Raw genomic sequence first — 72089 nt, forward strand, 5'->3', positions numbered from 1 at the left:
TTGCTTAAAATATATTCCAGTAAGAAAGCGGTTTTTTGAAGTGAAATGTTCAGTAGAAAAAGTGTGTGCTTTAGTATCTAAGCCGACCGCTGTGACGGAGCAGTTCTAGGCGCTTCAGTCTGGAGCCGCGCGACTGCTCCGGTCGCAGGTTCGAATCCTGCCTCGGGCATGGATGTGTGTGATGTCCTTAGTTAGGTTTAAGTAGTTCTAGGGTACTGATGGCCCTCAGATGTTAAGTCCCATAGTGCTCAGAGCCATTTCAACCATTTTTTAGTATCTAAGTATTTTAGTATTTAAGTTGGTTGATTGTAGAAAGTGCTTTTCTAAAGGTCCCCCCCCCCCCCCCCCCCCCACTGGCAAATTTTTTTAGCTTCCTTGAAGTTATCTACTGGGCTTTTTCTCTTCTAAAAACGTAATGTGTAAGGGTGTAGTCCAACATTGTTGGACTAAATTTTAGTAAGAGCAACGTAGAGACTGGATTTCTCTTACGTAGGTAAAAGCATACTATATTACAACAGTAGTGGTAGGATTAAAAGTCCTGTAAATTCGGAGGACAGGGGGATGAGCCCTGACGTCACGTTCAATCATATCCTAGATGTGTTCGATCGGGTTGAGATCTGGCAAGTTAGGAGGCCAGCGTGTCAGTTGGATGTCACCACTGTGTTCCTCAAGCCATTCCTACACAATCCTGACCATGTGACACGGCGCGTTATCTTGTTGAAAAATGCCGCAGCCGTTGCGATAAATGATCGTCATGAAGGTGCGTACGTGGCCTAAAATCTGTGTACGATACACCTTGGCCGTCATGGTGCCTTTCACGAGCTCCACTGGGTCCGTGGATGCCTGTGTGAATGTTCCACGGAGCATAATGGAGCCGTCGGCAGCTTGTCTCCGTCCCGAAGTGCATTTCTGAAGGAGCTATTCCCCTGGAGGACGACGGTTTCGCACCCTCCCGTTAGCATGATGAAGAAAGTATCGGATTTCATCGGTCCATACAACGCTCTGTCACTGCACCAACGTCCACTGCCGGTGCTACAGCGCCAATTTCAGTCATAGTTGCCGGTGTCGTGGTGTTAATATTGGCACTTGTAAGGGTCGTCGGCTGCGGAAATCCATCATTAGGAGTCTCTGATGCACTGTGTGTTCAGACACACTTGTAGTCTGCTCAGCAGTGGAGTCTGATGTTAGTTCCGTCATAGTACGCAGACTGCCGTATTTTACCAGCCTGGCTAGCCTACAACGTCCGAAGTCTGTAATGAGAGGTGGCCGGCCAACCCGACGACTTCTGGTGTTGAAGACGCTCACCATGGCTCTCCTCAAACACCCAACACGTCTTGCACGTTCCGAAATGCTCGTGCTGAGCTTCCGGGTCATAGCTCAAACTCAGGTATACCGCGCAACTTCTCAGTTCTTCACACGGACAGCACACTCACTGATAGTACATGCACGGTGCGTACGTCTGACTAGCAGTCATCCCTCGACAGGTAACCCTACTAACTCCTGCAAGTGTTTACATCGATAGTAGGTCGGTGGTCATAATGCTCTGGCCGATCAGTGTACATTACACTGTCGCTTGTAGCTGCTGTGACTGACAGCAAGAACCTTTGAAATAAGTTATGATTTACGTTCAAAGTTATACAGTTCTGTTGATAAAGGTTTCTTTTAAATGATAATTAAATCAATACCCTAAGCTGTCCACAGACGTTGATATACACCAACGTGGACAGTTGAAAATGTGTGCGTCAACTGGGACTCTAACCTGGGATCTCCTGCTTACATGGCAGACGCTCTATCCATCTGAGCCACCGAGGGCACAGAGGATAGTGCGACTGCAGGGATTTATCTCTGCACGCTCCCCGTGAGACCCACATTCCCAAATTAAAGTCCACACACTACATTCGTAGTGCCCCTGCCCATTACCCTCATTAGTCGTGGCAGACAATCTTACCGAGCCCCGTAAGAGTTCGGGCAATGCGTGTGCATCCGCACAGGAGAAGAAGGTCAATGGCCGGTTAGCCTTAACTATATGAAGATGGTATCTGTTCTTTCGGACATGTCCGAAAGAACAGATGCCGTCGGAGACCATGCAGCTCTTTAGAATGAAATGATTATTAAATTAATACCCTAAGCTGTCGACAGGCGTCGACTGTTGAAAAGCCGGCCGGAGTGGCCGAGCGGTTCTAGGCGTTACAGTCTGGAACGGCGCGACCGCTACGGTCGCAAGTTCGAATGCTGCCTCGGTCATGGACGTTTGTGATGTCCTTAGGTTAGTTAGGTTTAACTATTTTTAAGTTCTAGGGGACTGATGGCCTTAGAAGTTAAGTCCCATAGTGCTCAAAGCCATTTGAACCATTTTGAACAGTTGAAAATGTGTGTCTCGTCCGGGACTCGAACCCGGGATTAAGTTGGAAATGGGGCCCTCACGGGGAACGTGCAAGAGATAAGTCCCTGCTGTCACACTATTCTCTGTGCTCTCGGTGGCTCAAATGGATAGAGCGTCTGCCATGTAAGCAGTAGATCCCGGGTTTGAGTCCCGGTTGACGCACACATTTTCAACTGTCCACGTTGATGTATATTAACGCCTGTCGACAGCTTAGAGTACTGATTTAATTATGATTTCATTCTAAAGAGCTGCATGGTCACCAATGGTATGTGTTTTTTCGGACAGAACAGATACCATCTTCATAAAGGTTTCTTTGTTGTACAGTTACAGTTGTTAAATTCGGAACAAATGATTGAAACATTTTTATGGATTTACTACAATTATTATAGTCCAGAAAAAATTAGAAATATTTAATGGGTTGACTATCCAGCTTGACTATCTAGCTTGTCCCCACATTTTGCGGCGTGCGAAAATTTTTAATCCCTACGTTATAAGCACTGCACGCGATTTCTGGAAGTGATTGGGTATCTTAAGCTTTTCTATAATTGTGAACCAGTGTCCAGTATTTTTGTGTGTGTTTCGATGGGTGATTTTGTGAACTGATTGTGTATGGGACAGTTTATAAGTTTTGTGTACGATCTGTGAATATCTCTGCTGGTACAAATTAAGTGGTATCGTGCCGTGTATACCAGGCTGTGTAGAAAACTAGATTGTATGTAGAAATGGTTAACCGTTACACAGATATCTTTTTTAAAGCCACGTTATTTCAACACCATGTTGGTATAACTAACTGTAATTGCCTCAGATCTGTTGGAGCAGTTCAGACGTGAGCATTACTTATAGATAATGCAAATAAAACAATAAATTAATCTTTTGATAATAACTTTATTTTACATTTGAAAAATAGACGTATAAAAATGAATAGCCTTGCTGTTTATGAAAACATGAATTATAATTAACACCTCCACATGAGTATGTCGCCTATGAGCGAAAGCTAATGTACAAACAACACCAACATGCATGCAGTATGAGTGGATGGGGCGAGCGACTGTTGGAGTAGGTAGGGCTGGTGGCGCCGTAGGAGGGATGATAGGGAATGGTTGAGGAAACGAAGGGCGCAGACTCCAAGCGGACACGGCGGCTCTGACACCTTCGACAGTACTTGTCACTCGGTTACAACACTGTGCACCATTTTAAGTTATATCGGAGGTTAGGTTGCGTTCGTTGTCCAGTATGAGACTAGAAAGTGTTACTGTGCGAATTACGTAATTGAGATTAAAATACAAGAGGAAATTAGATAGTGTTAAGGATTGGCGGAGTGTTAATTGATATGCAAATAGCAGAACAGACACTGGTTATGGTTATTTCTGCAACAAATCACCTCTTGGTCGACTTCCATCTTTAATTACAGTACGCTCAGCTACAGACATCGTATGTGAATGAATAGGGATGCAAAGAGAAGAAAGAAGTAAAGTTAAGAGAAAGGTAAAGGCAGTAAAATAAAAGTGTGTAGAAAAGTTGGTCGAACTTGCTGTAGAGACTAATGAAAGTGTGAAAGCAGAAACTATCAACTGGTCAAATTGCTTGCCATAGTGGTATATACGTATAATATATGAAAACTTTCCTCTCCACGGGTCTGCGTGTAGTTCAACTCGCGTCTATGACTAGAATGCACGTAGTGTAGATGATGTGTTCCTCCAAGCGACTCGTGTCTCAGTGTATCGTACAGATAGCATACGAATCGGAGGACTGAACATATCTGTTCCAGGAAAATTACGAGCACTGAAATGTTTGAAATTTGTCATTGACGTAGTTGTTCCCTAGAGGGAGTAGAAAATGTGACATCAGATTCTTGATTTTCTCACCAGACAGACACGTCCGTAGATTTCACTTTCTGTTGTGCACTCCACATATACATGAGTTCTAACTTTTGTTCATCCTCAGATGCGAGTAGTGGGGCTCAGAATAGGTTACGGGTGGAAAGATAGAGGTTAGATAAGAATCATCCAGCAACTGGATTATTGTCAACAAACTGCAGAAAATTGAGGTCCTTGTTGGTTAGGGAGAGGCCGTGTGACTGCGGAGCCTGCGCACTCCAGCGTAAGGTGAGCGACTAGGCAGAGGCGGCGCCGCCCGGTGGATGAGGCTTAATGGTAGCCGATGGGCGCGTGCGCCACGGCGACCGGCGCGTGCGCAACGGCGACGGCCGGAGCCACGGCCACGGGGTGCGCGCCGGGCGTGCGGTGCACGACGGCGTTGAAGCCGTTGTGGTCGTCCGCCTGGTACTCGACGGTGCGGGTGGAGCCGTCGGGCTCGACCAGCGAGTAGCTGCCCTTCACCACGTCGCCGTCGCGAGCCTCAGACTGCTGCTTGATGTCGCCGGTGTGCGCGTCGTGCACGCCGTAGTTGAACTCGTACTTCGGGTACGCCTGAAAGCAGAAGAACCCAGGGATGTATTCATGTTGGAAAGATTATTCAGTAAGCTCCTGTCTAACATAAAACAAGAAATCTGAATCCCTACCAGTTCAAACGGAAGTTCGAAAGCTAAAAAATAAAAAAAAAATAAAATAAAATAAAAAGTAAAAAAAAAAGAAAAAAAAGACTTTTGGGCAGTGTCCCTTCGATCTCATCAAGACACTCTTTTCAGTTGTGAGCCCACTGTGAGCGAGTAAGGGCGTCTAGAACAACAATGTCTCCCGCCAAATAGGAGGGCCCGCTGAGAGGCTTCGCCTTAATGAATGCAGCCCACCTAACACAACTGCCACGCAGTTCCTTCTTCATGGCAATTCTCAGCAGCACTATGCAGGGGCAGTGAAGACGCTCCTGCAGCCTTTTCGATGAGAAGTGTTCGATCACCCACAACACAGTCCTGATTGGCTCGTCCTGAGTATCATCTTTGTTCACATGAAGCGCTGGATACGAAGACAACACTTGGAACGCGCTATAGACCAGTGTAGAGAATTATAGGAAAGCAAAGGCGGCTGCTTTCTATGACGATGGTGCTGGAAATTTGGTATAACGCTCCGGAAAATGTCTAAGTCGGAGCGGCGACTAAGTAGAGAAGTACCTGGAAGGTGTACCGAAATGTGCAAAGAAAACAGTTTTGATTTTCACTGTGGTTTGCGTTTCGCGACCGATCGTTCCTCACTTTCCGAACAATCCTAGTATATAAATATCTATTAGGTTGATGCGTAAGTTTGTAGCGCTTTTGTTATGCATGTTGGTATTTCAGTTCCTGTGGGTTTATTTATCGATTGTCAATTTTTTTTTGGTAGTTCACCGTTACTGTTTGAGTCTAATATTATCATCTTGTCATTTCTAGGTAGTGAGTGGAGCTGGGCCACTAGAAAATGGAGAGCCAAGTGAAGAAATCGAAACATTTCCGATATATTCTTCTGTTTGAGTTCAGTGGAGGGGTGACAGCGGTGGACGCAACCAGAAACATATCCACCGTGCGTGGGGATAATGCCACTGAACAGAGCATGGAATGAAAGCGGTTTTCTCGTTGTAAGGAGGATCGTTTTGACTTTAGCGAGCCTTCACGTTCACAAGGCGTTCGGGGTTTGATGCAGATCGATTAAACGTGTTGGCTCACAAATTATCCACATTAGTGTGGTCGAGCACTGGCAAATGTGATGAACTGTTCTACCACGCGGCTGCTACGGTCGCAGGTTCGAATCCTGCCTCGGGCATGGCTGTGTGTGATGTCCTTAAGTTTAAGTAGTTCAAAGTCTAGGGGACTGATGACCTCAGATGTTAAGTCCCATAGTGCTCAGAGCCATTGGAACCAGTTTTTGATCATTCTACCATCATGCGGCATTTACATGCAATGGAGAAGGTTCAAAGATATTGCTCTAATCCAAAATTATAAAAATCAGCAGGTGACTGCACGTGCATCTCTGGTTGACTCTTAAACAGCTCCGACCAGCCTGTTCTGTATTCTTACTGGTGACGAGAAATTGTGTCTTCATGCTAACATAAAGGAAAGGAACGAATGACTGAGCTGAAATAGAACAGGAACTCTCCATGCAAAGACCTGCGTTCATCCACAAAAGCTATTGTTATGCATCTGGTGTAACAGCGACGATGTGGTGTGCTGCGAATTGCTTTCCTGAACTGTAACCATCACTGCTGACATTTCTTGTCTGTCAGACGCAACCCAAGAATAACGACCAGGAAAGCTGCGTAAAACGATGCTACTCCACGATTAACGCCAGCCCGCATTCTAATAGACTGACCAAAAGCACTATACAGGAGTTGGGTTTTCCGCACCCGCCTTATTCGCCTGATCTTGCGCTCTCAGATTTTCACACTCTCTATGGAACAACCTTCAAGGAACTTCCTTTCCGAATGGAAATGCGCTCCGAACAAAGTTCGACGAGTTTTTCGCCTCAAAATCACTTGATTTCTACAGATTCCAAAATCCCAGCTTTGACAGACTGCTGTCAATAGTTAATGACTAAAGCCCCTGTTGTGTGTATCTGCTGTTTTTAAATTTATGGGAAAGCGCTACGAACTATGCACCAACCCAATAGATTCAGGGGCTGAAAAGTTCTGTCACACGGCAAACAGTAATGTTTGCTGTAAGACTATGTTGTTTTTGTTGTGATCTTCAGTCCGAAGTTTGGTTTGACACTACTATGCTGCTCAATCCTGTGCAAGCCTCTTCATCTCCGAATAACTGCTACATCCTTCCCAATCCGCTTACTGTATTCACCTCTTGGCCTCCTCCTATGATTTTTAACCCCCACTTGCCCCTAATACTCAGTTTGTAATCTCTTCATGTCTCAGAATGCGTCCTATCGACCGAAACGTTCTTTTACTCGAGTTGTGCCACAAATTTTGTTTTCTCCCTAATTCTGATCAGTACCTGCTCATTAGTTACGCGATCTACTCATGTAACCTTCAACATTCTTCTGTAGCACCACATTTCAAAGTCCTTATTCTCTTCCTGTCTAAACTGTCAATGTCCATGTTTCACTTCCATACGTAGCTACAATGAAGACAAATACCTTCATAGAAGACTTACTAAGACTTAAATCTGTATTGGATGTTAACAAATTTCCTCAGAAACGCTTTTCTTCCCATTACCAATCTACATTTTATGTCCTCTCCTACATCATTTATTTTGCTGCCGAAAAAGCGGAAGTCCATTACTTTTAGCTTCTCGTTCCTAATCTAATTCCCTGAGCATCATCTAATTCAATTCGACTTCATTCCATTCTCCCGTTTTTGCTTTTGTTGATGTTCGTCTTATATCCTCCTTTCAAGATGCTGTCCATTCCATTCTATTGCTCTTCCAAGTCCTTTGCTATTTCTGACAGAATTGCAATGTCATCTGTAAACCTCAAAATTTTGTATTTCTTCTCACTGAACTCCAACTCTAAATTTTCCCTCGGTTTCCTTTACTGCTTGCTTAATGTACAAATGAATAACATGACAGACCCTAACTCACTCTCTTCTCAAGTTTATGAGGTGTACTAATGTACTATAAATGGGACTAAGTATGTACAGATATCAGAAATATTTTCTTTTAAAAAATATGTTTGTAATCGAGTAAATATTAAGCAAGTATTAATTGAAAGGCAGCAGGGAAAACTGAGGAGACAGCAACTTTCATTTTTTAAAGTATTTACTTGATTAAAATTACATGGCATAAATGTGAGTAGCACCAAGCAGTATTGGTGGAGAAATCAACACACAATCTTTTGTTTGCGATTGTCTTTTAGAAGAATTTATAGACACAGGAATTCTATTATAAACAGCATATAGTTCTGTGGAGATGAATCGAAATATTTGTATCTCTGAAAACTGAGAGAGTTACAAGTTTATAGACGAAAACGACCTTTGGGTTGAATGCAAGGAACAGCTGGAAGAATTACTATAGCTCCGTAGCATGGAATCCATATAAAATGTAAAACAAATTATTATTTCAAAACCGCGAAGACATGTTGATAAAAGAATTCTCTATTCATTACAGTTCTGACCACGCCCACACATAAAGATAGAACCTAACTGACATAATACGAATGTTATAGATCTTTTTTAGCAGATTTTACTATTGACTGTCAATGAATTTTCCTGTTGGCGACAGTGGCGCAGGATGGCTTGTATTTTATTTGACATGACAGTAAGGAAGTTGTGCCGTTGGCCGTTGTAAGTAATTATATAACTTCTGAAGACAGGAACTTACAAACTGTTAGTACATGGATCATTATTACATCAGCAGCTCTTGGTCTTTTCGAAGTACCACTTTTTTCGAATACTTGCTGGCTGTAGGGCACCACTTGCATCTAAACTAGGAGCGTCTCATCACCACCCGACAAGCTTGGCATTGGCATTTAGCAGCTTGTTTGCAGTAGGTTACTTTGATTCCCAGTGCAACCTTGTGGGACCTTGCGCTCAGATCGGCTGAAACTTCACTGACTAGAATTTAATCCCGTGTCGACATGAAGGTCCTCAGAGAGTATACAGCCCAAATGATTTAAGGAAACAAATACTTCCTAAATCGGGATCTTTAGACTTGTTTACGCAGTCTACCCCTCGTAACTACGACGGCATTCGCTTAGATAAAAACTTCATAACTTCGATCGATAAAATCATTAGGTTCACTTTAATTCCCTAACAGTGTTTACGCGACAACTGAGCAAACTATGGACGTAAAATTTGCGGATTAAGGGGAGAAACACCAGAGCTGAACAAGAAAACAAGGTATTCGACAAAACACAAAAGTCGCGGATTAATATGCTAGGAGAAGCTAAAATTAATTTGTCATATGGAAGGAAGTATCACCTTTGCCAGTTCTTTGTCCTCCAACGAGCGGTCAACACTTTCAGTACTTCAAATATTCTTTCAGTCGTAAATTAAGACAATCGCAAAATTCATTTGCTGTCTCTCTCTCTCTCTCTCTCTCTCTCTCTCTCTCTCTGTCTGTCTGTCTCTTTGTATTTTACACTCCAGCAGTCGGCATCATTGTTAATGTAGAACTGACTATTAACAACTTACGTTATTGTTACTGTACGACTTTAAATAGAGTCAAAATTCTCTAGTAATCCTGGCGAGGAGAGTTACACTGTACGTGAGATGGTGACATCGAGCTCAGTTGCCCCTTCACGCTACGCGGAGAGAGTAAGCTATATGCAGAAACCATGCTTCGCTCTCTGCCTTTCATTTCCATGTCTGTTGTTAATACAGCACAGACACTATCCTGCATAAGATACCACTTTTATAGAGACTGCTTCCACGGAGGGAAGAAACAGTACCTCAGTCTCAATCAAATCAAACTATATGATACCAAAGACCTTTTTAAACCTCAAACATGTTGGATATGTACCAGGTCAGAGAGGTAGGTCAGATGTGAAATGACAATAGCTGGTCCGACGTAACCACCTCCCACCATGACTAAACTGTTCCATGCTTACCTATCAGTACGTTTCCGGACAGGGCTTCCAATTTCAAAATATTATCTACTAACTGCTACCTACAAGTCCTAGAAGTTTGTAACGGGAATTTCCGAACATCCCGATTATGAAAACTGAAGCGAAGAATGAAAAATTGTACCAAGGCTGCGATTGGAATCTGGGTCTCCTGCTCATTGGGCAGATGCGCTTCAAGTTAATGGGGAGTACCAAGTTGGCTGATACGTGAATGGGAATTTGGATTAGGGAGGGAGTCGTGCTGTGGTAGTCCCTGAAGATGTACAAAGCCGCTGTGGCTTAGTGGTTAGTTCATGTACCTCGTGAGCAGGAGGCCGAGGTTCGAATCCAGGCCATGGTACAAATTTTCATTCGTCGCTTCATTCTGCATACACATGCCCAGTCTTATTATTTCACTGTGTCCACTGGAGAGGATTCTGAGTGAGTGGTCAGCCGTAACAGTGTGCACGGAATAGCCCTGCATTGTGTAATACTCTTCCTAGTTCTAGCAACCGGTCGTAAGCGTAAAGTGCGACGTGTTCAGCTTGAGCTGTTCAGAGAAGCGAATAGCGTGACACGTTATGCGGCTCTTAGCGGCTGCAAGGACTGTGTCGTAGCACAGATGTCTCGGGAAGGAGCGGCGGCGCAGGCGTGCAACAGACGCTCGCTGCGTGCCTGAGCCCGCGGCGACTGCTCGGTCGCAGGGTACTTTCACAGCCGCGGATGGCTGGACGTGTCGGCAAATATGGAGGAGGACGGGAGGACGGGACGCACGGCGGGCGACCTGCTGCTACACGTCGGCTCGGGAGGCGCTCCTGTTGCAGCCAGCACACTGCGCAGGAGCCGGTCGAAATGGGAAGGGGGCCATTCTCTCTCTCTCTCTCTCTCTCTCTCTCTCTCTCTCTCTCTCTCTCTCCCTTTCTTCATTTTGTTTCTCCTGCCGCGAGATAGCATCTTCATTTGCCTGAATTTCCGCGTCACCACAATTCTAACGGCTAGTTTACACGACGACTTTAAGTTGAGAAACTCATTTCGTGAAACCAGTTTAACGAAACTGATTTCGTGTACAACAGTAGACACAGCGACACTAGCGTTTCGTCGTCTTTTGAACGCCAAAGTTGTCTTTCGAATCAAGTTTTGCCAGTTGCCCGAGGAGCGGTGGAGTTTTAATGCTTGTCTGCATGAAATGTGTACTAAGAAAAGAATAAGATACGTGAGAAAACTCTATCGGGTTTCCAGCCACATCAATATATATATATATATATATATATATATATATATATATATATATATATATATATATATATATATATATTCAAATGAGTGTGAAATGTTATGGGACTTAACTGCTAAGGTCATCAGTCCTTAAGCTTACACACTACTTAACCTAAATTATCCTAAGGACAAACACACACACTCACACCAATGCCCAGGGGGGACTCGAACCTCCGCCGGGACCAGCCGCACAGTCCATGACTGCAGCGCCATAGACCGCTCGGCTAATCCCGCGAGGCGTTTTGTGTTGTAAACAACTTGACACGGCTCGAAGCCCGAAAGAATTTTATCAGAAAGAATTTTATCAGTAAATACCGTGCTTTCGGATAAGTTACGTGTTTGGATTCCCGACAGGATCAAAAAGATGTCACCTCGGTTGTCCAGAGACATTACTGCAAGAAATTATTTTAAATGGTCAAACAAATTATTTCAGCCATCTGAAAATGACACCACAACAGTTCGCGTGCCTTCTTTATTGATGTGACAAGGAAGAAAGGTACTATAATGTGAAAGTATTGTTGGCACTATTGAAACTACACATTACGTCGTTTTTTTTTTTTTTTTTTTTCATGTGGGTATTCATATCCATCTCTGCAATAGATGCGCTTCTAAGGGAATGAATCATCAAGTTACTTGTCGTCAGATCGTCCTTGTTCAAGTTGCGTAGGATGGCCTCAAGTGCAGTGTCGTTGCTTGTTTCTGTAGCCAACACCGTTGGAATCCAACGAACATCTATGTACAGAATAGATACCCATGAAACGAACAATGTACTGCATTCCTCCCTTCATAGTTACTCGTAACTTTGGTACGTGTTACGGACGCAACTCCTAACCCCAAACCACGGGCAACTACTAGTTTCATGTCACCAAAGCTAGAACAACTCGAAACTGTGTAGTTTCGTCAGCGATTCAGGCAGCAGCGTAATGGCCAGTAGTGCAGTTTCGATACTTAGTTTCGCAACCTTTAAATCATTGAACGCAGTCCCTATCGGTCCACTCTTACAAATTCTAATCCTTTATTATTAATCGCTACTGATTTCTTCTCCCTCCTCCGTTACTCTGAACAATCACATAATGCGAACGTGTGCTAGATAATAGTTCCTGCAACTGACAGTATACGTAATATCTCTGAACATATAGAGATAGAGTGATTTCTTTCAGATGACACGTCCTAACTTCATAAAAGATGGAAAAATAAAAATACTGTGAATTTCAGAATTTACTTCAGGTTGAATCGTGATAGGTGAACTGTATTTAGGTACGTGAACGAAACAGCCAAGAAGATGTGAGATTTCAAATAAACTTTCTTTCGTCTTTATTTGAAAACGTGATCATAATTCACATTTCACCCAACTTAATAAGCCCTCATAGCCCAACATTCGTTTTCAGTTAGGTTGCTTCTTAGCGCTTTTTTGAGAAGCGGTATTAGTGCATTTCAGTGCGTCAGGATACAGAAGATACAGTGAATCACTTAACGCTCATATACATACAATTAAGGTGAATATAACCATTTGAGGATAACTGTGTTGGTGTCATCGAAAGTCAAGTTTAAATCACGAGGGACTACCTGGTCTCCAACAGTAGTCCACCAGCGACTTGACGGTATACTTGTGGTACCAAATGTTTTACCCCCTTTCCTATTCCAGTCACGAATGGCTCACAGAAGAATGATTGTCAGCAAAACTTCGTATCGGCTCTAAGTCGTCCCTTTTTCTCGTTGTCACCTTTTCGCGACAAGTATGTAGGAGGCAATTATATGTTGCCACACTCTTTTTGGAAAGTATTCTCTCGGAACTTGAATAGAAAACATCGTCGTGGTGCACAACGCCTCTCTTGTGGCATCTGACGCTGGAGATTGTTGAGCATTCCATAACGCTCCAGCGTCGAGAAAACGATTTCGTGACGAAACGTGCAGCTTTTCGTTGGATCTTTCCTATCTCAGATATAAGTCCTACCTGGTAAAGATCTCAGAATGATGAACAACACTTGCTAATCATTCAAATGGTTTTTTTGTAAGCCACTTGTTTTGCAGATGAATGATATTTCCTTAAGATTTTCTCAATAAGAGATTATTTGTTTTATGTAGTCATTCCACCTTGGGCCGCTCCTAGTGGTTACTCTAGGGAGGTCAACATTTGATCATGGTTTTAAGGGAGATTACCACTACCTGACCACGATTTAAGGGAGGTTCCAGGGAGATCTGGTCGCAATTAATTTCAACTGCACAACTACGTCGTATTATCTTAGACAGGTTGACAACGGGGATGTAAATATAAACATCTGGCATATACTGCTTAGGTTTGCTCTATTATGTCATACGGTATCATATTTTGGGGCAACAGCACAAACAGAGAAAGTTTTCAGAGTGCAAAAGCATGTAATATGACATTTGTGGTGTAAATCCAAAAATGAATATTACACTCAAGCGTTCTAAATGTGTTTGTTGTTTTAAGTTTTTGCCACACGTAGAAGAATCCTCTCACTTTTGGGTCTATGGAATGAAAAGTAAATATAATGTAATCTAAGCAAAAGTGATCTGTTCGTCGCATATAATATGCATATCGTAATAAAATTCAAGAAATTTGCGTTCGCACACACACACACACACACACACACACACACACACACACACACACAATATATATACTCTATATTATAATAAAAATTGATTTCAGTCATCAACTCTGACTTAATCAATTCTAAGCTGCTGATGTTTCTATGATCCGTCCACTTATTGCTCATAAGGCACAAAAATCTTTCTAAGTGTTGCGGAATGTTACTGTGAAATGTAGATCAATTGAGAATAACGAAACGAGTGTGTCTGAACATCAACATCTCTGATCGTCTTTACCGAGTCCTTGTTACTTCCATGTGTCATTTCTGCCACAGTTGCTGACTAGTATGAGGCGAGAGCATCCGTGGACTGCCAGTGCTGACCGAGAAACAGCTGAATATCCCCCTCTCACGACCTCTCTAGATGCGTTTTGACTATGTCATTCGGTCTGCCTTCTCGCATTTCCTTATACCAAACCTTCTTCTTTCCACAGAAGTACGAACACAAAACAGCGATCTGTCGGTCATGAAACTTGAACTATAGAAAGTACTCCGTGGGATTACTGTTTGCGAAAGAGATCACTGACGGAATATTCGGTAGAAACAGGCGGTCAATAAGCGAGCCGTGAGGATTATAGAAATACTACTGTAACACGCGAGATCCTGGGAAAAGCGGGAGAGTTGTCCACACTAGGTTACTCCAACATATTTTCCGGTACCGTAGTAATTGTCAGCAGTAATTTGTCGCCTATAGTGTAATCGAACCAACAGTGGAACTCTTCGTTTAGTAATCCGCAGTACGTTACATTTATTTACGTCCTGGAAAAAACTGCAGGTGTTTCCCGTTTTTAAGAAAGGCCGTAAGACAGATCCACAAAATTATAGACCTATATCGTTGACGTCAATCTGTTGTAGAATTACGGAACATGTTTTATGCTCAAGAATTATGACGTTTTTGGAAAATGAGCTTCTCCTCATAAATATCAACAATCAACATGGATTGCGCCAACAGAGATCCTGCGAAACTCAGCTCGCACTGTTCCTCCATGAGATCCACAGCGCAGTGGACAACGGCGCGCAGGTTGATGCCACGTTCCTTGATTTCAGGAAGGCGTTTGACACCGTCCCGCATTACCGTTTAATGAAAAAAATACGAGCTTACGGGGTGTCGGAGCAGACCTGTGATTGGATTCAAGACTTTCTTGCAGATAGAACTCCACACCCCGCTCGTAACAGAACAAAATCGACAGATGTTAAGGTAATATTCGGAGTACCATAGGGAAGTTTGATAGGATCCCTGCTGTTTACACTGCATATGAATGATCTAGTACAAAGCGTCGGATGCACTCCAAGGTTATTCGCAGATGAAACAGTTACATATATCGAAGTAGAAATGCCAGAAGTTTGTAAGAATTTGCAGAACGACCTTCAGAGAATTGATGAACGGTGCAGATTTTGGCAGTTGGTCCTGAACTTAAATAAATGTAACACTACTGTAATAAATGTACACTACTGTACAGCTACACTACTGATGACATACAGCAGGAGACAGCGTCTACCGTAAAATATCTAGGCGTAATTGTCCAGAGCGACCTTAAGTAACCGTAACTATCCAGAGCGACCTTAAGTAGAATGGCCACATAAAACAGATAGTGGTAGAAGTAGACACGAGACTCGGATTCATCGGAAGCATCTTAAGGAAATGTGACTCATCCACGAAAGAAGTGGCTTATAAGGCGCTTGTTTGCCTGATTCTTGAGTATTGTTCATTTATCTGGGATCCCTATCAGGTAGGACTGATAGAGGAAGTAAAGAAGATCCGACGAAGAGTGGCAAGTTTCATCACTGCGTCGTTTAGCTGGCGTCAGAGCGTTACGGAGATGCTAACTCCACTGGCAGGCGTTACAAGAGAGGCGTTGTGGATCACGGAGAGATTTAATATTGAAATTCCGGGACAGCACTTTTCGGGAAGAGTCGGACAACATATTACTTCCCCCCACATACATCTCTCGTATTGACCACGACGAGAAAATTCGAGAAATTAGAGCCAATACAGAGGCTTACCGATAGTCATTCTGGCCACGCACTATTCGCGAATAGTTCAAATGGCTCTGAGCACTATGGGACTTAACATCTGAGTCATCAGTCCCCTAGAACTTGGAACTACTTAAACCTAACTAACCCTAGGACATCACACACATCCATGCCCGAGGCAGGATTCGAACCTGCGACCGTAGCGGTCGCGCGGTTCCAGACTGAAGTGCCTAGAACCGCTCGGCCACACCGGCAGGCTATTCGCAAATGGAGCAGTGTTGGAGGGATCAGATAGTGATACCGAAAGTACCCTCCGCCACAAACCATTAGTTGGATTGCGGAGTATGATGTAGATGTAGATTTATATCAAATGCCAATCCCTGCACCAGGTGCCGATCTTCCGCAGCTCTTCCTGCACTTAGTGCCATTCTCTCGACGTTGCAACCTCCCTACAGACGACAGCAGCGTTTACGAATGGAGTCGTGGAGCCTCTCACGTAATCCACTAGATGGATCTTTAGTATAAGTTATAAAAGCGTACTTCACCAAAAAGAGTGGAATTTATCACCCTGGCTTTAACGATTCTAAATGAAGTGACAGGGTTGTTGGTAGGTGAGGAGAAAAGTACAGTGTGGATGCCGGGAGAGATCCTTGTTGATTACCGAGTGGGGGTCAAAACACTGTGTGTGTGTGTGTGTGTGTGTGTGTGTGTGTGTGTGTGTGAATCAGCGGCGGGCACCGCGACAGGTCCGAGAAGAGCCCGCGCCCACCCTGGCGAAAGTGACGGCCGAGCAGCGGCTGCCACTGAGCTACAAACCTTGAGCCGCTGCTCGACTTTCTCACCGCTATCGAGCGCCGACCGCTCGCCTCACTTTAATTATGCCCTGGCCGGCGTACGCTCGCTTGCAAATCCCAACTGGAGCACAGCTCTTCCCGCTCTGAAGATCAGCATTTAAAGGCAGCCGTCTCGGGTAGTTTCAGTTGCTCCCATACAAGCCTACGCTATTGATGTTCTTTATTTTGGATCCTCTTCTGTTCCAAGTTCACCTGAACACATTTCGCCACTACTGTGGAATCATGTGTAAATGGTTTCTATTTGTTCTTCTACATCGCTGTACGAACTTATTTCACATTATTTTTGTAGTGGCGAGGGCACATAGATGCCGTTCCCACTGACCGTTTTTCCAATGCCATCTTTGTCTTTCCATGCTGTCTAAAACTTTCAGATGGTGCAACTCTATCTGTTTACGAAAATTTAATGCACCAATGATCTGACTCGAAAATTAAGGTGCTGCCACACTAGATAACGATCCGCTATTATGAAACAATGTACTTTGTGGGTGTACAGTACGTCGATAGTCACCACATGTGCCTTATTATGAAGACTTGAGCGCTCGGTAATCTACAGCTATTAATAAACAACATTAAATACAGCTGTGTGAAGTGGATGTAATAAGAGAATACCACAATAATGAGAACAGTAGTTCACTATTCTCCGCAACAAGCTAAAAATTTCAAATATTTCTATGATTCGTGGCACTCACAGGATGATGAATGAATAAATAAAAAATATACAAAGCGCCATGGTTGCGGCAAAGTCTCTAGATGTGATTTCATTGAATGAAAATATTTCCACTGTCGCTCATGGATGGAATTACAAATATCTTTTTAATCCCAAGCCAGAATTCAGCCATAATACGTCATGTCGTGATAAATGATATACTAGAAATACGCAGTTGGTGACACAACAGAAGAATAAGTGGCCAAAGGGATTGTCATCAGTCATGCGGAGCAAAAAACTCGAACATCGTTACAAGACGTATTCTTCTGTTTGGAAAACTACTTGATCACTGTGATAACACTCACTGTCGGGTGGATGAAGTGGTCGTCACCGAAAACTCAGGCCACATTTCACGGTTCACAGCTGGAATTACGGCTGAAAATCGTGTCTACCAGTCGCGCATCACTGTAGTAGCATTGCGACATTTATATCCTTAATTACATGAGGTGATCCTAACACGTTGATTACACAGTCGTTGGGTGCCATCTGGCCTCTAGCAGCGTAACTGATCTCTCTTTTGACGCTTTCTGCTGTCAAGCACCGACAGAGTTCCATAATAGTAATAGACGTACATCTAACGCAGCTTTTCTGCGAGAGCAGCCCAGCAAACATGCCTGTTATCGCTCTTCAACTTTAATCATTTACACTTCACATCCGCTTACCTACTCCCCGTTAGTTTCGTAATACATGCATTCTTTCTTCAAGGCCTTGCGGATTAAACAAACAATATTCTTTGCATTTGGAGACATTCGTAACTCGCAAACAAAAACTTGTTTCTGACGTCTAGCTGGAATCGTCAAGGATAGAGAATTCAGAAGTCCTCCAATATGTGAGGAGACACTGTGAGAATTTTTCAGTGCCAAAAAGTGTGAACTTTTTCGACAAAAAACAGCGTTTTGCTATGTGTAACTGAGTTAGAAATTCTGTGAATCAATCTGGTTATCGTTATTTACAGTTCTAGCCCCTGCGGCCAGTAGCTAGCGTAAAGTTCAATATCAGTAAAATTTGGTTGTATTTATTTGAAAAAAATGTTGATATGAATTTTAATTCAAATTTTCTTACTTTTTTAACAGTAAACACAGTTAGCATGTGTCAACAGGAAAGATGGAATGAACAAAAGCGTTCAACGACAGATGGAGCGCATGCTCGCAGTGGAGCAAGGATGTCGAGGGAAATCGGCTGCGGCCTTTGGCAGGAACCATCCCGGCGTTTGCCTTAAACGATTTGGGAAATCATGGACAACACCTTCCCAAACTACTTCGCCGCCTCTCTCCGTCTGCCAGCACAACAACCAAACGAGGGAATATTTTGCCTACTGGGGGCCCGATTTCGACAAGAGCAGGTCTTAAATTCCTGTCGATCTCATTTATTTTCGTTTTGCGTGACTTTCGTTAACGTCAATCCCGGTTGGTTTCTATAAAAGAACGCCACCGAGTTCGTTCCCACATGTTCCTTCATCAGAGCTTGTGTCCTGTCATTAACTACTACTTCGTCAAGGGGTGATTAAACGCTAATCGTCTTGCCGTCACTCAAAACTATTCTTTTCCTTGTTAATTAGTCTCATCCCAGAAAAAACTCTAGGCTAGCTCTGAGACGCTGACACTTTTCCACCAGTATCGATTTACAGTGGCCTGAGATGACCGCTTTCTCCGCATATTCACTTCTGAGACAGGTATTTCTCTCCCCAACATATTTGAACAGCACTATTGTGCTCTTAACAACTCTTTTATTGAATCACAATAGTTAACCCAGTGGAAGTCTATTTGTATCATTTAGAAAAGTCTGCACAAATCTCGAAACAGATTCACTTCGCCAACTGATCCGTTGTTTGCAAGCACAGACTGTACCGGAGACACTTGTGCAGAGGTTGGGACGGCGGTTCACACCTCTTCGCTGCTCTGCGCACCTCTCACCGTGCCTCAGGGTGAATGTGGGCCGGCGCCGAGCTGAAAGACCAGTTGTACACTTCTCGTCTACCAACCACACCCGTAGGATGTTTTGAACTCCCGATGCCCGCTCGTGGGAGGACAAGAATTTCTTCTAATCTAAGCGAGGCTTTCCCCAACACTTGCACACCAACAGACATGTAGTAACAACATCTATCACGTCCATTCTGCAGTGATTTCTTTGTAAAATATGCAACACATTAGATAACTGATTTGCGAGATGATACTCACAAAAATTACACATACGTCTCCCAGGGCTTCGTAGAGTTTTGTATGTATATTTCACAGACTTCATATTCTTTATCATGTTCCTATATTCGTTCATAGACAGGAGTTTATACATGACCAGGTCCGCTGCCAACAACAGCGCGAAGCAGGAATATCAGATCCAGTCGTCACTGTGGTAGACCTATACGGCCATCTGATTCCGAATATACGATACGATATATGCGACACATGCATGCATGTGCAAAGGAACTTTGCATCGTAATTAGAATAACACAGGCACTGCAATATCGTACTTATCTGCCGATACTGGGAAAGAGACTTTCAAGTACAACGCATGACCTGTACGTGCATATACATAATGGATGTACTAGTACAGGTCGTATTGTTGGCGACATATGGAACTTTGGGGCTGGCCGTGAGTGGTGCACGGATAGCCAATAGTAAGGCGACGTCACGCTATGAGCGGGAAATCCGGATTCGAGTTTAGGCCCAGCACAAATTTTCATTGTCTTCATTCCATTCTGCAGCTGATGGTTGTCCTTATTCGTAATTGCGAATGCGTTAAATGATTCCGAAGACGTCAGGTATCGCGGTCAGTCACTCCAGACGATAACCGTTGTCACTCAGTTACAGTTGCGACTCAATTTGAGCATTAGTTTCGGTGGATAATTAAGGAACCAGTTATTACAGACAAAACTACTATTTTCACACAGTAGTGGCATTTTGGTATCTAAACTTTTCTGTAAGGGTCACTGCATCGTTGGTTTGAAGAAAATCAGATCGATTCGTCAGAGTTGGCCGCTCAAAGGTGGGACTTGCTTCTGACTGAACATTGTTCAAATGAAGAAGAGATTCACATCACGTTCTGGTAAGTTCTCTGTAAAACTGAACCAAAGAGTATTGTCCATGCTTCAGGAGAAATGTAGACAAATCGCGCTTTACATCCATCGTCAGGGGATGATCGTAACACTAGCAGAAGAAAGTCCTAGTTGTTACACATTGCATATAGCGTAAAAATCTTTTCTTTTCTCATTCCCCCACCCCCACCTTCATCCCCATTCCCTCCTCCACCTGCTCTCCATCACAATAAAATTAACATAACGAGCTCAGTATAAGGGTCGAATCAGAGTATCCCTGCTGAATCTGATCCCAGGGGAGAAGTCGAAGCGTGGGCTAGAAGAAAAAGAAGACAAAAGCGATATGATCTAATCGGCCAGAACATTTTACTTTCGTTAGGTCAAAGTGAAACTGTGGCAACAAGTATGAAGATGCGCAATATAGGTGACGGTGAACTACATATCATGGTCTCAGTCCTCAAACGCCAAACAGCAAGACACTTTATTCTGCAGAAAATGGTATAAATCTGAAGATAAGACCGGCAACATTTGGGCGTATCGTCTTGACGGTTAATTTGTGTAGTCCAGTTGTGATCCTACGCGCTTGCTCTTGGGTTCCCGCAAGGCCGCGTTCGCAACAGTTCTTGCATCCTCAAGTTGCCTCTGGCACTAACTGGAGCCTCCAGAGACCTCACGTTGGAGTCAGTGGCCGGCAGGGTTTCACTGGCGGCGTGTTCCGGGCGCGTGTCCAGCTCGCTCGGGCTGGAACACTTTTGCCGCGCAGCGGAGAAACCTGTCCCTGTGCCGGCGCTTCCTCCGCCAAGAAAGCGATCGCCGCGCGTCCTTCCTCTGCCGCTGGCTACGTTCTCGCTTTCCTCGGTCCCACTCCTGCCCTCTACTATTCCAGGAAAGCGGCTGCTGGTCAGGAGTATCCTTAGGTTCACCTCTGGAGCATCCAACAGGCGATACGCAGTCATATTTACATCTGGGTATACATGATAAGTAGACAGGATCTAAACGAATGAGGAGCTGGACTTAATGTCTAGCAACGATGAGATCGTGACAGTCGATGCATAACCTCAAACAGGAGAACGATGGAGATGGAAACTAGCCGCGGTATTTTCAGTACCACCCTCCTGGAATTCCCCTCAGATCATGAGAGGAATTTAGAGAAAATCTACACGTAGATGTCTTCATAAATGGGAGTATAGTAACTGAACGATTGAACCGCCACATGTGATCAAACATGATGCGGCGATAAAAGACGACTGAAGAAACAGACAATTAGGCAACTGGTACTTCGAATGCATAATAACTAACGTTTTAGAGTTCGCGGGCAACGGCCTTGCCGCAGTGGATACACCGGTTCCCGTGAGATCACCGAAGTTAACCGTTGTCGGGCGTGGTCGGCACTTGGATGGGTGACCATCCAGGCCGCCATGCACTGTCACCGTTTTTCGGGGTGCACTCAGCCTCGTGATGCCAATTGAGGAGCTACTCAACCGAATAGTAGCGGCTTCGGTCAAGAATACCATCATAACGACCGGGAGAGCGGTGTGCTGACCCCACGCCCCTCCTATCCGCATCCTCCACTCAGGATGACACGGCGGTCGCATGGTCCCGGTAGGCCATTCGTGGCCTGAAGACGGAGTGCTTTTAGAGTTCGCAGTACGTCGCCAACGCACAGTAATCAAATATGGCACAGTCTGAAATTCGTATAGTCTACGCATCCCTGGTTGTTTCTGTATGCACCATGCACTTCAGCACGTAAGTCTACCATCTCATGACCGATGAAATTTGTCCTGACAGAAGCTAGAAATGATGTTACAGTGTCTGAAACAGAAATCAGGACCTTGCGAGATATTTCGAGTACCTTCTGTAGTTGACAGAACAGCCTTTATTTCAAAATTACTCTAACTTTTGAGTTTTCTTTATGAACCTCTTTGTTATCTGAAATGGTACAGCAAGAGTAGACTACTCTAACCACTAGGATGAGGAACTATAGGTCGTATGCTGCATATAGATAACTAAGGTGAAGACTATCTATATAGTTGTCAGACTTCACAAGTCTTTAAACTAACATCGCAAAAACAACACAGTATCGAAATGTGTTCAATGCTTGAACACAATACCTCTACGCTTGATGTATTCAAATGGCCTCCACAGGATTTGCCGCAAGTCACTATAAGCACGGGGGTAGTGGTGACTGTTCCTGTTGCCCACTTTATAGTTTTCTGCGTTTTATAGTTCCCTGCAGCCTCCGCTCAATGTGAGTCAAGGGCGCTGCTCTAATAAATAGGCAGCTAAACAGGCGACAAATTCAAAGGCTTGCACCACCCTATTAACAATATTATATTCTGAGTCATCGTACCGGTTAAATAACTTCTACATTTGATGGCTGGTAGGGGTGGGGGGTGGGCGTTAATGTAGTTGAGGGTAACTTGTTGGTTTTCAGATATCTCTACGAATTTGGCACGCGTTGCGGCGTCCCTGACTCAGTAAAACAGCTGACACAAGATGCGTTCTGCGGGCATTGTACTGGTGTTTTCTAATTACCGTCGAAAGGCTGACAACGCTGCTGCTGGAGGGAGGAGAAAATCTTGGCTGTGAAGTTGTTTTCTAGCCGTAGTGTAGCTAAATTACATGGAGAGAACGAAAGATGTCGTTTACCACAAGGAAATAGGTGGGGAAAGAAATAGAGGAAACAGCTGGAGAAATGTATACCCACCAAAGCATATCGATCCGACAACAAATCATGAATGGGCTATAAAAGCCTGAAACTTCATGAACATAATATTGACCACTGTCTGTACATATTAAAGTAATAAAACCATAGACATATATGATACTTATGTTTCCTTTCGAAACGACAAACGGAATACAGAGGTTCTTACGATATGAGTAATTATGGACGCTACTATAGAGGCAAATGATTAAAAATTATCTAAAAACTAACGAGCTTGTCGCTTTAAAGCGATATGAAATGTAACGAGCATGTAAGGTCAGTTTCTTGGGAGACCACTAGAAAAGCGTATAAAAGAGACGGCGCACAAGACTCTGTCTTGAGTACTGTTCGAGTGCTTAGAATCCGCATCAGTAAGACGTCGAAGCAATTCTGGGCCGGGCTGCTGGATTTGTTACCGATAGGTTCGATTACTACCCGAGTATTGCGGAAATGTCACATGAACTCGAATTTGTATCTTTAGAAGGAAGTCGAAATCAAGGTTCATGCGGAAGCATATAGACACTCGTTTTCTCATCGCTGTATTTGTGAGTGGAACAAGAAGAGATATGACTAGCAGTGGCACAAGGTTCCCTTCGCCATTCACCATATGGTGGCTCGAGAAATATGTATGTAACCGCAAACATACTATAGTATTTGAACTGGGTCCTCAGTGTACTAGTGACAGACACACCACTGGCCTCAGGCTTTCATTTTAGAGCGTGAGAAGATAACAACAGAGCCAGGAGATAAGCGTAAGAGAAACACGTCAGCGTTTTGTGATCTTCAATATTCATGTTGACCAGCGGCAAGGGAATTTCACTTCACCTGTGTGGCAGCATCGTAAACAGCTAATAAATATGGATTGGTAATCGAAAGTAATGCGAATGCACATTATTTATAAAGTTCCTTCTCTTGTCATTCTTAGTCATATTAAGCTGCAACAAACACAACGGTGACTATTATGGACAGTCCTGCTGTAGCCACCGCTGCAGACACTCCAGACGTTCAGCGCGACTGTTGCCGAGGCAGTTACGAGTCAGTTATCGACCACACAGCGCGCCGGCACAAACGACTTGGCTGTTACGGAGCTCCGCCGCCAGCAGTAAAGACGCTGAGTGGTCGTCCCGCTGCCACACGCTAATACCCCACCGTGCAATCTCCTATCACCATTCCTCTGCTTCTCTCTTTGTGTCTTCATTCCAGTGGTGCCCCGTCAATCACTCTCTCTCCGTCACTCGCACACCTACCTCACTTTCGAACGTTTACAGCAGCCATAACGCCTCCAGTCGGTGGGCGAACGAGATGGCGCGATTGCAACACAATCAGCACGCTTTCAGCAGAACGGCGTTTCAAACTCCCGTTCGTTCATCCAGATGAAGGTTTCCCGTGATTTCCAGAAATCGCTTCGCCAAATAGTGATTTGATTTAAAAATAACAAGGCCGATTACTGTCAATATCAATGAAATTCACCAACAGCCGTGTATATTAATATGTTATTTTATTTTATTTTGAAGACTACCAGTTTCAGCATTCCACTATGCCACTTTCAGGCCCCATATGCATCTTTCCAATCAAGTCTTCTAATGAAGCACTAGTGTAACAATTGAATTCACGATGTCCGTGATTTATGGTTCTATATGGCATTTTTTTTTTTTTTTTTTAATTTGGAGAGATACATATTAGACCTGAAGGTGGCACAGTGAAATGATGACACTGGTAGAATTAAAAATAAAATAAAATAACATCTTAATATACACGCCTGTTGGTCAGCTTCATTGATATTGACAGTTACTTAACCAGCCGAGGTCCCGTGTCCATGACGGACCAACATCAGCCGATATCTGTCCGCAGTCCGAGAGTACAGTCTTTCTTTAATTACACAGTTGTCGACGAAACGATGAAGCATAATATTCCTTTCTTCTGTAACACCTGTCTACTGCAGAGGGAAAGAGACGTCTAGACAGTCAAAGTTAGCCCACTAAAGCGGTACGCTTCTAACAACCGGCATTGATTTGCAAATGTATTTTCCCGAATGTGTTTCTTTGAGTTTCTGTTTGGCGTTCACAGATGTATCTACAACCAGTACATAGGACATAAGTACTCTAGTATAGTTTGAAATTACGAAAGAAACATAATTGCTTGTGATGTACAAATTTTTCCAAGTCATCAACCTGAACAGTGGTGGAAGATGACGACAGTGTTTAGAAGGCATTACTTCGGTTACAACAAAGAATCAGATTAACTTGAAAACTGTTTTACTGAAATTGAAACATTAGATTTGAAATATATCTCCTGCTACCTACGATAAGTAATAAAACACAGAAGAGATATGTTCTTGTAATTAAATTCATTTCACTTTAGTTGCAATGGAAAGACATATTTGGCAAGGAAGCTATATGAAATTCATGTGCGAGAAAGAGAGAAATAACACTAAACAGAACGGATGGAACAGACAGTGTTGTGTGACCTTATGAAGACCTGTCAGTAGCTCATAGCAAAAGCAATGAGACCTGGGAAATGGACTTACGTACTGAAATTAGAGGACAATTTTTTGAAATGAAGAAGGGAAAAATAGGAAATTTTAACATCTCTTTACCAACTGGGCAAGGATGGAGGAGGAAATCTTGGCTGTGCATTTGTTTTCTGGCCGAACTACAGTTACATTACGTGGGTCATGTGTACGGGGTACAGATTGTCTAATCACAAGAAAATAAGTTCAGAAAGGAACAGAGGTAACACCTGGAGAAATATGTACCGGCCAAAGCGTATTGATCTGGCAAAGAATCAGCAATGGGCGATAAAAGCCTGAAAATTCGAGAAAGTAGTGCTAAGCAATGTCTGCAAATATTAAAGTAATAAAATAACGTACATATGTAATACTTCTATACTTGTGTTTCCTTTCAAAATGAGAAATGAAATACAAAGGAAACTGAATTATTGCACATTATTAGGTACGGAAACGAATGAAAAACTAGAAACAAAAGAACTTAATATAAGCTAGCAACGAAGAAATGTAACAATATCGATGAGAATGGGAAACTCATTTGGAGATAATGGACAATTACTCATGAAATAAAAATGCGATATAGTTCAAAATAAAGCACAGTTAAATAGACAAGGGGAATGGAGGTGGATCACGATGGCGTTGGATCCGAGTGGACAGCAGAAACAGTCATCTGGCTGATTTCCGACGTGTAGTAAGAGGAGGAGAAAAGAAAACGCGTTATGATGAGTCTGCTGGTAGAAGCCTTGCTTTCCAGAGCATCCTTCCAATAATATGACGCGAGAAGAGGCCAAGACTCATCAGATCATGACTCATACAGCCACAGAATTATTCTATAAGCTTTCAAGTGTAACATATCTAGTCATCAAGTGGAATTCTAGCTACTCGAGCTATAGGGAGCTCCTGCAATCACTGAGAACTGTGCTTCACTGTGAACGATACTCTACTTAAATATCACGGAAAGTAACAATGACGTGCTGAGGGCCTCAGGTATTGCGCATGAAGGCGTTCTTAGAGGTCTGATAAGTTCATTAACTTAGGATACTACAGCAGGAAGATCTGATGCTGTGCATACTAAAATCACGAAGACATTAAAGTCTTACGCAGTCAAACACTGAGAGGCTTTCTGCCACTTCATCACTTCCCCTTCTGCAGGATTCGACGATGTCAGAGCACTGGAGCTAAGGAGCGAAGCTTCACTACTCCTTGCGCCAATAGCTGACATGTTCGCAACATCCCTAGAAATGAAGAAATGAAACAGTACGGACACAGATGTGGAGAAGAGCCTTATGACCTACTAATACTTAGACAAGATAAGCACGACAGTCTTAGGAGACACCGCCTGCACTTTTGATAATGGCTTCATTTCTACAGGGAAGAGGACCCACAAGTTTCTTCAGGTATGCTGAATCCTTGTCAATTCACTCACAGATGACTCCGCGGAGCTTCCCAAAGGCGAGGATGCTGACTGCAGCCGATCTTCCAAATACTCCGGAACATCTTCTTTCGGATTAAGATTGGATGACTCAGCAGCCCAGTTGAGGGCGGATGGCGTGCCTGAGTGTTCGTCATACCGGGGACGTTCACATGCAGCTCTATAAACAAAACCGTTCTCATCTTGCAAGACTGAAGCATCCGGATATTCATCAGGAAGTTATAGAAAAAAGACAACAGCAGGTCACTGCGATTATTGAAACATACAACCTGATACATGTTCACGGTAACCTAAATGACTAAACCCACGTCATGGCAAGACAAAAACACCCGAAAAACCACAGAACCACCTCTGACATGAACTGCATCCTCCACACACTGCGGGCTAAATGCCTCGTGAGCCACCCCTTGTATCATTTGAAAAGTGGCGAAGTCACGACTCGCCAGACCAGACCACATGCTTCCAGCCAGACACTGTCCAGTTTCCGTCTTTTGGCCTAATGAAGACGTTCAGCTTCATCTGCTACTGAGAGCAGTAGCATTTTGCGAAATAGCCGGCTGTAGACGTACCGCGCATGCAGTCCCCTTCGCAATGTTAGCTGGGAAACTAAATGGAATGGATCTGCATTCACCGACAGCGACAGCTCCTATCGGCTATTGTCAACACGCGACGCCTGTCGCTCTGGGTTACGAACATTTTATGACTACGAGTGGATCTTTGTAACGATCGAATCATAATGGGTTGCCAAAACAAATGTAGCTAATTATGAATATTAGTTGTAAGCCTTGTAACTTAGGCAGAGGTTTTCGTACAGTACAAGCCTCTTTCGTCAGTCCGTTCCATCTGTAAGCAATCAGCCCTCAAACACCAAACAAGGCTGAGTTCAAAAGTCCAGTAATCGGAACACTTCCAGCCTTGGATGGCCGACCACCTACAGCAGATCCCTTGTGAGTGAGCATTATTTTTAGTTAGGCCTTTACACAGAGAACAACTTGCAAAGCTTACCTGTACCTACTTCTGGACGACGGTTATCTGTCTCTATCCTACATTTTTATGCATGCACATGCATCTGCAAGTCACTCTCAGTGTGACGAGTACTTGAACTAAAGGGTTCGATTAGAGCAACAGAATCTGCCGCTTCCCTGGTTCGTAGTCTGTATTACCATACGTTACTGTGTATACTCGAATCTTAATGAAGTTATAGGCCTGAGTGGTATATTATTCTGGTAATTTATTGAAAATGTAGTAGGCTTCATTTACGTTTTACATTTACAGTAATTACAGGCTAGTGTCTGAGCTCTTCTGTATATTCATTGCAAACGCTTGAAGAAGCAATAAAAAGCAGACCTCTAAGCGAATCCAGAGTCTCATTTCCTTATCATCCCAATATTAACGATGTAGCTTAACATCCAAGTCTTTTTGTGCTGTCTCCACCCATAGTGACCAAAAATCCTGAGCTTGACCCCACTGACGTCTCACTCCTGTACGAAGCCGAAAAATCTCAATATGATCCCATCGCTTATTCGCTCCCGTGCGCAGCCACTGGTGTGGCAAGAAACGGATGATCTTGAATACCGCATCATCCGTGATCTGAGCGTTAAGTTTCTAAATAAGTATGTTCCGACCCTCGCCGGTTTACGACACCTGGTAGAGTCGTAGACATTCCATTTTGATACACCAAGAAATCGAGCAACACCATTCACCATGTGATCTCAGGCACATCTAGTTACGAAGGACCTAAGCAGTCCACTGTCTCGTCTCCAGTTCGACCAATCTTGCTGCGCTGATTCTATACAACTGACTGGCAGTTACATACCCTCACCGTAATGAGTCAAATGAGAGGTGGAGGTCACGTGACCGTTTGATACCTGTCCTGTGCCATCTAAAGCGCTCCAAAGGGACAGTGTGCTCTTTTGAGGTGGTGACTTATTTTTTCGTGTGAGTTGTATTCGGGAAGCCCTGAACTACATCACAGATGATGCATCGGATATGAATGATGTGACTGGTTCGGTGTCTTACCACAGGCTCCGCCACGACTGCCTTAGCGACGGGGGCGGCGTAGGCGACTGCGGGCGCGGCGACTACGGCTTTGGCGACGGGCGCCGCGTACGCGATGGCGGGGGCGGCGTAGGCGGCGGGGGCGGCGTAGCCACCGGGCGCGTGCAGCACGTTGCCGTATTCGTCCTCCAGCGGCAGCGCCCCGGCCAGCATCGCCGTCGCCAACAGCACCACCACCTGCCGCAGGAAGCACCGCCTCACGTCGTAATCGCCTCCGAAAAGCAAAGGTGGTAAAAGGTCTCGAAATAAAGAGAAAATTTTGCACAGTGTCCTGGCTGTAGGTAAGGGTTTTCACGGTATTGGGTTAGGCCAGTCTTCAAACTCATAGAACGCGCGGTGATTTGTTGAAATATTTTTTAATTGTACAGTCTCACACATCTCATTTCAGTGGAACAGTACTCACATCGTGCGTGAACAAAATATTTTACTCGAGGTGTGATGTGCGATCAACATAAGAAGTTGAAGGAAGTTCATGGGAATCTTCCACTACTTATGAAGAGAGTCTGTTACTTGAGTAATGGGATTAAATGTGCCGTTTTGGACTTTTGTTGGCTTGTTCTGGATGCCCTATTAAGACATATGCGAAAGGAAGATTTTGGAATTTCGTTTTTGTACACGAAAACTTGCTACAATACACGAGAGTGCATATAGTTAAACTCACAAAGAAACGCACCAAACATTCACAGTACGAAGAAAAATTTGACATCCGTCTAAGCACGAAATGCATAAAAACAGCACAAATTCCACAATCCCATCTTTGAAATAAATTTAGTTTCAAACAGAAAAAGAGATACACTGAATACGACACATGGCTGCCTTTGGCAGAAGATGAAGTCTTAAAAACCAACATATCCTTCAGAAGAAGTGATAAAATAAATTCCATCGTGTTTAAATCTGCACTAAGGCCTGTGTGACTAATGAAATGGTAGGCATCTCGGGAGTAAATAATATTTGAATCTGTGAATGTGAAACACTTCTATACGTGATGGGTTCTTCTTTTATTAATTCCAAAAACGCCTGGGGTATGATACTTCAAAACGGTGTTTTCAGTCGTTGAAACATACAATCTATAGGACCTGTGGTACTGCTATCCCACCTTAAACGTAAGGTGAATCCTCGTCTACACTCCAAAGACAAAACTGCCCTGGAAACAGTGGGTGAAGAAAGTGAAAGATATCGGAAGAGAGAGAGAAAGAGAGAAAGACAATGTCTGAGAGAGAGAGAGCTACAATTAAATAATTTCTTGAAGACAGAATGCGTAACAGTCCACATCACTACAAGTACATCTTTTTGCTCTATCACCGTATGCCTTCAATGACTGTGACGTACGCTCCACTATGGGCTATACGTACAAAAAATTATAGTATGCGAAGAAGGTCAACAAGTGTGTCATAAAAAAATTGAAATTACAGTTTCAGGTAGGGTGTAAGTTCTTTCTAGTGTACCACGCAAATGACAAACAAATAATGAAAAATCTAGGGTATAATGAATTCTTATAAAATGCGGTTTAATTCTGTTTCTCATGAACGTAAAACAACTTTAAGCTGCCCTTCTTTCATTTCGTAAGTTTTTATTTTATGTAGTAGAAATTTTATTCAGTTGCTTAAGTGTAAAGAACTTTTACATAATCGACACGAAAATTTCATAAACAATGAAAAAGTTAAAAGCAGGTTAGCTACCGGTTTCATTTAGAAGAATAATTAATTCCAAAGCCAACTTTTAACGTCTGTAAGTAATACGTAGTACATGGAACCGCAACAACGTAAGTATGCAACATCTAATATGTGTAAAAATGTTTCGATAGATAGCGCTCCAGTGAATGACAATTCTGTTCGGTAGCTGACGCCTTTGTCCCGCAATTTACGCAGTGTTGACGTACTTACAATCGGATCTGGCAATGTTAGTTTTAATAGGTGGCCGGATGCCCTTCCTGCCGCCGACTCTTACCTCCCTGGGACGGCGTCAGTGTACCCCAGCTGATTGCGCCTTGTGTAGATCATGAAATAGTGCGAACGGGTTTCAAATGTCTTCGAATCGTGTAACTGAGGCGGAACGTGGGGACCAGCCCGGTATTCACCTAGAAAGATGTGGAAAACCGCCTAAAAACCTCATCCAGGCTGACCGGCACTCCGGCCCTTGTCGGTAATCCGCCTGGCGGATTCGATCCGGGGGTGGCGCGCCTACCCAAGTCCAGGAAGCAGCGCATTAGCGCTCTCGGCGAACCTGGCGGATGTCCACTGAATGATAATATGGAAATCTTTTAATGTGTCACGTCTGGGAACTGTATGTCGAAATATATTCTTTAGTGAAAGAAAAATAAAGCTTACAATAATCAAAATAACACATTTTTCACTATCATTCTGTATTGTATGTAGGTTGCAGAGACTTTCCTAATACAAATAAATTATTTGTTGCATTTTTTTACCATTGTGCTGTCTAGACCTTCTTTGACGATAATACTAACAGTGATAACGCATGTCTCAGACACTGAGGCTGAGGCATGTTGGAGATCTGGATCGACCTGGAAGCGTACATGTATAGCCCGATGGTAAAGGCGACCGCTCGCGAAAAACGGGAAATCCGGGTTCGAGTCCCACTCCAGCACTTCAGCACTCCTGTACCTTACACGTAGCGGGCTAGCGCAAGAGCACTGTCGCCAGCAGAATCCCCAGTGATAGAAAAGCTCGGTTTGGCGCCAACCGCTACGGGTGGCGCGGAAGACAAGTGGTAGTGGGGACGATACGTGGCCGCCTGCCGTGACAAGTTCGATAAATCTCTAAAATGTTGCAGTGTTCGTGGACGGAGTAGTGAATTCATCAATATTAGAAGTGAGTGGCCCGAGTAGAGAATACATCAATATTAGAAGCGAGTAGTTAGCAAAGGCCGGTAGAAGCAATGGTTACCTCAGGAAAGTAATAATAAGCCGAAATAAGAGTGAACGTCAGTGAGTGTGCGCAGAAACGTTAGGAACTTATACTGAGCCTTGTACTAGAGACAGTAAATCTTCCAGTTTGATGAAGCCAGTGTCTCCTTTTGAATCCTTTTCATGTGTATTAGATCTAACTGAATGTGAAGATTTTTGGTCGCAACTGTGATGGCTTTGGTGGTGTACGTACCGGTAGGTGTATGTTCCTCGGGAGTAAAAGGAGATTAGAGTTTAACGTCCTGTCGACAACGAAGTCATTTGAGATGGAGCATCATCTCGGACTAAGGGAGTATGGAGAAGGAAATCGACCGTGCTCTTTTGAAGGAACCACCCCGAAATTTGCCTGAAACGATTTAGGGAAATTATAGGAAACCTAAATCAGGATGGCCGGACACGGGTTTGAACCGTCGTCCTCCAGAATGCGAGTCCAGTGTGCTGACCACTGCGCAACCTCTCTTGGTGGGGAGTTAGACGCCCACTCTAAGCTGTGCGTCATAAACATTGACCCGATTGCCTTGATTATATCAACGTAGTTGGATTTAGAGAGAAACATTGTCGTGATATATACGAATAAACGAGTAGGCATCTTACACGTGTCATCAACAGATATTCTTTCATTGCCTAATGCAGCTGGTGTCAAAATTATTCGCAATTGCGACTAATATTTGGGAAGTATTCTGTCTTCCCAGCAGCGGGCCGCGTACAGTTTTCGGCGTTGACACAGAAAACTGTGCGCGCAGCTGTCAGTTGGCCTCTCATGTCACCGAGGCACGTCCCGGTAGCCGCAGAAGCGTGAGCTGAATGCGTCAAGCGAGCACGCTACCCGAAACGCTAGCAGCTCTCTAGTCACGTGCCGCTGCACCTGCGTGCGCCGAAACTTTCACAGTTATTTAGAAAATTAACTCTCCGTCGCAATCCGTGCACGCATTTCCTTTCGAGTTCCCGCGTGTAATTGTGCACGGAATGAAACCCGTTTCTCCTTCCAGGTTACGAATTTTTCTCGTGTTCACATGTTCCTCTAACTTAGTAGACTTCCCATCTACTGCGTATTACTGTCTGTGAAATGATAACAGCATGGAATAAATGAAATTTAGCAGTACATCGAATTCATTACCATTTGAGAATTTGGAATCGGGAAGCAGTTCGCCAGTGCGACTGTTAACAAGTTCCTGTATTCTCAAGCACTTTTGGGAGATCATAGGTAATGTAAATCATAGAAAACCTCGGCCTGCGAGGAGATTTGAACCTCGGTTCTCCCAGTTTGTTAGCCATTGTGACCCCTCTGAGGCTGTCCCATCGGACAAGGATTTAGAGCGCCTGCACGACCAAATTCTCGACGACAACTCTTCAGTTACTCTTTCCTGAGTGACTGATTAGTCAACAACTGCAACACATTTTGTGACCGCTCTCTTCCTCCCATATACGTTCTTTTCAACTAGTCACTGCCACAGAATCCTCTGAGTCATTAAGCTCGTGTCTCTAGTAGCACCACGAATTGCTCTGATATTCTTGCTTGTTGAACTCTTGGAGGCAGCAATGTTCTTTCAATGAACACATGTCATTTTTTTCAGTGCATGCATTTTTCTTTGTTCACCTTTTAATGACTTCTTTCATACGTTTTCGTTCATACACACACACACACACACATATATATATATATATATGTATATATATATATATATATATATATATATTCACTGTATAAATTATTTGTCAAAGACTATTTATTTAAATTTTATCTTGATTAATTCTCATACAGATTTACACCCCACAAATTCCTGTGTCCCAATCATTATATTCTCATTACATTTGTCACTTTCCCGGTTGCTGTAGTAGCCTTCTCTAATCAAATCATATTGAAAAATGTATTTTGTATTTCCATGTTTATTGAAATCTGTAATTGTCCTTAAAATGCAATATTATTAAGAAATTATATTGAGGCCTGTTGTTTAATTCCAGAGCAGAGCGTCGTGAATTCTCCGCGGATAACTTCATTTGCCTTTCAAATCCATCGGCGCTGATGGTAATGACTCATCTGTTAGTTACCGTGCAACATATGGAAGGCGCGCGTAATCATCGTGCTTTTATGGCTCGGTTATTTTCTAATTAGCCCTCACTCTGACGCCGTAAAGAAAAGATAAGAGACCCTATAGCGGAAGGCTGCATCGGAGCAAACCAGCCGGGTACGATCGCCATACTCGTCCCAGTTAATAAGGATTTTCTCTAGGTAAATGTTCAGAAAAATGGTGAAGTGCATGTGTCAAACCGAAGCCTTTATCGGCCCAGTTGTAAACATTTTGTTGACCCTCCCTTGTCGTTGGGTCTGTCTGAGAAATCTTAACTGATATCACAATCAGAAAGTTTCCTCATAAATTTTCCTCTTTCATCGTTTGCACCTCGCGTTTTGACTCCAATATACTTGAAGTTTGATCATTTAACGAACAAAGCTTACGGCTCTGAGCACTATGGGACTTAACAGCGATGGTCATCAGTCCCCTAGAACTTAGAACTACTTAAACCTAACTAACCTAAGGACATCACACAACACCCAGTCATCACGAGGCAGAGAAAATCACTGACCCCGCCGGGAATCGAACCCGGGAACCCGGGCGTGGGAGAAAGCTTACACGCCACTGTTGCTAGCTATGAATTTCCAAATCGCATCATATTCCCAGTTTGTATATTTTTCTCTATCTGCAGAGTAGCTGAATCTATCGTCAAGATGACGCATGTAGTACGGTATCAAATGCTGCTGAACATAAAAGGATGTGCCTCAATTCCTATCAGGTTGCTGCTGAAAGTGTACAACTGTCTTGTTCCGGACTGTCGATTTCAGAAACTCCCGTTCGTAACAGGATGAAAGCAGCCAATTTTGGGCTAGTGAAGATCGCTCAGACGTATATCTCCTAAATTATTTACTTTTGTAACCGGTTCATATTACCTGCTGAAATACAAGAACCGTAACAATGAGGAAGCCGTCGAGTGAGATAGCGGGTTCGCATTCAAGAGAAGGGCGTTTCGACCCCCAGTCCAGCCATCAAGACGCAGGTTTTCCATTCTTCCCCCAAATCGCTTTAGGCACCTGGCAGAATGGTTCCTTTGAAACGGCCACGGCCGGTATTCTATTCCTTCCGGAATTTTCACTCCATCTCTAATGACCTGAAACGTTAGACCTCATTATTCGGCTAACTTTTAGCGGGTTTATCAGTACGGAGCAAAACCCCTTTCCAATGGACCAGTCTTGATTTCACCCGAGGTAACACGATCTTATGCTCCATGTAAAATGACCGCACTTTCGACGGGACGTTAAACTCTAGTTTCCCTTCCTACATTTTCGATTCACAGAAGTTACTGAATTTTTAGTTTCGTACATTGATAATTTCCCGTGAGTCCTTGTCAGTTGCGAATATAAGCTGTGCAATCTAAGTGGTAATTGTGCTAGTGGATGTGATCTGCACAGTCTCCACGCCACATGTCAAAGGCTTTGTGACTTCTGTCCTTTACGTACCAGACACCCGGAATATATTTCCGCCGGCCGGACTGCTGTAAGCTTGTGTTACTGTCGTATTACTGCGCAGCACTACCATCACCTCCTCAGCACCAACTTAACGAGCGCAGCACAGCTGTAATGGCTCACGAGCAAGTACGCTATACAAACTCAATTGCTGCCGTCTACTGTGAGACGTAAGCTCTCGCTGATGCGTTACACAGAACGTAAACGTTCTCGTAGCTTAGAAATGAAGAGTTCACGTGTTTCCTATCATTACTGCTAGTATTGCGTTATATTCCTGTACCTTACTCGCGAATTCCCTAATTACTGGCTTTAAAAAAAATACTCTTCTGCATTTTTACGTAATAAGATCGACTGAGAAATAAACTCGGATAAATAAGATGCTCAGGACATCAATAAAAGAGGCCACTGTTTAGGCAGAATCCCAGATCTCGTATTTCTTTCCGGAGCCTCACATATTTTAAAAATCCGCATGCGACGGAGCATCGCCATGGATAACGTTCATTCGAAGATACGTACTCCACCGTAACCGAAGTTGTAACTGTCATTCTTAAATGGATGTAGGGTGCAATCAGTGGACAAAGTTTACTTTTTAAGGTACTGCATTACTAACGTTAGTGGCTTGTTTTTATGCCAGATCGTCCGACGCCGGGCGACTCATTTTCTTAAGCGGAGGTTCGTGCCCGGACAAGATGCACTTCTGCAGCTTTCCCAACAATTATGTTGATGCAGGCGATAGTGCAGCCAACAAGCGCAGATTATCCCGCAGGTATGGCCTGGGGAGAAAGCAAACCGCCATTTGCATTAACACCTGCTCCAACCAGGAAGCAGAGATTCATCGCGATCCGTTGGAAATCTGAACGTTCTTTCGTTCTGCACTTAGATTTCTCTATAAACAGCAAATCCCAAGGGATTTCGGAAGGAAAAATGTCTCTAAAAGTTTTTCTTCCTGTACTTGGACTAGAGACTGCATTTTTGCACATTTCAACTGGTGCATGTTCATTTCTTGTACAGTGTCCAGTCTTTCGTCATTCACGTCAGTGCTCCATTCTTGTAGCAATGGGACCATAACTCACAGCACTCAAGAATTTGTCTAGAACAGACCACGAGATGTGTGAAAGACTCAATAGACAGAAATTCTTATCATTACATCGGGGTACTAATGACATTACAGTGCCACTGTCACTGGCATTCAAAAATTCCTACCTTTCTTTTTCATCCTTCTTCAAGCATTTGGTACGTCGTACCGAGTGAAAAACGCTGACTACACAGCAGGAAATATACAACTATGCCAGTCTTTGCTACGCTTTGATAAGTACAGGACCTTTTTCGTTCTTGTAGTATCCTTAAGGCAGTTAAGATGATCACAAGAATGGCTACTGTCGATTACTGCTCAACCTTCCTTCCTCAATAACTCGCCCTACTTCTCTATAGTCCATGTACAAAAGTCGGCATTTGACAGCTAGCGAGCGATACTACTCCCGCCTGCAGTACACTAACGAAGAGTCTAGAACTATCAGCCACGACTGTTGTTGCCACTTCCGCTGCGCAAAGCATTGTACGTGCCAGTTCTTAGCAAATAATTTTTCTGTGTGCGAAAATTTTAAACATTTCAAGAAAAAACACTTAACGTTACCACTAATTACAACTAAGAACAGACTTTTACATGCTTATAGACGCTTTAGAGTTCTACGTACTATGTGAATTTCAGAATTTTTGCCTGACTTTTCTGTAGGAGTGGCTTTAAAGCGATATATTATCGCGGCCTATAGCGGAAGTCGGAGCGTAGTGGCGGGACTGTACTTGCTGCGATAACGTCCCATCTCTGGACCTCAAACGCCCGATGCTCATATAAATTAAATCGGACTCTAATGGCCTCTACACCGACAACAACACACTAACCTCCCTTACAGCTTACAGCTGTTCTCACACATTTGTACGTAGGACAGCTGAAAAAAAAGGGTGCAATTACGAAATACTTGACTCAAATAAGTGAAACAGTTTGGCGAAAGTAGTACTGAGAGACCAGATTTTCATCTGTTTAAGACGTCCAATGTGCTTAAGTGTTTTACGGTACTGTAGTGGGCAGAAAGAAAGAAAAATTTGTAGGCGGTCCTCAGCCGATAGAGAAACATCGCGGAGCGGTGTGCTAGAGTGGTGGGAAACTAGATCAGAGGCGGGGAAGGAGGCAGAGAGCCGGCTACTGACCTGCGCGTTGAGAGCCATGTCGCTTCTTGGAGGCTGCCGAGGAGAGCGGTGCCAGGATGAGGCGGCCGGCGTCTTTTATAGGCGGAGGGGCGGCGGCGGCCCCCGGGGGTGGGGGTGGGGAGGGGGCGGCGCCGGACACTTTTACCGGCCCCACCCTTCACCAACCACCGGGCAGCGCCGGACCGCGCCGCGTCGCGCCACACGCGTCTTTACGTAACTTCCGACGGCCGTCGCAGTTTGGCCGTTTGGGACTAAATACATATCGAACACCCTCTTCTAGCCTTACCTCTAATTCCTTCACATATTCTGTATCCGGTAATCAAAGGAATTGGTCCCAGAATGGCTATCGTAGCTAGGATCCTTCCCAAGAATGTAACAGAAATGTACAATTTCGTATTGCGGAATCAGTCGGCCACTAACTGTGTCGACAGGGGGAACCGGCAATTTCATAGGGGGAGAAGAGTGTTCGCCCAAGAGAAGCAGTCACATAAGGATGGCTTGCTCAGGAGAGCTCAGTGACTTATAACGTGGATTAGTCTCTAAATTTCATAAACGAAGACCAGGAAGACCTCTTGTACTGACGGGCAAGGACTGTCGAGCATTGTGGAGGTTGGTAGGAAAAAATCGTGTGCAATCATCGATAATAATTGTGAATTCTAAGAAACTACCAGTAGTCCAACTACACTACTGGCCATTAAAATTGCTACACCAGGAAGAAATGCAGATGATAAACGGGTATTCAGTGGATAAATATATTATACTAGAACTGACAAGTGATTACATTTTCAATTAATTTCGGTGCATAGATCCTGAAAAATCAGTACCCAGAACAACCACCTCTGGCCGTAATAACGGCCTTGATACGCCTGGGCATTGAGTCAAACAGAGCTCGGATGGCGTGTACAGGTACAGCTGCCTATGCAGCTTCAGCACGATACCACAATTCATCAAGAGTAGTGACTGGCGTATTGTGACGAGCCAGTTGCTCGGCCACCATTGACTAGACGTTTTCAATTGGTGAGAGATCTGGAGAATGTGCCGGCCAGGGCAGCAGTCGAACGTTTTCTGTATCCATAAAGGCCCGTACAGGACCTGCAACATGCGGTCGTGCATTATCCTGCTGAAATGTAGGGTTTCGCAGGGATCGAATGAAGGTTAGAGCCACGGGTCGTAACACATCTGAAATGTAACGTCCACTGTTCAAAGTGCCGTCAATGCGAACAAGAGGTGACCGAGACGTGTAACCAATGGCACCCCACACAATCACGCCGGGTGATACGCCAGTTTAGCGATGACGAATACACGCTACCAATGTGCGTTCACCGCGATGTCGCCAAACACAGATGCGACCATCATGATGCTGTAAACAGAACCTGGATTCATCCGAAAAATTGACGCTTCGCCATTCGTGCACCCAGGGCCGTCGTTGAGTACACCATCGCAGGCGCTCCTGTCTGTGATGCAGCGTCAAGGGTTACCGCAGCAATGGTCTCCGAGCTGATAGTCCATACTGCTGCAAACTTCGTCGAACTGTTCGTACAGATGGTTGTTGTCTTGCAAACGTCCCCATCTGTTGACTCAGGGATCGAGACGTGGCTGCACGATCTGTTACAGCCATGCGGATAAGATGCCTGTCATCTCGACTGCTAGTGATACGAGGCCGTTGGGATCCAGCACGGAGTTCCATATTACCCTCTTGAACCCCCTGATTCCATATTCTGCTAACAGTCACTGGATCTCGACTAAGGCGAGCAGCAATGTCGCGATACGATAAACCGCAATCGCGATAGGCTACAATCCGACCTTTATCAAAGTCGGAAACGTGATGGTACGCATTTCTCCTCCTTATACGAGGCATCACAACAACGTTTCACCAGTCAAAACCGGTCAACTGCTGTTTGTGTATGAGAAATCGGTTGGAAACATTCCTCATGTCAGCACGTTGTAGGTGTCGCCACTGGCGTCAACCTCGAGTGAATGCTCTGAAAAGCTAATCATTTGCATATCACAACATCTTCTTCCTGCCGGTTAAGTTTCGCGTGTGTAGCACGTCATCTTCGTGATGTAGCAATTTTAATGGCCAGTAGTGTACCATTGATCGTGGGGAGGTAAAACGAATGGTGTACAATGGTTCAGCAGCTCCTCATACACCAAACATTTCTGTACTCAGTGCTGGTGTAAAGTGCTGCGCCACCGGACAATGGATGATTGGAAACGAACGATTTGGAACGATGACTCATGCTGTACCCTACTAAAATTAGATGTGAAGGTTTGGTTTTGGTGAATGCCGGGCGAGGGTTACCTGCCCGTCATAGTAGTGCCCACAGTCAAGTACAGAAGATGTGGTGTCACCGTATCTCGAGGTGTTTCGTGGTTAGGGTGTGGTCCCCATTAATTGCGCTTAATGAAATGGACAATTCTGAAGGATATGTTTACACAGTTGTGCACAGCGTACAGTAGAGGAACAGTGGTTATACGATGGTTATTTCAGCATGGCAATGCAAGTTCTTATAAACCAGCATCTGTGGTGCAGTGGATTGTGGGCAATAACTTTCTTGCCAAGAGTCCCGATCTGAAGTTCATGGAACTCCTTGGAAACGAGTTGGAGACGGCCGCTGTGGCCGAGGAGTTCTAGTCACTTCAGTCCGGAACCGCGCGACTGGTACCGTCGCAGGTTCGAATCCTGCCTGGAGCATGAATGTGTTTGATGTCCTTAGGTTAGTTAGGTTTAAGTAGTTCTAGATTCTAAGAGAGTGATGACCTCATATGTTAAGTCCCATAGTGCTCAGAGCCACTTGCACCATTCTTCACAAGTTGGAGCGTCAATTTCTTCCAATATCATTAATTTTTGTAGCTTTGGCTCTTGAGGAAGAATGGGCTGCTGTTTCTCCACGGACGTTTAGGCACCCTACTGGAAGTGTCCGCAGCAGAGTTCTGCCCGTCACAAACGCGAACGCAAACACATCAAATATTACTTTACACTAACAGGTGCAGATAATATATTATATTATATTATTGCCTGCGAGATGTCGATAGGTGACCGACTAGGGGAGCACACACAAAGAGTCACTGATTTTGCTCTTCGCTCGTGCGGTGGCAATACGTACTAAAATGTAGTAAATGCTGCCCTGGTAGATCCGTTTCTAAAGTGTTCTATAGAAATCGAGGTTTAAAGTTTTACGAGACTCGTGAAAATCTTATAACAGCGCAACACGTCGCTGAATATCGTTAGAGCAACCAGCTAAGGCGCACACTGCAGTTGACTATCGCCATTTTTCTTCGGCCTTGCATTGCTTCAACGAACCGCGTGTGTTAGGAAAGGAAAACATACAGTACTACATTCGCGGCAACGTATAATTGAAGCACAATAACGAATCGAGATGAAATGACGTTTATTTATGGATACAATCATTTGCATGTTAAAATGGTTTTGCGGTAAAGTCATTACAATTACATTTGTTCTTTGTTATCGTCTGGCGACAGTATATTGGGTAGTATCGATCATATAATCACGGTTCAGAGAGGTTTTCCGATGACACTGTAACTCTGTCAGAGATTACAAAGCACGGATGATCAGTTTATCAAAATGAAGAGCGTCTTCAAAAAATTACAAGATGATCATTAGCAAACGAAAAGCAAGGGTAATACAATGTAGTCGAATCAAATCATGCGATACTGAGGGAATAACATTGCTGAATGTGTCACTAAAACTAGTAGATAAGTTTTGCTGTTTGGCAAGCAAAATAAATAATGATGGTGGCTATCTGGAGTGTAGTATTGAAGGAAAGTGAAACATAGACGATAAACCAGAGAAGAAGATAATGGAACTTTTGAAATGTGGTGGTACATAAGAATGCTGGAGTTTAAATGGGTAAATCTGAATAAGTAATGGGGGAGGGGGGGGAGGGGTACTGAATATGACTGGGGAACGGTCGCAGGTTCGAATCCTGCCTCGGGCATGGATGTGTGTGGTGTCTTTAGGTTAGTTACGTTTAATTAGTTCCAAGTTCTAGGCGACTGATGACCTCAGAAGTTAAGTCGCATAGTGCTCAGAGCCATTTGAACCAGCTTTTTACTGGGGAAATATAAATTATGGCACAGCTTGACCAAAAGAAGATATAAATTCAGGATACGTCCTGAGGTGTCAAGGAATTATCAGTTTTGTAAGGGAGGCAAGTGTGAGAAGTAAAGTTTGCAGTAAGAGACCAAGGCTCGAATGCAGTAATAGGTTCAAATGGATGTGGGTTGCAGTTAATATGCAGAAATCAAGGGAGCTACAGGGGACACACTAGTATTCAGAACTTCAAACTACCAACATAACAGATAATTTAAAGTATGAAGAACAAAGTATAGATTTGCAACAAGAACACATACTGGACGCCAGTTACTGGCACGTACATTTAGCTGAAACACACACTATTAAAATTGAAAAAGGAAAGGCGTTCAGGAATAAATTTTTAAGCCAAAGCATGCGTCATAGGTACAAATACTGGACCCATCATCATTTACTGTATCTGGGAGTGAATAGTAATGCAATCTTCGCGAGACATTGCACTTTAACCATCCAGTAATTTAAAACTATGCCACAACCGCTTCACAAGTTCGAGAAATGTGATATTTCATTGTCTTTTACTATTCATTTGCGAAGAAACACGATTATTTGTAACGACTCAGTGTTTGCTGCAAGAATAGAGAAAAGGAATTACGCTAAGTTTGAAATTCAGTGAGGGCAGACTTCTGCTCTGCCGCTTCAGCCACAGTCGCTGAGCTGCTGCTCGGCCGCTGATGGTCTCATATAGCGTTCAACAGGCGCCAGAAACTTTCAAAATCGATTTATTGAAAAATTTTGACAAGCACCAAAAAACATTTGGAACAATTAAGTAAGTACTACAGTCGTGTGGGGACGACCAAAGTTCTTGAGCCGATGGCCGTATCATTCCTTTGTGTGGTACGAATAACGGAAATGGATTTCTATAATCACTCACACCATCGCCTGTCCTTTTCGTCCTATGAAAATGACATCAGCTGTGTTATGGTTCACTGATTCCACTGTGATGACTGTGCAAGGTTTGGTACAGGAAGAAGTTAATAACCAGTCCAGTCGTCATTAATTATGTTACCCTGCGCCACTTCAAAGTTATTAAATGCAGAAGAGAGACGGGACTGGCGGAAAGACTACACTGTACGCATCTAGTGGGCTGAGGAACTGTCTGATGATATGACAGAAAGAGAAATGAGAGTCTATATGGAAGATATAAGGGAAACAATATTAGAGGCATAATTTAACAGAGCTTTAGAAGACATACGATCAATAAGGCGAAGGAAATATATAACAATCCCTCGGAGTTTCTAAAACCGTCGGAGGAAGTGATACATACGTAATGATACATACGTAATTATGCAAGTTGGTTTGCAGAATCTATAAATAAGAAGACACATTATCAGACTTCCGGAAAAATATCATCCACACGATCCCAAAGGTAGCAAGTGCGAGAACTATCGTACAATCAGTGTAATAGCTTATGAATCCATGTTACTGGCAAGAATAATACACAGAAGAGTGGAACTGAAATTTTAAAACCTGTTAGATTATCAGATTGACTTTGGGAAAGATATTACGTACATTTCTCTAAATATTGGAAGCAAAGCTTAAATAACAGCAAAGTAATTTCATATGGTTGTTCGATTTAGAAACAGCGTTCGACAATATGAAATGGTGCGGGAAGTTGGATGTTCTCAGTGAAATAGGTGTAAGCGTCGGGGAAACACGCATAATATACCAATGTGCAAGAAGAAAGGAGGTAAAATAAGAAGGAAGACCACGAAGATAGTACTCGCACTAAAAAGTGAATTAGACAGGAATGCGGTCTTTCTCCCCTACTGTTCAGTCTATATATGCGAGAAGCATTGACAAAATAGAGGGAATGGTCAGGAGTGCATTTAAAATTCCTAACGAAAGGATGTCAGTGATAGGCTGGTGACATTATTATCCTCAGAGAAAGTCAGGAAGAACTGTAGAACTTGATGAATGGAATCAGCAGTCTAAAGTGTACAGAATATAGACAGAGAGTACACCGAAGATAGGCGGAATTAGTGAGGAGTAGCAGAAATGTGAATCAAACACAAAGGAATTAATGGCTTCAGCTGCCAGTCGGCATCAGCGAACATAGCGCTGCGCTGCCTACTACTCCTCCGAGCCCAGTTGTCATCGCAACTGCACAAACGACCCCAGTGCGCCTCCCATCAAATTCTCAACTTATCCACACACTAATGACGCAGTGACGCTTGCACATTATCCACATTACTCGTGGCATTTCGCCGATTCCCTTAAGAATCTGAGCGTGGTGTTCATCGGCACTGAAGTGATCAATTGGCCGTCTTCAGCTTAATTATATGTGCAAGAGGCAGTACATCAGTAGTATGTGGATAAGTTTTAAATTTGCGTGTAACGTGATTTGCTAGGATATTCCGTGTAGTTTGCTCAGTTGCGTTGGCGACTGTGTCTGGTCGACACATTGGTCAGCAAATCTGCCTAATAAGCAGGAGACCAGGTTTCAAATCCCAGTCCAGCAAAAATGTTCAACTTTCCCTATAGATTTAAAACAATGGCCGCCGACAGCTAATGTCGTTAATTCATAGTGAGTGTGGGACCAAAATTGTGTGTTCTTTCAGACATATCCTAAAGAAGACACTTCACATATACGCACATCAAAAAAAGGTTTGCATCACCCCAGTACCCAGAACTCCTGAAGATACACGATGACTGTGGATTTTGTATCACAGACACAGCCCCTTTAACTGTTCAGAGATGTCACTAAACCCGCCCAAAAATGTAAACAACCATGCATGAGCAGCGCCTATTAGACGGAGGGGATCCGACACCCGATCAGTTCCAGTCATTCAACCAGGAAGGAGGTACACGGCTCGTGTTGTCTGTAGTTCAACCATCCCTAGACAGTCAATAAAGCGGTTCTATCGCGTCCGCATTGTTACTTTGTGCCAGAAAGGGCTCTCAATAGGGGAAGTGTCCTGGTGTCTCAGAGTGAACCAAAGCAATGTCATTCGGATATGGAAGAGATACAGAGAGGCTGTCCAAGGGCTACTATTGCAGCGGATGACCGCTACCTACGGATTATGGCTCGGAGGAACACTTACAGCAATGCTGCCTTGTGAATAATGCTTTTCGTGCAGCCACAGGACACAAATTGTGCGCAATAGGCTGCATGATGCGCAACTTCACTCTCGACGTCCATGACGAAGTCCATCTTTGCAACCACAACATGCTGAGCGGTACAGGTGGGCCCAACAACATGCCGAATGGATCGCTCAGGACTGGCATCACTTTCTCTTCACCGATGAGTGTCGCATATGCCTTCAACCAGACAATCGTCGCAGTCGCGTTTGGAGGCAACCCGCTCAGGCTGAATGCCTTAGACACACTGTCCAGCGAGTGCAGCAAGGGGGAGGTTCCCTGCTAGTTTGGGGCCGACGTGTGCCCCTGGAAAGCGCCATAGCGGCTTTACGGTACGTGAATGCCTTCCTCCGGCCGATAGTGCAACTGTATCGACGATATCGGCAGCATATTGGCGAGGCATTCGTCTTCACGAACGACAATTCGCGCCCCCTATATGCACACTTTTCGAATGACTTCCTTCAGAATAACGACAGCGCTCGACTAGAGTGGCCAGCATGTTCTCCAGACATGAACCCTGTGGAATATGGCTGGGATAGGTTGTAAAGGGCTTTTATGGACGCTGTGGCCCACCAACCACTCTGAGGGCTCTACGCGGAGTAGTGGGACAATCTGGATCGGCAGTGCCTTGATGAACTTGTGGATAGTATGCCACGACGAATACAGGCATGCATCAACGCAAGAGGACGTGCTCCTGCTTATTAGACGTACCAGTTTGTGCAGCAATCTGGGCCACCACCTCTGAAGGTCTCGTTGTATGGTGGTACAACATGCAATGTGTGGGTTTCATGAGCAATTAAAAGGGTGGAAATGTTGTTTATGTTGATCTCTATTCCAATTTTCTTTACAGGTTCCTGAACTCTCGGAACCAAGGTGATGCAAAACTTTTTTTGATGTGTGTATAATGTAGGTGAGCCCAACCAACTGTTCACTTCAGTGCAGATACACACCACGCTCAAACTCTTATGGCTATCGGCGAAATGAAGCAAGTAATGAGCTTAATGGACAACGGGCAGTACTTCTGTAATACGTGTGTAAATTGAGAATTTGGGTCTGACGAGACGCGTGCAAGGGTAGTATCGTCAGTTTGACGATAGATCGTAATAATGTGGAAGGAGACGTTTTACATTCACATCGCAAATTAATTTGTACACATGGCTACATTGTGAACATTTCGTAGTGCTTCTTTTTCAAGAAGAAAGCAGTACACAGAGGCGAGATAGTAATTCACACATGACAGTAATTGTACGGAGCAGAAGTAGTCATCAAGGAGAACCTTTCTCAGTCAGTGGACCGTGCAGTTTCAATGACACTGCGTCCATACGGTGCAACAGTCAGGGCATCAGCTACCTAGTAAGCAGGAGACCAGTGTTTGAATCCCTGTCCTGCACAAATTTTCTACTTTCCCCATTGATTTAAGTCAATGCCCACTGTATCAGGATTCATAGTGACTACGGGATCAAAACTGTGTCTGTTTTAGTGGACGAAGTGCAGAAGGCCTGCCTGCTACCTTGGAAGCAAAATAATTTATGGTGAACGAAGTAAGGAGTAAATAAAAAGGGGATTAACACAGGGAAAGAGGGCATTCTTGAAAAAAAAAAAACCCTATTAGTATCAAGAATTGACCCTAATATGACGACGTAATTTCTGAGAAAGTGAGTTTGGAGCACAGCGTTTTATGGAAGTCGTGTACAGTGAGAAAACCAGAAGCGTTTGTAATTTGGTGTTATAGAAATTTGTTGAAAATTAGAAGGTCTGATTAGACAAGTAATTGGGAAGTTCTTTGTTGATTCGAAGAAGAGATAAACTTATAGAATACATTGACAAGAAGATGATAGACTATATGAAGACCTTATTTCAATAGTGGTACAAGTCCATTACCTCCACTTTTCTGCCTATAATGCTTCTGCAATTAATGATCCAAACAAACAGAAAGAAAGGTTCATCTCCAGCAAGAAGCCATATGCTTGGATATTTGTGATATCTCAACTGCAGATTTTTCAGAGCTGATTTAACTTTAGAACTCCGTATCTCACAATGAACAAGAATTGACTTGTACCACTATTGAAATAAGCCCTTCATATGTTAAAGACATCAAAGTATAGCTTTCAGGGTTCTTGAAAGAGCTGCAGAGGGTAAAAACTGTAAGCGAACGCAGAGACGGAAATATATGCTACAAAGAAGTGAGGTCGTTTGGTTCAAGTGCTATTTTGAGATGTTGGCACAGGAGAAGAATATGTGGTGGACCGCATAAAACCAGTCATAAGACGGCTCAAGTTGCTTCTGATTAATTCCGGGATCTCTGTTAAGAAATCGGCCCATTGCTGCCCTGTTCTTCTACAACATCAACGACATCGCTGTCGACGATGTCTTAAATACTAACCTTTCTTACCGTACGCTGCTGAGAAGAGCGACAGAGAAGCGACAGCTGGTAAGGTGTTAATTTTGATGGCGTCCAGAGCACGTAGTATGTGCTATTCTAAAAATATTTTCATGGCTGCAGTTACGTTGATATTAAAAGTACACGGCCTGAGAAAACAGTGAAGCGTCCAGAAAGGGAAGAGGAAATGAAACTTCACAGGTTGAAGGGTATGTGATGTCATTTCAGTTATTGAAGGATCGAATCAAGTTTATAAATAAATTGGCAATATGAGCCCAGTTATGCATGCACGGATTCATTTGCGAATGATGTCATAAAGCTGTTGTATCCTCTCCGGAGTCAAGTTGGCATCAGACTATAATATGGGAGCTCGATGTGGTGCCCAACACTTGTGCCACCACCACTACTACCACTGCCATGTAAGCACGTACTCAGCAATTAAAGGAAACCGATTTACTACGAAATATGTTACACGAAACAGTCAGAAGCTTCTGACAATAAAATAAAAATATGTACGAAATGTAGAGAGAACGATTGTGTGACCGAGGATGCCGTAGTCTAATTTTGTAGAAAGCACAAATATAATTTACAACTGAGAATATAGTACGAATTACTCACCATTCGAAAATTCACAATATTCCACGATACACATCCAAATTTTGACGTAATCAGTGACAGGTAATGAGCATATGACACTTAAAATACACTCCTGGAAATTGAAATAAGAACACCGTGAATTCATTGTCCCAGGAAGGGGAAACTTTATTGACACATTCCTGGGGTCAGATACATCACATGATCACACTGACAGAACCACAGGCACATAGACACAGGCAACAGAGCATGCACAATGTCGGCACTAGTACAGTGTATATCCACCTTTCGCAGCAATGCAGGCTTCTATTCTCCCATGGAGACGATCGTAGAGATGCTGGATGTAGTCCTGTGGAACGGCTTGCCATGCCATTTCCACCTGGCGCCTCAGTTGGACCAGCGTTCGTGCTGGACGTGCAGACCGCGTGAGACGACGCTTCATCCAGTCCCAAACATGCTCAATGGGGGACAGATCCGGAGATCTTGCTGGCCAGGGTAGTTGACTTACACCTTCTAGAGCACGTTGGGTGGCACGGGATACATGCGGACGTGCATTGTCCTGTTGGAACAGCAAGTTCCCTTGCCGGTCTAGGAATGGTAGAACGATGGGTTCGATGACGGTTTGGATGTACCGTGCACTATTCAGTGTCCCCTCGACGATCACCAGTGGTGTACGGCCAGTGTAGGAGATCGCTCCCCACACCATGATGCTGGGTGTTGGCCCTGTGTGCCTCGGTCGTATGCAGTCCTGATTGTGGCGCTCACCTGCACGGCGCCAAACACGCATACGACCATCATTGGCACCAAGGCAGAAGCGACTCTCATCGCTGAAGACGACACGTCTCCATTCGTTCCTCCATTCACGCCTGTCGCGACACCACTGGAGGCGGGCTGCACGATGTTGGGGCGTGAGCGGAAGACGGCCTAACGGTGTGCGGGACCGTAGCCCAGCTTCATGGAGACGGTTGCAAATGGTCCTCGCCGATACCCCAGGAGCAACAGTGTCCCTAATTTGCTGGGAAGTGGCGGTGCGGTCCCCTACGGCACTGCGTAGGATCCTACGGTCTTGGCGTGCATCCGTGCGTCGCTGCGGTCCGGTCCCAGGTCGACGGGCACGTGCACCTTCCGCCGACCACTGGCGACAACATCGATGTACTGTGGAGACCTCACGCCCCACGTGTTGAGCAATTCGGCGGTACGTCCACCCGGCCTCCCGCATGCCCACTATACGCCCTCGCTCAAAGTCCGTCAACTGCACATACGGTTCACGTCCACGCTGTCGCGGCATGCTACCAGTGTTAAAGACTGCGATGGAGCTCCGTATGCCACGGCAAACTGGCTGACACTGACGGCGGCGGTGCACAAATGCTGCGCAGCTAGCGCCATTCGACGGCCAACACCGCGGTTCCTGGTGTGTCCGCTGTGCCGTGCGTGTGATCATTGCTTGTACAGCCCTCTCGCAGTGTCCGGAGCAAGTATGGTGGGTCTGACACACCGGTGTCAATGTGTTCTTTTTTCCATTTCCAGGAGTGTACATTTAGCTTCTACGTCAAATGTTACTGGAATCTACATTTTTCGAAGCGAACACATACGACCCCGGTGATCGGACTAGGAAGGAAAATCCGGACGTCGTCTTATATGTGCTCATTTATGTGGCGTCTGTTCGTTCCGACATGTACGAGAAAACATGTATCACATATATAATTACGGCGATGACGGCCTATGATACCTCCAGTGCAGATGCGCACCAAGCAAGAACTTTAATGGGAATTGCCGAGATGCCGCGAGTAACGAAGCTAATAAGCAAGGGCTCTACATCAGTAGTGTGCTGTATAAGTTGAGGATTTCGATCTGACGGGAGGAGTACTAGCTTAGTCGGTGCGGTTCGAGTCATCACTGTGTCCGGATGGCGTAGTAGTCAGCGCATCTGCCTAGTAAGCATGAGACCCACGTACGAATCCAGTCTGCCACAAATATTCTACACGCTCTATTGACGTAAATCAATGCCCAAAGACATCTAATGTCTTTCATTCCTTTGTGTCTTTACACGTGATCGGGCAGCTGACGCAGATTACAAAAAATATATCTAGAACCAGTAAATGATCGAGGAGTGGTTTTCGCTAGATCACTGTTCATAGGTGCCGAAATATGACACCGACTTCTTTTTTAAAGAATTGTGTACTTTTTATGCTTTATTGGAAAGAGTCTACGATGTAGCATCTGTGGAATTTTATCAAATGGTAGCACTAGAACAGCGTGGCGAACCTCTTATCCGCCCTTAGGAGAATATGTTGTACAAGTGCCTGCCCAGCTGTACCAAATGTAAGCACACAGCGATCTCAGGTATGTTTCGTGTGTTTATTATTACGAGTGTAATATCAAGTACTCAAGATGGTCACTTTCAGCATCGATACATGCGTAACACGATTTTTGACAGACACTACTGTAGGTTTAATTTCGTATGGACTTAGCACAGCACAGGTCCGTGTCTTCGAGAGTCGTCGGGGTTTCCTTGTACATCTATTAATCTATTACTTATCCTCTCGCAGAGAAAATCAGGTGTGTTGTTTAGTGAGAGTTCAGGCAACGATATCCATCGGTCCGCTAAGAATGTCTCTAAATATCTCTGCAGAATGACACGTAATCCGTCATGTTTGTACCAAATGGATTGCCTTATGTCCAGGGGGACGATTTCCAGTACCTGTGTCAGAATATCGGTTCGGAAGTGTAGATACTGGTGGCTATTTGGAGTCCCATCAATAAAAATGGGACACCGATGGGATTCTTGAAAATCGTACATCTCACATTAACAGGCTGAGGTGGTTGTTTATCCATTCCCTCAGCTAGGTAGGATTTTCAGTTGACAGGAAGTGAATATACTGCAGACTGATTCGCCTACTGTTTGTAAGCGAAACCCGTTTCTCCTGAGGATGAGATAGTGGTTTTCAGCGCTGTTCGGTTGTCACTATTTGATCAAGTATAACGTCACTGAAGTCGTCTTCGAAGGCACTTTACAATCCCACAGACGTAATCTAAAACTTCAGAGAGAACCTTAGTTAGCTGATACGTAAGTTTCCCAATCATACTTTCATCGCCAGAGGAGAGTGACTTGTTCCTACCGTTTGGGTAAGCTGGCGGCAGTACGTTGATTTGGGCAGTGCAGAGTTGGCCAGTCTACAAGCAGCCAGGAATATGTGGAGATGACCCAGGACAGTGTATAGTGCCGATTATGGAAGACTGCAGTGAGCATTGTGTGGCTCATGTTCGTGCCATACCCCATCAGACACCCTATTTCTACTGTACTTCCACCTCGTTATGTTAATTTCAATTACTGGTGTCACTGCGTTGCCGCCTTGCCTCCCCTTGAGCGGCAGCAGCGGCGCTTATTGACATAAGCCCTGGCGTATTCCCTTTGCTGACTGCTATTACTTCCCGGTTTTCCTGTGTTCGGGGGTTAGTTCGGATCTGCCAGTGAGTTGGGAGGCGGTAGCGGTACAGTCCGGACCTGGCAGTGTTTGACTTGGATGCGGCAGAAGTTCAGTTGGGGCGCGACTGCAGTGAGGTCCGGACAGCCATGACTCCCCCGACGGTTGCCGATACATATCACTTGAGTGCCGAACATCTTGGTTGGTCGTCGGTCGGTCATCTTGTCGGGCGTTGTGTGTGTTGGCCGCCGATCGCTTATGGGTTGCCTGTTATTGCACAGTCGCTGCCGTTAGTATTGTCTAGTACTTCGTGCAAGTGTTCGTAAAACTGCGTGCAGCTTGTGATGTCGACTGCTCAGTTATTTTAGCGCTGTCTCCGTGCTGATGTGTGGCAGCCGGTCGGTTGGCGTAGAGCAGTAGGGAAATCTCCGTGGGGCGCAGTTTGGCCAGGCCCGCTGGTGATCTCTACGCACTGTCGGAGTGTGTGGGGCTGTTCCCATTGCTACGAGGTCCGTGGCTCACCGACCCTGATCACGAAAGTTGAGTTTGGATTTAATTTATCAGCAAGTCAAAACTGTTCACATTGTGCCGTCTGGTTCTCGTTGTTGGTTGTTACGACATTCCCGCGAGCAACATCGTGTGTGTTCGAGTTGGGGAAGGTTTAGCCACTATCCGGTGGAGTCTAACTGTATTTGGTTATTCGCAATTGAAGTGCACCAGTGGAAATTTCTGCCTTGTGGTCGTTAATGTTCAGGTTACCTACCCTGGCCGTTGACATAAATTCAGGCAGTGTCCTTTTCTCACCGTGTTGTCGCTGTCCAGCACGGTGTGTAGTTTAACAGTTTAATGTATGCTTGGTTGTTGGCGTCCATGCCTTTTACGTTTTGCATTGAACTCCCAGTTGTGTGCTGGTCGAGTGGAGCGCAAGTTACCTTGTCGGTGAGTCCGTTTACTGTCTGTTGGTTGGGTTGTCGCCGGATCGAGAATGGTTGGGCTGTCTGCCTGTCTGACCGACTCCCGAAACTTCTGAGCGCCGTTAGCTGCACTGCCTTTTCTTATTTTCTGTTGTGTGTATTTGTATGGCTCATACCCGAGGGTTTTGAATTAAAGTTGAATTGTTTTTAGTGGTGTTTTAAGTCAACAGCCTTCAGCTGTTTTAAAATTAAAGTTCCTTGCTTATCAAGTATTAGATTGTTTGGGGCCTTCACCCTAATTTAAGATAAAGCTTTGTTGTTTAAATTTATTTTCCCTTGACTTTTAAGTCATGGGGTCTTCAGTCGTTTTTAAATTAAGGATATTTGTCTTTTGAGCATCAGACTGTTTGGGGCCTTCAGCCTAATTGAAGATAAGGCCTTGTGTTTTTTTAGTTAATTTTAACTTGAGACTTAATTCATGGGCCTTCAGCCGTCTTTAAATTGAGGTTGTTCCTTTTCATGTGTTAGATTTTGGGCCTTCAGCCAAATTGCAGAACTTATTTAACGTGAGGCCTTCTGCCCTCTAAATATTCTCTTTGGCATCTGAATTTTGAGTTAATGGCTTTTAGCAGTTTTCTTTATACGAGTAAAGTGGTTGTGCCCTTAAGGCATAAGATAGTGTGGCGTATTCAGCCGATAACTAAGTTCAAGAATTTGTACTGTAACGTTTGGTCAAATAAATAAAGTTATATGTGTTCGAATGTAACTGACAGCCGCTCAGTTTGACCCCTTTCCACAATTTCAACTACCTGTCTTATCCTGCGGGTTTAGCAGGGCGTTTCAGGCAGGATTCCCTGTTTGGAGGTAGCTACGTAGTAGGCAGCCACATATAGGGACGTCGCTTCTTTTTGTTCATCTCCATTACTGATGTGGAACAAAATGGTTCAAATGGCTCTGAGAACTATGGGACTTAACATCTGAGGTCATCAGTCCCCTAGAACTCCGAACTACTTAAACCTAAGTAACCTAAGGACGTCACACACATTCATGCCCGAGGCAAGATTCGAACCTGCGACCGTAGCAGTCACGCGGTTCCGGACTGAAGCGCCTACAACCGTTCGGCCACCGCGGCCGGCGATGTGGAACATTTAGTGTGGTGAAACCATGTCTCAGTTGCACCACGAATGTATTCTATCGAGGTTTACCTGCTGCGAGGCTGTGTGGCAGTTATCAGCTTCGTACAACTGAAGTTAAAGGTGAACCCCTGTCTTCTGTATTGCGTAATAACTGAGTTGAGCCATTTGCGAGTGAACTGTTGTTGGCTCCCATGCGAGCTCTGGTGCTTTATTCACATTTTTTTTTTCTTTTCAAACTTCTAAGGGCGAGCCAGCGGTAGCTTGTGTGTGTGTTATGAGGGACTCGCATTTCGCCGTAACTACTGAACTACTGCAACACCTAGCTTTTGGCACTTGCTTAAATGTGCTCCTGTCAAACAACAGGGCCATGTATTAACTGATCATTCATGGTTGAGTTTATTTGAGCTGTTCAGGGGCATTAAACATGAAAAACTGTTTTCTTATTTCAAATGACATGTGATTGTTTTTAATGTACTACTGTATATGTGGCGACATTGTCTCTTTCCTGTTTTAGAGCTCTAAAACTCAACTGTTCTCATCCTACCAGTGTAAAACTAGTGGGACGACCGGTTACGATCGGAGTCGAATGTAAGTGACAGCCGTGCCAAATTTCTGTGCGAAGCCTTGTTGCTCTTCGTCGACATGAAACCGGGGTTCCATTATAACCTATGCCACTGGAAATCTCGTTGTACTAAGTTTAAATCAATCAACGATCCACTGTTGTTCTGATTACCGGCGTCTGTAAAATAGATTTTGATATTAGACTGGTTAATTTGACCTCTGAGATCTTTTGTTGTTAAAATATCTTAATACTACATATGCTTGACAGTTTTCACTTATGGTGCGATCTAGATTAATATGAAAATACGAGCAAAAATATTAAGATAGCTAAGAACGCCATTTTTCGACATTTATTTACATTACCCGTTTTAGCCAACTAAGTAACCAGCTTCGTATCTGTGAAGCATAGATAGTAATTGTAATCCAACAGCTTCATATATAACGAGATGCGATACATTTTTACATAATAAGGACAGATACAACGTAGCTCGTGCAATAGATCTCAATAAATTTCGACAAGTTCGTCTTAAGAAATAAAGATTTGAACAGCGATCAAGAGGGACCCTAATACTGATATGTGAAACCAAGCTCGCACTTTTCTCACATGACGCCCTGAAATCTACGGATCAATGTGGTCACGTACATGCAGTGTTTCTTGACGTCCGAAAAGCATTTGGCGAATTACAGAGTGTAGCAATTTGTAGGAATGGGTTGTATCAGTCGGAGGTAAAGCAGATTGCAGACTTCGGCTTACTGGGAGGGTACTGGAATAATGCAGTGTCTCCAAAGGAAATTGCTAACAAAACATTTTCGTGATCCACCCTAGAATATAGATCAAGTGTGTGAAAGCGATACCACATAGGAACGGCGGCGGATATTAACAGTGTAGAACGAATGACAGCACGAATTTTTACAGGTTCGTTTGACCAATAGGAAATCGTTACGGAGCATCTGGCAAACGATTTTAGAGAGACGCTAGATAACTGCGAAAGCCTACTTACAATTTCCGGAACCATCAGTACACGTGGAATCTAGGAGTCTACTACAACCCCTATGTGTCACTGCCGTAGTGACCGTGAATTCTAGATTAGACTAATTACAGCCGGCACAGTGCAATTTAAGCTATTATTCTTCTCGCGCTCCATACGTCAAAGGAAGTGGTAAAGAGATGTACCGTCTCCTACGCATTTCACATGGTTCGCCGGAAATAGTTGTAGATGCACAGGCCAACACGTCAAATTGATGAACCATCGACAAACGACACTACGAAAGTCTGACACCCGAGAACAAGATTCACTCCCTGGGCAGCCAGACATTGCATTGCTGTTGAGGATGCGCTACACATTTGGACGTATGGGCTTTTCTCACTACGTATTCATGCCTCACGAAGGTCTTCTGCATAAATGGCTTGCCTGACCTATCGATAGTAAAGTCGATCATTCAACAGGGGGCTCTTTTCCGTCCTTCACGCCGTGGACGGAAATGGAAATTTGTGGTAAGTTCCTATGGGACCAAACTGCTGAGGTCATCGGCCTAGGCTTACACACTACTTAATCTAACTTAAAGTAACTTACACCAAGGACAAGACACACACCCAAGACCGAGGGAGGACTCGAACCTCCGACTGAGGCGCCGGCCGCGGTGGTCTCGCGGTTCTAGGCGCGCAGTCCGGAACCGCGCGACTGCTACGGTCGCAGGTTCGAATCCTGCCTCGGGCATGGATGTGTGTGATGTCCTTAGGTTAGTTAGGTTTAAGTAGTTCTAAGTCCAGGGGACTGTTGACCTCAGATGTTAAGTCACATAGTGCTTAGAGTCATTTGAATCATTTGAACCGTGGCCAGGCGCCCTAGACCGTACGGCTACCCCACGTGGCTTCGGCGTGGATGGCACGTGCATCTGTAGCGATAATCGCAGCATATCATGAATTATCGTTCTCAGCGCAGGAGTACGTGTAGTTATGTACTACAACAGCTCACCACTGTGTTATAGCATCGCTGCTTCCTTACGAATCAGATATGTCCGACAGAGAAGTACAAGCACGCAGGACAGAAAATTAGTCTCCACCAGGAGACATCACTCTAACACCGTGTTAGACCACCTCTAGCTATAATAATGGCCTTCATTTGGCGAAGAAGAGAGTCTAGGAGTTTCTTCAGGTAAGTCGTATCCAACTGAAGCAGCGGCTTTTATTAGGAAGTGCTGGCTGAAATCACTAATTGTTGATTAGTTCCTGTAGAGCTACCAAACTGCAGTGCATTGATTGCTACGTTTCGGACACTGTCCCAAATAGTCCCAGACATTTTATATGCGATCCAGGTTGAGTGGTTTAGTTGGCCAGTCGAGGTACGATGTGGCGCCTGAGTGTTCATCAAATCAGAAACGTTTGTATGCAGCCTTGTGAATACTGCTGTTGCTATCTTATAACACAGGAGTGTCCACAGGATAATCATAAGATGTAGTGGTTCACTTGGTCACTGATAATGGTGAAACAAACGTTTTTGTTCATGTGGATAGTAACCTGAATGTGTGAGTCGAGTTATTAGTATATACACATACTCACAGACACCTCTGACGGGAACTACACTGAGATGGCAAAAGTCATCGAATAGCGATATGCACCTACACAAATGGCGGTAGTATCCTACACATTATACAGGGTGAGTCACCTAACATTACCGCTGGATATATTTCGTAAACCACATCAAATACTGACGAATCGATTCCACAGACCGAACGTGAGGAGAGGGGCTAGTGTAATTGGTTAATACAAACCATAAAAAAAAGCACGGAAATATGTTTTTAACACAAACCTAGGTTTTTTTAAATGGAACCCCGTTTGTTTTGTTAGCACATCTGATTATATAAACAAATACGTAATCAGTGCCGTTTGTTGCATTGTAAAATGTTAATTACATCCGGAGATATTGTAACCTAAAGTTGACGCTTGAGTACCACTACTATGCTGTTCGATCGTGTGTATCGGAGAGCACCGAATTACGTAGGGATCCACAGAGAACGGTGATGGACCTTAGGTACAGAAGAGACTGGAACAGCACATTACGTCCACCTTTTTATTGGTCTTTTTCACTGACGAACATGTACATTACCATGAGGGGTGAGGTACACGTTCGACCGGCGTTTCATAGGACGTGGAGGACGCATAAATTGGCCAGCCCGTTCTCCTGACCTTACACCTCTGGACTTCTTTCTGTGGGGTACGTTAAAGGAGAATGTGTACCGTGATGTGCCTACAACCCCAGAAGATATGAAACAACGTATTGTGGCAGCCTGCGGCGACATTACACCAGATGTACTGCGGCGTGTACGACATTCATTACGACAGAGATTGCAATTGTGTGCAGCAAATTATTGCCACCACATTGAACATCTATTGGCCTGACATGTCGGGACACACTCTATTCCACTCCGTAATTGAAAACGGAAACCACGCGTGTACGTGTACCTCACCCCTCATGGTAATGTACATGTGCGTCAGTGAAAAAGACCAATAAAAAGGTGTTAGCATGTGGACGTAATGTATTGTTCAAGTCTCTTCTGTACCTAAGGTCCATCACCGTTCCCTTTTGATCCCTACGTAATTCGGTGCTCTCCGATACACACGATCGAACAGCGTAGTAGTGGTACTCAAGCGTCAACGTTAGGTTACAATATCTCCGGATGTAATTAACATTTTACAATGCAACAAACGGCACTGATTACGTATTTGTTTATATGTTCAGATGTGCTAACAAAACAAACGAAGTTCCATTTAAAAAACATAGGTTTGTGTTAAAAAACATACTCCCGTGCATTTTTTTATGGTTTGTATTAACCAATTACACTAGCCCCTCTCCTCACGTTCGGTCTGTGGAATCGGTTCGTCACTAATTGATGTGGTTTACGAAATATATCCAGCGGTAACGTTAGATGACTCACCCTGTATACAAAACGGCAGTCCATGGATGGAGCTGTCATTTGTACGCAGGTGTTTCATGCGAAACGGTTTCCGGCGCGATTATGTCCGCACGACGGGTATTAACAGACTTTGAACGAGGAATGGTAGATAGAGATAGATGCATAGGACATTCCATTTCGGAAATCATTAGAGAATTCAATATTCGGAGATTCACAGTGTCAAGAGCATGCCGAAAATATTAGATTTAAGGCATTAGCTCTCCCACAGACAACGCAGTGGCCGACGACCTTCACTTCACGACCGAGAGCAGCGGTGTTTCAGTAGAATTAGCAATGCTAACAGGCAAATAACACTGCGTCACTGCGTGAAATAACTGCAGAAATAAATGTGGGACGTACGACGAACGTATCCGTTACGACAGTGCGGCGAAATGTGGTGTTAATAGGATGTGCCAACAGACGACCAGCGCAAGTGCCTTTGCTAAAAGCACGACATCGCCTGCAGCGTCTCTCCTGGCTCGTGTCGATATTGGTTGGATCCTAGACGACAAACCATATGTAGAACAGTATCATTATCATAAACAGGCGAAGTACAAAAGGGTGATGGTTCACTATACAGACTTGGACTATTTAGAGTAAGTATGTACAAAGGAACAGCTAATAAACGGCATTGCAAGTATTGAACCACCATAGTTGTACTCAATGGTTGTAGATAATATTCTACTAGGAGGAACCACAGGAATCCTCTATGATGATGACAGTAAGAGGTATAAATCAAAATACGCAAAATAAAACTTATCCTTGCGTCCACGTAAGGGATAAGTCCTAGATACCACACCGCAAATTAGATATTGCGTACGTTAACTTTTCAAAACCTTGCTTTTTAGCAATACGCTCTGTATTTTAATGTAATTTATTGCTCTGATACAACATTCAGTATATAATTCTCATTACGTAAAGTAATACGCAACACTTGATTCTTTTAGTCAATATGCTTTGTATTTCAGTACGTAATTATTGCTGTGTTATATCCTCCACAGTTTTGGCCTGAAATTGACGTAGTGTAACGTCGAAACTGGTTGCCTAGAAATAAACCTATATAAGGGCAACTGGTCCTGTTTTTATGGACCATGGACGTAGGTTGTCAACAAGGCACTGTGCAACCTGGTGGTGGCTCCATAATGGTGTGGGCTGTGTTTACATGGAATGGGTTGGGTCATCTGGTCCAACTGAACCGATCATTGACTGGAAATGAATATTCAGGCGTCGGGTGATGACGCAAGTACCATAATCCAAGACGCTGCCATCTTCAATTATGTCGCAGATGAGAGCGCCCTCTGGTAGTGGTGATGTGCACTAAGTCAGTAGAGATAACCAAGGTGTGATGCATTATCGTGTTGGAATTTGAACTTCCCGCCATATTTTCTGGGGGAGTGGAGGTGTGGCACTTTCCTGACAAAATTCAAAGTTTTCGCCAAAAGACGCCATCTTGAATGACGTCATGGCAGCCACCTCTGATGCCTTCATGTGCTGTGGCCAAGTCTTCACGACGCCATCTTGGATGACGTCATCGCCGTCATATTGGATGCATATGGCAACAATGCAGAGGCGTAGAACTGGCTTTTTTTCAATACTCCTGTGGATGGTTTTTAAAGCGGTTTTCCATCTGCCTCGGCGATTGCGGCTGGTTCCCCTTATTCTGTCTTAGTTACACTATGTCGGCGATTGCTGCGCAAACACTGTTTCCACATATGCGTACACCATTATTACTCTACCATGCAAACTTTTGGGGTACAATCGTCTGGTATGAGACGTTCCTGGGAGGAGGAAGGTGGGGAAGGCTCCACCAGGGGCCGAGACGCACAGTACCCCTGAGTTCGGCGTGGGGCGGCGATGGGGTGAGTGGGCTGCAGTAATCTGTTGTGGGGTTGTGTGCCACTGAGGACTATGGCGGGGATGAAACCTCTCCGTCTTTTCTAGGTTCAAAAAATGGTTCAAATGGCTCTGAGCACTATGGGACTTAACTGCTGTGGTCATCAGTCCCCTAGAACTTAGAACTACTTAAACCTAACTAACCTAAGGACATCACACACATCCATGCCCGAAGCAGGATTCGAACCTGCGACCGTAGCGGTCGCGCGGTTCCAGACTGTAGCGCCTAGAACCGCTCGGCCACTCCGGCCGGCCTCTTTTCTAGGTCCCCAGTTCAATACATACATGTATACAAAAGGACGCTACTTACTACTTATGTCACATGCGGAGGTTAGCTGCATGGAAGCGTAAGCAGCCAGCTCTGTTTAACTGATGTTGGTCATTTCTAATGTCAGGTGGTACCATGCGCTATTATATATACGATGAGTCATCACGACTTGAATTTCTTGATCATCAATGATGACCGGTTTAATGCGACTCATGGTTCGTGGCTCACCATGACTTCGTCTCTGAGCAGCATCTGCAACCTATGTCCTCAGTTATTTGTTGGATGTATTCCAATCTCTGTTTTCCTCTACTTTTGTACCCTCTGCAGCTTCCTCTAGTACTTTTGAAGTAATTCTCTGATGTCTTAAAAGTTCCCCCACTATTCTGTTCCATGTAATCTTTTCCTCGCAGATTCAGAGGAGAACCTGCTTATCATTCCACCGAATTTTCAAAATTCTTCCATATCATTACATCTCAAATGCTTCGATTCGCTTCTGCTCGGCCTTTCGCACAGTCCATGTCTCGCCATCATGTATCAGACAATGCTGTATTCCAAACATACATTCCCATAAATTTATTCCTCAAATAAGGCCTTTTTTTCCAGGGGTGCCCTTACTGCTAGTGCTAATCTGCTTTTTATATCCTCCTTGCTCCAGCTATCGTGGGCTATTTTGCTGAGTAGGCAGCAAAGTCCTTTAACTTAATCTATACTAAGTGATCACCAGTCCTGAAATTAAGTTTCTCGCTGTTATCATTTCTGCTACTTTTTATTAATTTCGTATTTCTTCTATTTACTCTCAATCCAAACTCTGTACTCATTGCACTGTTCATTCCATTCAGCAGAACTTGTAATTCTTCTTCACTTTCACTCACAATAGCAATGTCATCAGCAAATCTTACCATTTGTATCCTTTTACCTTGAATTTAATTACACTCCTGAACCTTTCTTTTATTTCCGTCATTGCTTCTTCAATGTCTAAATTAATTAGTAGGGGCGGAGGACTACATCCCTGTTTTACTTACATCCTTCTTGGTCTTCCACTCTTATTGTTCTTCCTTGGCTCTTGTACATATTGTGTATTACCCGCCTTTCCCTATGGCCTGCCCCTATTTTGTCCAGAATTTCATACATCTTTGATCATTTGATATTACTGGCCGCTTTTTCCACGTCGACAAATCCTTTGAACGTGTTTTGTTTTTTGTTTAATGTTGCTTCTGCCAGAACTGCATCTCTGGTGCCTTTACCCTTCCTAAAGACAAACTCATCGTCATCCAACACATTCTGTTTTTTTTAAATTATTCTTCCGTATATTAATCTTGTCAGTAACTTCGATCAATAAATTATTAAGCTGATTGTGAGATAACTCTTGCACTTGTCAGCTCTTAGTTTTCGGAACTGTCTGGATGATGCTTTTCCGGAAGTTGGGTAGTATATTGGCAGACTTCAGTAAGGTAGTGACAAGAAACAACAAAAACTGTATATGCGGCACAATTTCCTACTTTACTGTTCGAACAAATTTACAGCAGTTGTTCAAACAATCAGCATTCTGTTTCCTCCATACGTTTGCAGCATGATTCTCCAACTCTCTCGAACATGGTAGAACTCACTTCCATTTTGTGATATTCAGCAGTCATTGAGGTCATTAACTCAGCTGTGTTGGCAACTGGAGTAGGATACGTTCACACTTTTTGTATCGTATCATTACGCAAACTAGGCAGGTCACTGCTGAGAACCGTCTTGTGTCTGGAAAAAGTCGATGGCCTAAAAATTAATTATTTTGAGCTTTGATCAGTACAAATGAGCAAAGCCAGAATCGTCTTGAACTTTAAACGTTTCTTTCGTCCATCCACTGGAGCTTCCGTGTCATCGCGCCACAGTTCACGCACTGTTGACGTGCGATACAAATTACGCGACGTATTGCGCCTGGCTTTTAATTGAAATAGTTATTGGGGAATCTAAATTAATTTCATGTTCTGCTACACTATCTAACCGATGGCCGTCGATCTCGCTTTGATTCGCGACACAGGCTAAGCTTCCCACTATTCTGTCAATAATAAAAGTGTTATAGCACAGCAGCTACTTTCAGATAGTTTCTAAGATCTCACCACTCTATTCGAATATCCATATCTACACCTACATATACATACATACTCCGCAAGCCATCGTACGGTGTGTGGTGGAGAGAACACTATAACGCGACTAGTCATTTCCTTTCTGCTCCACTCGAAAACAGAGGGAGGGAAAAATTACTTTCAACGCACCACCGTATGAGCCCCAACTTGTTGTATCTTATCTTCGTGGTCCTTACGTGAAAAGTATGTTGGCTGACAGCAGTTGAATCATTCTGCAGTCAGCTTCAAATACCGATTCTCTAAATTTTCTCGATAGTGTTCTGCGAAAGGTACGTCGCCCTCCCTCCAGGGATTCCCATTTGAGTTGTCGAAGCATCTCCGTAATACTTAAGTGTTGTTCCAATCCAACCGGTAACAAATCTAACAGCTTGCTGTGAATTGTTCCTATGTATTCCTTTAATTCCACTCGGTGGGGATCCCAAACGCTCGAGAAGTACTCGAGAATAAGTATCACAAGCGTCCTATATGCCGTCTCCTTTGGAAATGTACCATACATTCCTAATATTTTGCCGACATGAGTGGCCGAGCGGTTCTAGGCGCTTCTGTCTGGCACCGCGCGACCGCTACGGTCACAGGTTCGAATCCTGCCTCGGGCATAGGTGTGTGTGCTGTAGAGATGGGCAAAACTGTTATTTTCAGAGATTGGATCAGAACTGTTCACTCCCTGAAATGAATTAGCTCTTTTTCATGACTCACCACTCATTTACAATAGAAAATAAATGGAAGGCACATTGCCCTTTAAACTTGGTTTATTCCAGTACTATACCTGTATTTTGATCTTATTTGATCCTATTTTGAAGTAACACAGATAATGAGTAAGAATTTTGTATTGTTTATTGAAATTTCCACGATATGACAAAGTTTTTGATTATTGATTTATTTTGCACTATCGTGGTTTTTTGGGTGATCGGAAAATGTTGTAACTTGAGATTTACATTAACAATATATTTGGCTATAATGTATTAAAATTTCATTAACCTCATACAAATACATCGCAAGCCATATATTTTTAAAGTGAACGTTTCCTTTCGAAGACGCCTAAAATCGCAAAATCCGTACCAGAATAAGAAAAAAAATATAAATTTGACTGTAAAACGAAAGTGCTGCATATAGCCTTACGCAGAATAAAACAAGGAAAATATTGGTGTATCACATTTTGCGATACGTTTATCGGTTCGCTCTTAATTAAAGTGTAAATTCGAGTGTCCATAATAAAAATCCTATAGTAAGAGGAGTCATCAGGAACCTAATCTAATCAGTTTAAACAAATAAAAATAAAATAAAAACAATTGATGTATACATAACATAATAATGAAATATACATAGTGGTATTACTATGAAGAACAATATCCAGTGGGGACGAACTCCGATGCAGAGGCGCTGAGTCGAGCAGGTCGAGCCGCGAGCTGTATTACTGCGTGAGCTGAGACCGCAGAGACCAGAGTGACACCTGAGTCGCTTTGCTCGATGCTCTGGCTAGAGTCGAGACGGTGGGGTGAGCGTTGAGCGGGCGAGTTCCGAGGGTGGGGGGGAGCGGTGAACTCACCCGCTCCGATACAAATCGTCCGTTCCCTTGCGAGCAGGTTTTTGCAAGTAGTTCCTATATTATCCGCTAGGTGGCTCTCTGTCCTGTTGCTCGCATCAACTGCCCAGAGGGCAGGACGTGCGACTGAAACGATCGCCGACAGAGTGCGATGCGAAGTTAAGCTGCGCCAGACACTGCACAATGCACACGGCATACGACGCACAGAGACGGCATGGCATATGTGAAACACAAAATCCAATGGGGCACAGCACAATGCAGGCAGCCAGGGTAGAAGCAGGGCAGAGGCCAGCGCTGGCTGTGTTGTGTGGCGTGCACTGTGCTCTGACCAGCAGAGGCGCTGCTGATATGCTCCGTCTCTCTCTCTCTCTCTCTCTCTCTCTCTGCCGTGGGAAACGTTTGGAGCTACCGTTCTTTTTTTTCTGAATCACTGATTGTTCACTCCTTTGAAAGATTGAACTCTATGAATTAGTTCAAGAGTGGATCCCCCATCTCTAGTGTGCTGTCCTTAGGTTAGTTAGGTTGAAGTAGCGCTAAGTTTTAGGGGACTGATGACCTCAGCTGTGAAGTCCCATAGTGCTCACAGCCATTTTTTTTCCTAATATTTTATCCACAAACCGACGTCGACCGTTCGACTTTCCTACTGCAATCCACCCATGGTCATTCCCTTTTACATCGCTTCGTAACGTTACTCCTAGATATTTAATCGACATGACAGAGTCAAGCATTCGAACATTGCGGAGCTTTTTTCCTACTCATCTCCATTAACTTAAATTTTTGTACATTTACAGACAGCTGTCATTCATCAGATCAACTATAAATTTTATTTAAACAATCTTGTATCCTCCTACAGATACTCAACGACACGCCTTCCCGTGTACCATAGTATCACCAGCAAACAACCCACCCTGCCCGCCAGATCATTTATGTATATAAAAAATAGTAGTGGCCATATCACACTACCCTGGGGCACTACTGACGATATACATCTTTCTGACGAACACCTGCCACCGAGGACACATTATTTGTTTGTGTTAATTAATAACAGTGTTTATAAATCCGCAATACAACCATATAATCTCTCAAGACCATAAACACAGGATGGGGTAAGACAGGGAAAGCATGAAAGACCGAAACCAGAAGAGCAGCGTCATCTGTTGTTTGAGTGGTTACATTTATTTAACTGCCACATGACAGCCTGAATAAATAAATACGATACTCACAAATAATTATGAACGACAGCGTAAGACTAATAGTTGCTTACAGAAATAACACAAAACCCAGTGCCTGACCGAGCGAGGTGGCGCAGTGGTAGCACACTGGACTTGCATTCGGGAGGACGACGGTTCAATCCTGCGTCCGGCCAGCCTGATTTAGGTTTTCCGTGACTTCCCTAAATCTCTCCAGGCAAATGCCGGGATGGTTCCTTTGAAAGGGCACCACCGACTTCCTTAACCGTCCTTCCCTAATCCGATGAGTCCGATGACCTCGCTGTCTGGTCGTCTCCCAGAAACAACGCAACCCAGTGCCTGAATAAATATAAAACAGTAATTTAAAAAAAAAAAACATCTTTCCTTATAAGAAAAGAAGCTACACAAAGGGCAACAGTAAATCTATCGTTGAGACAGTTAAAAAAAAGTCACTTAAGTCTTCAAAGGGTATTGGGAAAAGAAACTAATTTCTTTTAAACAAACAATTGATTAAGATTGTCCACACGTGAGGTAAGTACAGTCCTAATTTAGGCTCAAACCATTAATTATGGTTAAGTGATTCGGAAATAGTCGTGTAACATAGTAATCAAGACAGTACCTTCTGCTTAATCAACTTTAAACAAACTTAGCTACCCAAAACTTCATAACATGAGCAATAAAAAGCATATTCCAAAGGAGATGTACAACTTTAAGTAAAACTTTAAATAAGGTTCCATAGATCAGAACATTAATTAATAGAGCCAATACTTAACCGGCTGCGACGCTCACAAGACTAAGTAGAGCTGTTAACCAAACACCACTTAGATGAAACATAGGCCAAACAAACAACTTATTGATGGCCACCTTCTCGAGAAATACGATATTGCAGTGCCTGTGTTATTCTGATTCCGATGCAAAGTTCCTACACTGCCGTGACTACAGCCGTAATCAAATACATTAAATCAATTTGCAACTGCGAATAAGGACAACCATAAGCTGTAGAATGGAAAGGCGACAAAGAAAATTTGCGTTGGACCGGGACTCGAACCTGGATTTCCCGCTTATCGCGAGCGGTCACCATATAATTTATTTTTATTTTATTTTTTTTCTGTTCATCTCATTTTACCGCACGACTCCCAGCCAGGCCGAAACTTCCATTTGTCGTCAGCCATGCGTCTACGACCTGTACTCGTAAATCCACTACGTATATTACTGTACGGGTCAGACGTTGTACTTGAAAGTCGCTTGCCCGGTATCGGCAGATAAATATGATATTGCAGTGCCTGTGTTATTCTGGTTACGATGCAAAGTTTCTTTGGTCCGGCACTAATTTTCATTCCCGCCATTCCGTTCTACAGCTGATGAATATCCTTATTCGCAAGCGCGACTTCATTTAGTATATTTCGTTACGGCTGTAGTCGCCGCAGTGGCTGTTCCTTCGGGCATGCATGCACGTCCAGAAGAACTTTGAATCGTAATCAGGATAACACAAGCACTGCAGTTTCGTATTCATCTGCCGATACCGGGAAAGCTATTTTCAAGTTCAATGTCTGACCTGTACGCGAATTTACATAGTGGATGTACGAGTACAGGTCGTAGACGCGTGGTTGACAACATATGGAAGTTTGGGTCTGGCTGGGAGTCGTTTACGGATAACCAAATGGTAAGGCGAGCGCTCGCGATAAGTGAGAAATCCGTGTTCGAGTCCCGGTACGGCACAAATTTTCGCTGTAGTCATTCCATTCTACAGCTGATGGATTTATTAAATGGATTTTTTGAGAAATGATCAGTATAAGGCCTCTTAATGTGCTACCAAATCTCAAAAAATTCTTTCATCAAGTTTACAAAATATGAAGAGTGCGTAGTAGTGGTGAAGGTAATGTCTCTTAAACCAATTAGCAGAATAAAATTTAGTACAGGGAAACTTAATAAATCCCCAGAAAGTAAGATATTACAGTAATTCAGCATAATCACTCAGCAAGCAAACTTGCGTGAACCAAACAGTTACACTACTGGCCATTAAAATTGCTATACCGAGAAGAAATGCAAATGATAAACGGGTATTCTTTGGACAAATATATTATACTAGAACTGACATGTGCTTACATTTTCACGCAATTTGGGTGCATAGATCCTGAAAAATCAGTACCCAGAACAACCACCTCTGGCCGTAATAACGGCCTTGATACGCCTGGGCATTGAGTCAAACAGAGCTTGGATGGCGTGTACAGGTACAGCTGCCCATGCAGCTTCAACACGATACCACAATTCATCAAGAGTAGTGACTGGCGTATTGTGACGAGCCAGTTGCTCGGCCACCATTGACCAGACGTTTTCAATTGGTGAGAGATCTGGAGAATGTGTTGGCCAGGGCAGCAGTCGAACATTTTCTGTATCCAGAAAGGCCCGTACAGGACCTGCAACATGCGGTCGTGCATTATCCTGCTGAAGTGTAGGGTTTCGCAGGGATCGAATGAAGGGTAGAGCCACGGGTCGTAACATCTGAAATGTAACGTCCACTGTTCAAAGTGCCGTCAATGCGAACAAGAGGTGACCGAGACGTGTAACCAATGGCACCGCATACCATCACGCCGGGCCATACGCCAGTATGGCGATGACGAATACAGGCTTCCAATGTGCGTACACCACGATGCCGCCAAATACGAATGCGACCATCATCATGCTGTAAATAGAACCTAGATTCATCCGAGAAAATGACGTTTTGCCATTCGTGCACCCATGTTCGTCGTTGAGTAAACCATCGCAGGCGCTCCTGTCTGTGATGCAGCGTCAAGGGTAAACGCAGCCATGGTCCTCGGCTGATAGTCCATGCTGCTGCAAACGTCGTCGAACTGTTGGTGCAGATGGTTGTTGTCTTGCAAACGTCCCCATCTGTTGACTCAGGGATCGAGACGTGGCTGCACGATCCGTTACAGCCATGAGGATAAGATGCCTGTCATCTCGACTGCTATTGACACGAGGCCGTTGGGATCCAGCACGGCGTTCCGTATTACCTTCCTGAACCCCCCGATTCCATATTCTGCTAACAGTCATTGGATCTCGATCAACGCGAGCAGCAACGTCGCGATACGATAAACTACAATCGCGATAGGCTACAATCCGACCTTTATCAAAGTGGGAAACGTGATGGTACACAAATCTCCTCCTTACACGAGGCATCACAACAACGTTTCACCAGGCAACGCCGGTCAACTGCTGTTTGTGTATGAGAAATCGGTTGGAAACTTTTCTCATCTCAGCACGTTGTAGGTGTCGCCATCGGCGCCAACCTTGTGTGAATGCTCTAAAAAGCTAATCAATTGCATATTACAGCATCTTCTTCCTGTCGGTTAAATTTCGCGTCTGTAGCACGTTATCTTCGTGGTGTAGCAATTTTAATGGCCAGTAGTGTATGTAAGGAAAACGATAAGCTTATCTCTACGGTGCGGATCTTAACAACTATATCTTAAAAGGAATGCTCCTTTTTGTGGTATTTAGATGTGGAAAGCTACGCATGAAAGATATAGGAGTTTTCTGTTAAAGCAAACAAAATGTAAAATACAAGATTACATGCAAAATACTTAAAAATACGTAAGACCGAACTTAAGCCTGCAAAATTTTTGCCAGTAAACCACCAAGCTCAGGCAATAGAAGTGGGCCTATCAAAGTGTTAGAAATACTGACCATAAACGCACGATGTGGCAGGTAACTAATAATCCTGGAAATGTCCAGTGTGGTTTCCAGCACCCAGTCTCCGTGTGGACAGCATGGAATAGCAAAGCCGGACAAATCAGTGACATGGTCAGAAAGACGCCATACTCAGCTCAATGTCGTAATCCAGCTCGCCAGTTACACTAAATCTCGACGTAAACAGAGATAACGGCCCAATGACCCACTATGTCTTGATCTTGGCCTTTGATGCCCTCTAGTCCATTGTCAGTCACTACCTTGTATGCTCTGCCAAACCGAAACCGACGCTGCTTAAGGTACAATCGATTCGCACTGCCAATAGTAGCGACAGTGAATAATGTCCGAAATCAAGGCACAAGAAATGTACTTCGAGCCCCCAACAGTTCAATCTCCACGTAACAAAACAGAAATACATTTCAGTGCCTCACAGAAACACACAAGTGGAATTCACATGGGAACGAATGGGATCCATATACTTGAATTAAACTTCGTCAGTCCGTCTCGTTCGGTGAAGCGTCATCGTGCAGCTGGCTACTGGCTCCATGATTTGATGTAAGGCCTCTGCCTGCTGGGCACACCTGCGCATAGTTACCGACAACACTCACCTAGACAATCGGGAAGTATTCAACCAGAGCTCCACGATAGCTCACTGGCGTGCACTTTCGATTTCTATAGATTTTCTTTTCTAGAGAAATAATTGGGTTGATTACTCAGATTCACCGATTACAGGCTTCATGAACACACGGCTGAACACTACCCCGGTCCAAAGGGCACACGACACCTCTTACACCCCCGAGGGCGGTCGGCCGATTCCTCGACTTTGCAACCTCCTGACCGCTGAATGAAATTACCTGTCAGAAGCCTGAATAACCATCTTTTGCAGCGTGGACCACTGCACGACATTTAGTAAGAGAGTCATTGAGGTTCTGGAAGCACCGACCGGAAACTGGAGCCATGCTGACTCCAGCACCATGGCCAGCTGCGCTAGGTTTCTCGGTTGAGGGTCCATGGCGCTCGAACAAGGTGGTCACGTAGATTCTCGACTGGGTTTAAATGTGGGAAGTTTGGTGGCCAGGACAGTACGGTATACCCACTCTAGTGCTATTCGGACCAGGCATGTATACTCTGAGCTGTGTGAAAAGTTGCATTGTGCTGCTGGTAGATGCAATCGTGCTGAGAAAAAACAAACTGCATTTAGCGATAGACATTGTCCTCAAGGCCGTCCAGAATGACGATATCATCCAAGGCATACCACGAAAACATTCCCGAGACCATAACACTCCCTCATTCAGCCGACCACTGTTGCAGGGTGTTTGCTTTCAGACGTTTCACGCCGCACACGCCAGGAGGCCGTCTGTCCGATGGAGGGTAAAACATGATTCTTCTGAAAAGGCTGCCTGTCGCCGACCGGTGGACGTCCAGTTGCGGTATTGCTGTGCAAATTCCAAAATTCATTGCCGATGAACAGCAGTCAGCTTGGTTGCATGAACCAGGCTCCTACTGCAGAGGCCCATACGCAGCAACTTTTGCTGGATGCTCGTTGAGGAACGCTGTTAGTTGTCCCTTTGGTGATCTTGGCGGCCAGTTGGTCAACAGCCGCACATCAGTTCACCCGAACACATCTCCGCAGCCGTGGTTCACATCTGTCATTCATGGGCTGTAGTGCACAGTTGCTTAGTGCCGGTTTCTGATAGCACCATTTTGCCATGCACGGTATAGGTTAACCACATCGACAAACGAACAGTTTCAAACTTCGGCGTTTCAGAAATGCTTTCATCCTTGTCCGGAAAGACAGTGTTCATGAACTTCTGGGTATCAACTAAATCGGTCCGTTCCCGCCTTATAACGACTGCACTGTTTTCCGCGGCCATCCGATGGACTTAGTGCGCCCTCCACAGCTAGTACTGCCACCTACCGTCTGTGAGTGGTCATTCCTCGTTGACGTCATACACAGGCGGTGGTCACCGGACCATGTACCTTACATTCAGGCCTTTCGAGCAATCAGACGAAAATAATGAAAAGTAGCATAAAAGAGAACTGCGAGAAAGTTAACATCAGGATTGGTGATCACGAAGTATAGACGAAGTTAAAGAATTCTGCTACCTAGGCACAAAATGGCCCATTTTGACGGGCGGAGCAAGGAGGGTATGAAAAGTGAGCTAGCACTAGCAACAAGGGCATTGCTGGAAAAGAGAAGTCTACTAATGTCAAACATAGGGCTTATTTGAGGAGGACATTTCTGAGAATGTATGTCTGGAGCACAGCGTTGTATGGTAGTGAAACATGTAGTGTGGGAAAAGGAAAAGAAGAGAATCGAAGCATTTGAGATGTGGCGCTGTAGAAAAATATTTAAAATTAGATGGGCTAATAAGATAAGGAATCGGGAGATTCTCCTCCGAGTCGGAGAGGAAAGGAATATATGGAAACAACTGCCAAAAAGAAGAGAGATGAGAAAGAGACGGGATGGTGCAGCACCTGTTTACATATCAGGGAGTAACTTCCATGGTACTACAGGGAGCTGTATAGCGTAAAAACTGTAAAGGAAGATTAGAATACACTCAGCAACTGAGGGCGTAGGTTGCAAGTGCTACTCTGAGATGAAGAGATTGGCACAGGAGAGGAATTCGTGGCGGGCCGCATGAAACCAGTCATATGATTGATGACTTGAAAAAAAAAGTTTAGGTGACAATGATGGAGGTGGATAGCGATCACGCACCCTCTCTCCGAGGTAAAAGCCAGAGGCTCAATAGCATAGAGCTATGCTGACTGTGATGGCGAGGAGAGATATGATAATTAGTCTTCATTATCGCAAAACCAGTCAGCAACAGACGCGAGCTCTGTGAACACAGACACTATCGTCTTGGAACACAGAACCATCATTGGAGGATAAACAGTATACCATGGGTTAGACGTGACCGGCCAAACCGCTCACATAATCCTTGGCAGTTATACGACGTTTCAGAGTAACCAAGCGGTCCTTCGAATACCATTATATGCCTGTCAAATCATCACCGAATTCCCGCCACGTACACTTATGGGACGTAAACTTCACTATTAGTTGGAAGTACTGTGGAAAAGACATCCGACCGTATGAAATTCTTCCATTGCCCCGTAATCCAGTTTTAATGGATTCGCCACCACGTTTTCCTGTTATGTACATTTACATCACTGATAAGTGGTTTTGAATTCCAGCTTGCCCTGCAGTTCCTTGGGTGTGGAGGTCCTTTCGGTTTACTTTTGTGCTAGCATTTTTTTTTTCAAAATTGTCTTCAATTCCAGTCCGCCACGATCACGGACTGTCGTCCACGTTATGATTCAGCGGATGATGTTCATCCACTTCCCGTGTAGTATATGGTATATCTTCGCTACAGTGCTTCATGACACACCAAACACTTCGGCTACATTGCTTACAGTAGCACCCCATACGAGCAGCAACAATTCGCCCTCATGAAGTTCCACGTAGCTCCGAAATAATGCACTCACAGCTACAGGTAACGCTCTCCTGAGCACGACTGACCCACGCAACGTATTGTGGACGTCGCACACGTGCCGTTCGCGGTCAACCGCAACAACGCAACCTGCAGGCTTGGCTAGCATCTGTATTTAAGTTCAGTTATGACCA

At 44.2% G+C, this 72089-nt stretch overlaps 1 protein-coding gene across 1 annotated transcript; it reads right to left on the minus strand.

Moving 5' to 3' along the window:
• Nucleotides 1–3276: 3276 nt before the first annotated feature.
• LOC126100320 (cuticle protein 8) lies at nt 3277–37631 on the minus strand. Its single transcript, XM_049910930.1, has 3 exons — nt 37596–37631; nt 28912–29127; nt 3277–4812 (listed from the first exon to the last, which is right to left on the minus strand). The coding sequence occupies exons 1-3, from the start codon at nt 37611–37613 to the stop codon at nt 4531–4533; spliced, it is 516 nt and encodes a 171-aa protein (XP_049766887.1). The 5' UTR covers nt 37614–37631; the 3' UTR covers nt 3277–4530.
• Nucleotides 37632–72089: the final 34458 nt, after the last annotated feature.

Source organism: Schistocerca cancellata, chromosome 9, assembly GCF_023864275.1.
Source record: "Schistocerca cancellata isolate TAMUIC-IGC-003103 chromosome 9, iqSchCanc2.1, whole genome shotgun sequence".
Taxonomy (NCBI): Eukaryota; Metazoa; Arthropoda; class Insecta; order Orthoptera; family Acrididae; genus Schistocerca; species Schistocerca cancellata.

Excerpts from the sequence above, each read along its gene's own strand:
- LOC126100320 (XM_049910930.1), bottom strand. Across the intron at positions 4,813-28,911 it reads CAGTCGTGGCGGAGCCTGTG|GCGTACCCGAAGTACGAGTT; the intron begins GTAAGACACCGA and ends TTCTGCTTTCAG.